Here is a 60,948-nt window from a genome sequence, read left to right on the forward strand (position 1 = left end):
AAAAAAAAATGCTTTGCTTTGTTGATAGAGAAAGAAATATATTGATGAAAAGTTGGAAAGTACAACTAGGGGATTATAAGATATTTCCAAAACTAAAAAAAAAAAAGTCATGATGATTTGTCCTACTGTCTCGTAACCAGAACTGCACATAAAACACATGTTAGGAGAATGAGAAGTGGAGAGGCCTACAAATCAGCAACAAGTCTTTGGTAACAACCATATTGAGTACTTACTGACATTTAGGAAAAAAGGGCAACCTTAGAGGGTGCTTCGGGACTGAAAGTCCCAAGTCGAATTAGAGCTCTGAAGTAGAATAGAAAATTTTAACGGATGAATTATGTAGAGAGATAATAAAGTCAAGGAAAAGTCTCTAAGAAAGGAACATTCATTCCCCACCAAGTGTTGTCCCAAACTTTATACAAGTACCATTACCCAAGTTAAAAGTAACTGGCAGTCTAAACGAGGGACTAGCATGGGTTGCAGTGATAATTGGTCAGCATCCCACTACTTTTGATCTAACCCATACTTACTCTAAATTACTTGATGCCATGACAAGGTAGTCTAGTCTGTGAAGGAAAGTGCCATAGCCACATTGCTGTCAAAGCAATGTTTTTAGACACCAACTTCCCAAGACCCAAACACCCTTCTTTCTTAAGCCTGCAACAAACCTCCTAGCTGACAAGATTATCTCTTATCAGCTAGCCCACAACAAACCAGAGAAACTCCCCCACAATATTATCTATCCTTTGAGTCAAGCCTGCATGAATTCAAAAGGTAAAGGGGAATGCTAGATGAGCAAGTCTAAAAGAGAGTAATCCAACCTCCGAAGGTGTGAAAGCACCATTTCAATTTCTATACCCTTATAAGTCTTCTCACGTACAAGACTTCAAAAAGAAATAGCCCAATGATTACCACCAGACAAAACTCCCGAGTAAGAGGCCATATGAATATACATATTCAATTCAGCCAAACCAATCTTCTAGTCAGATAAACCTTCTGATGGGAAGCATCCTATAGTAAGGGTACACTCTAGTAAGCCGAATGGGCTCTTGTGTGAGGAGACATGTTTGAGAAATATAATATAAGACCAATCATCTGGCCTTCACCTAAAAGCTTAAGTTGTTGGGTCGAATTGGTTCTTTACACATTCAAATTGGGATTGCAGTTAGATATATGCAATTATGTTGTGGTTAGTTAGTAATATAAATGGGAGAAATAAATAATAGATAGGTAGTTAAGAAATCAGTAAGTGTGTGTATTTGGGAGACACCAGAAGCCCCTCTAATGCTTTACATTTAATGTCTATATAATTCATGTATTTCTTGTATGAACATACCATTGTAATACATTTCCTTCATATTCATTATCCCCATTCTCTCTTCTATCACCTTCAAACCAGAAAGGGCCTACCTTAAGGTTAGAAAGAATATTCACATAACTATCACTAACGTCCTCTAGCAACAGCCATGATTAAAATTAATGGTATGCATATTGTCATGAACCAACTAACCCAAAAGCTTAAGTTGTTGATTAAAGACACATGAATGGTCTTATACTTTTATAACATCTCTAACATGTGTCATCAAACAAGAGTCCTTTGGACTTAAAGAGTGGATAATATACAAGCCCACCTACTTTGTGCTTAGTTTCAATTACTTTTTATTTAAGAGAACGAGGGCAGGAAGGATCGAATTCAAAACCACTTGGTCATAGAGCTCTAATACCATGTCATGAACCATCTCAAAAACTTACATTGTTCAATGAAGACACATGAATGATTTTATATTTTTATAACATCTCTGAAGCATATCATATACTTGATTAAAGCAAAAAAGAATAAATACCTGTAGAAAATCTTTCGGCTTCCGTAATAGTAGCTGAGGACTTTTAGCAATAACTCGATCCAACTTTTTGCTTTGAACTCCTAGTTCAGCAATGTGATCCAACATCAACTTCAGCTTGCTAGTTGAACAACCCAATAGATGAGGTTGGCTTTTGATTGCACTATCTATCCATGTCTTAGGAATCTATAATGAAGCATTCTATTATTAGTCCCGTGCTTCTATAAATCACTCTTCCAGTCAAATTAATGAAATATACTTCCCTATCCACTCACCCATAATGCAAGTACCACAAACATTGTTTTTAAAAGATACAAGCATATACACGTGGAACAAATTGAATTCTTAATAAGGCACCAAAAGGACCAAGTCACCAACCATAATCATATGGATATGACATAGACAAATCTACATAAAAGGAAGTCTAATGACTTAACTGCACTGAATTTCTAAATAAACATTTTGGCACAAAACTGCATGCTAAAGCTCTCCCCATAAGGCCAAAGGTAAAATAAAGGTCATAGCTTGTGGTCCCACCCCCCCAACTTCTAAGCAGTTGAAGAAACAGAACAATAAAGATTGTCTTATTTGGTTTGAAAATCAGTAATGCTATTGCTAATTAAAATTCATGAACATTGCGAATAACTAATTACATAATCAAGAGGAGATTGGTGGACGAATAGTTACTTTCTCATTTATTAGTATATAAATACTTAGCATAGTGTCTTACTGATGTCTTGTACGTGCGAGTGCGACCATCTATTTTTTCTTGATTGCTGCTGCACTGTATGATTACTCTACTAGTGACTATACTAGATTATGCTCTCTGTTCTGTTAAGGAAGGTAGTTACACTGTTGTAACAGACTCAATACTGAGTCAACTGTGATCTGCTCTCTAAATAAAGCTTGCCTTGTAGTAGAACACTTTACAGAACACTGTTCAGTTTTCTCTCTCTCTCTCTCGAACTCTCTTTCTCTCACTTTCTTGATCATTATATTAACAGAAAAGTACTAATAACAGTGATAATGAGTAGATTGTGCAAGTGCATTGATTCCAGACCACGAAACATTGCTATGTAAAAATATAAAATTTTGCTGTTTATCTTGAATTAATTTTAACCCAATAACTTGTTTCATTGCAACTTCCTTGTTATTAAAGGTCAGGGGTAGGTTGACTTGATGCCTTATTAAAATTGACAAAGAGCACCTTCAGGCATTAAATTTAATATTACAGAAGTATATCTTATGGTGGTAGCAAATACGAGTATATGACCTTGTATCCTGCAGCTCAAAAAAGGACTGCAGGTGGGGCAGTCCAAATCTGACAGCCTCTAATTTTTTACACCATATTTGTTTTTAATATTTTCATGTAAAAAATTAACAATTCAAACTAATTAATGACCTTAGTTTGCTTTTAGTGATACGTCAACTTTCATAAATACAGCTACAGATGCATCCAATATCATTTGGACAGAAGAACTCATGATCCAGCAGAACCATACCTGCTCGGAATATAAAAAGTCAAGGATCTCCTTATAATTCTCTTGAATGCTTGTAGATAGGACCCAAGGATATTTTAGCAATAACTTGACATGATCTTTATCCACCACATCAATCTACAAAAGAATATATGAGTAATTAATCAATTCAAGGTAGAAAATGACATTAAACATAGTGATGACATTTAATTCTAAGCCCAAAGTACCTATGCTAGCAAAAGAGAAGTGTTTATGATATCAAAATCACCATCATAATCATCTTAAGAGCAATGAAAGGTCACAATTGCAAAAAGGTGTACATTAAAGCGTTAAAACAAGGTAAATTCCGCTAAGTAATTGATTCAAGCATTGAGAAGCAAAAACCTTGAGAAAAGAAGGAAAAAAGCGCAACTAAGTTGAATCAAGGGAGGAGAGACAAAATCCATCGAAATGCACAGTTCAGAAAAAAGACAGCACAAAAAATGCAGGTTTCATGAAAAGAAAAATTGAAACTCTAAACATTACAGTAAGTAACTACGATTTTGTGCATATAAAGTTCGCGGATTTTGTGAATATAAAGTTCGCAGATTGAATGCAGAATAAAATTGATGTACCTCATTCAAAGCTAGGACTCTAGTTTTCAGGACTTGAACATTCCACAGCAGAATGGGAGGAAAACCCAATATTATGTTTGGGATGCGAAATCTGGGGATTCCTATACTCTCGAGGAAATCCACAGTACGTGTCATGTGGTTGTTTACTGATAACAAAAGTAGACGGGGAAATGATTCAACTAAATAATGGAAAGCGGAATCTTTGGAAGCCAAAACGTTTAAACCTCCACGCCTAGCTTCAACCTTTTCGAAAAAGGATAGAGTGTGTTGTAGATCTTCGTCAATTGAAATTGATAAGTGGAGCATCATGCGGCGAATATTTTTGATAAGGAATTCATCAGAATGAGTGAGTTGCTTCATATATGTAACCTTGTGCATGAGAGAGGGGAGGGTGTCATCAGATAGATATCTAGCGAGATTCATAGACCAAGAGAGAGTGAATCCCAGACTCTCTAGGTATGCAACTTTCCCATTGTCACCTTTGTGAGCAGCAATATGAAGAAGCTTCTCCTTGAAGTTGGAGCCCGCAATTTGTTTATCGGAATCAGAATCGAAATCCCACAGCTGCTCCAAATCCCTCACACCTTCCATCAACATGTTCAGATAAGCGGGTGAGTTTGATGCGATGGATAGGGAATCTTCCTCGGACACCCCAAATTGTTGGAGAAAACTTGAAACAGCCATACGCCCTTCCGAAACAGAATCGGAACCGGAACCCGAACCAGAACCAGAACCACAACGGCAATTTGATCTTCTTCTTGTTCTTAATCTTGTGTGATAATAATGAACTTCGAATGGAGACGGAGGATGTGGATGTGTGAATGAGATGCACTTACTGTTCAACAAAGAAGACTGAATCTGGCGTGGAAGCGCAATTGGGAGAAAGGGATTTGAGTGCAACTTAGATAACATGTTGATATTAAGGATAAGGAGCTAAGCTACCACACCACAACCACAACCACAACCACAACAATTTCTTCTCTCTCAAATTACTCAACTCCACCTCCACCATCACCTTCCCTCCCTCTTCGTATCCTAAAACCCTGTAAATCTAAAACCCGCGTACCGGTCTGCAAAAACCCATTCTATATATGAACCGGTTTTTTTAAAACAGTTCAACAAATCGAACCAACCGGTTGGTTTATCACCCTGACCCAAACCGAGTTCGGAATATCAAAATTCAGAACCCTAGCCTCATTGTTGTTTCATCACTTCCGTTCATCTAATCATCTAATCAAATCTGAGTTCTGAGGTGCCGTCCCTCCCGTGATCATCTTCCATGAACCCGATTCTCTTATTTATATACTGTTGTTTCCTCTTAAATGGGTATTATTTATTTGTTGATCTTACGCCTTCTTCTTCAAAGGAAATTTTGTTTTTGTTGGTCTTGATTTTCCAGCAAGAAATATATCTTCTGATGTCATTCATAAAGTATCGGTTCTGTTTCCAATGTGTTGGTCATGATATGTAATTAGCTTCAAATTCAGCAGCTACATATTCTTCTGTCATGTCCTTGGGTGTAGGGAGTGGTAGATATCCATCATTTTTGCTCTGTTCACTGAATTAGGACGTGCATTTCATTTTCTACCTTAAATCCTATCACTTGGTCTTTCATGCCATAAACTCGTATTTCTGGACAATATCAAAATCAAATTCCTGGTGAATTTTGTCGAAAACGTTTTTCTCCTTGTTACACTCAAGGATTACGATCCTCTGAGCTCCGGTAAACCTAATGGTTTAGGGTTTTTGCCTGAGATTACATAAATTTAATAGTTCCTAATTAACTTGGAGTAATGAATTTAGCATGAAAAATACATAAATTCAGATAATATTTTTAATTGAAGATGAATAAAATATATTTTTGACATGACTCAAATAACTTTATACGTGTTAATGTTAAATAAAATGTCTACAGTAATTTTATATTAAAACCATAAAGAGTTGATGAACCTGATTACTTGTGCTTTAGCTATGGATACAAATGTCTACAATAATTTTATATTAAAACCATAAAGAGTTGATGAACCAGATAACTTGTGCTTTAGCTATGGATACTTGGCGAGGAAGTGATACTGATGACCCATAAAGAACATAATGGCATATTGCAAAGGCTACTAAGGAAAAGAATGTTGCTCCGACCTATTTCCATCCCCATAAGGTCAAACAGAAATGCCACTTTCGAATTCTGAACAAAATGTGGAGGTTTGTAGTGTTTGTTTGGTTGAAGGTTTATTTTGGGACTGATGAGAAAGTGTAAGTGGATATTGGAAAATACCACGTTTGGTTCAGTTTTTTTTTAAAAAATACTTGGCAAATAGGATAAATGGAAAAATGACTTTTGTGTTGATTTTTGGATGAAATTCAATGTTACAGAATACCACATGAGATGTGATATTTTGAGATAACTGGGGAAGTGAAAAAACAGGTGCAAAATTTCTTCCCGAACATAGATTTTGCATATTTAAATAAATTTCTCTGGTAATATTTCGGTCAACCAAATAACTTTTTTTATATTTTCCTACCAACTTATTTTGCAAGTATTTCTCTAGTAAAATTTTTTCTCTCCAATTAGTGCTAACTGCTGAGCATGCCAGATTTATTTACATGTTGCAACACAGCAAATGATGATATTAACATGAAACACATATGAGTGGGGTAAAAAAAGATGTAAATGTCAAAATCTAAACCACGTATGCATATCCCAACACTCAGATGCAGCCTATCTACAAACCACTCTCTCATAAATCATAATCCAATCCTTTTGAGATAAGTAACTACATTCAGGCCCAAGTTCCCTTGAGAAGGGGACTTGTAGTTGTAGATGAATCTCCAAATGTGTTGAGGAGATCAGAGCAGGATGCATCTTCCGTGAGAAGCTCGAGACCCAACTCATCTTCAATATGGTCAGAAGCAGATATGAGCAAGAATTCGCATCCTTCATAGTTGAGAAAGTCAGGTGGATCAGCGGGACCGAACTTGACATGACCCAGAAGCCCTTGCAGGTGGGCAGGGAAGACTACTGCCTTGCGTTTCTTTAGGACACCTGATCCTGCCTTTTCCGGGTTCTTTATTTGAATTATGAATGAACCCTCGCGTTCAATGTTCAGTGATTCCTGAGGCTCCTTCTTCTCACCTTCAGGTGGAAATTCTAGCTTGTAGATCAAATGGGTATGACTTCTTTTCCCTCCCTCTGCCATGTGCCTTAAAATCCGGTATATGCCTTCTCCTACTGCTCTCGCAGCACCACTATGTCTGTGTCCTCTAGTTGAAGTTTCATACTCCCCTGCCACCGATGCCATTCAACATATCATTTCATATACATACATTCATGTAAAAAACTCACGTGAGTTTAAATTAGCAAATAAAATTTTATATAAGAATGTGCACTTTACCTCCTTTAAGGGAAGTCTTCAGATGATCTGCTTTTGTGGTAACTGTCTCTACAAAACCCCAGTAAGGTCGGCTTTTCTCGCTCGGATCAGGAAGGCTTTTCCGTCCCATTACAATCAAACGAAACAATGATTTCTCTTCAATGTTTATTTCCTACACACGCGGTTGAAGGAAATATCTCAATTTTACATTGTTACTTGTAAGATAAGACACAGTTTATTCAGATTACTTATTTTATGTCTAGTATAATATCTTTCTTTTTTAAAAAACAAAAACATTTTTATATAAACCTATATTTGGACTATAGGTTATGTTCTTTCTAATAATAGATTAGAAATACATGAGTGTGGTCCCGTATTGACTTTTTTGTCTACGTGTAATATGAGAAAATTTTTCATGTAAAATGAGAAAATCAATTCACTTTAATTAATCCTATGATCCATTCATAGCAAGTAGCAACAACAACTTTCACCTGGCTGCAAGTGCCATGTTCCCCGGGTAAGTTTGATCCTTTCTTGGCACCTTCGTCACCTCCGTCGAGCTCTTGCTTCTCTTCCACCGCCCTTTCACCGGAATCTGGCCGCATAATAATGTAGAAACGCTGGACATCATCAGCGCTGTGAGCTTCTTCCTTGCCAACTTTTGGCCTGTAGAAAAAAAAAATATCCCCTCTCTCCTGCATTATTTTTTACAATCACTAGTTGAAATGGCCAGACATAATTTTCATCTTAAAATAAAAATTAAAACTCGAATTTTTACTGTGGGAAAAAAGTAAGATTTCCGAACGGACACCACAGGAGAGAGAAAGAAGAACCTGAATTTCAACTTGGGGTTCTGGTCGGGTCTTCTGCTCTTGGCCCTGTCCCATTAATTCTTCTACAAAGAGTTGTGTATCTTTTCCAGAGATAGATGACAAACAACATTACATTACAGAGCATGCTCCCTAGTTCTCCATATTTTATATGGAAAGAAAGTTTAAACTGTTTACTTTAAAAAGAGAAAAGAAAAACACGAACAATAGACACGTCACTTAAACGAGAAACCTCCCTTTTGTGCGTAGGCAGACACGTCCCAAAGCCATTTACAGTAAGTAGCACATGCATGTCTGCCACGTTATTTGATTTTAGGGTGCCAACTGCCAACTACCAAGTTCTAACTCTCTATTTCTATCTTCTTCTCCCTTTTGTCTTTTCCTTTTTCACTTACTCAATTTCGTTATTATCAATTGACCCACCACTATTTGGTCTCTATCTTTGTCTAATTTATTCTCTTATGTATAATCATATGTAATGGTGTCCTGTCTTGTAACGAAGTGGAATTGACGTGATTTAATTAGAAATTATAGTAATTAAAAGGATATGATATTATATTTACTTTTTTGGTTGATGCTTACTTTACTTATTCATTTTCAACCTATTATATCATACATCAAAATATCAAAAGAAGAGAAGAAATAAAGATTAATTCTAATATAATAATATTGAAAATAAATACATATGAAGAAAAGAAGGTATAATAATTTTTTTTAAATGATGAGATTACGTCCTCTTGACTTTAAAGATTTTTCAAAAATTTACTTGAAACAAGGTGTGAACTCTTGACCCAAGCAAATTTTTGAAATCCAGCTGTCAACTGAGCTATCATTGGAGTTAAAGATATAATATCTTAACAGGATAAAAATAAGATAGAATATTATATCTATATTTTTTTTCATATTTATTATACATACTCATTTCTAACACCGTTAAATTAGAATATCAAAAACCGAGAAAAAGAATAAAGATCAATTTGAGATTCTGCCTTTTAAGTATTGGAAAAAAATAGATAAAGTACACATAAAAAAATAGGTAGAATGTTTTATCCTGATGTAAATATATTATTTTTTAGTTTAAATACAACATTGATTTTTTATCTAGTTTTACGAAGACTAATAAAAAATAAATAAATATATATATATATATAAAAATTAAAAAGTATTTTTTTATATAAATTTTAAATTTATCGCATTAAAAATATATCTTATAAAGAAGGATCAATTTACACCTCTTTTTTTCCGACAAAATCACTCTTATCCCATGAAATCTATGAATTAATCTCTATTAAAATTTCTATTCCTATGTTGAACAGAACTACATCCAGTCTTGTGCTTTATGTTCCCATTAGCACGCGTGGCAGGTGCCATAGGAGAACTTCTATACGTCTTGGCCTAAGCGGAAGCTTCTAAAGTTTACAGTGGGGAAACAAGGCTTTTTGACCCTTATAACCCTTTATTATTAATTAATTATCGATTTGACCTTGATTATAAACTATTTCAAAAATTTAACCCCCTCAGAAAACATAACACCAATCTGCCCCTGTTTGACCGTTGACCACCAAGCCTACCCGGGTACACCCCTCTGTACCCGGGTATTTTTTGAAAAATTTTGTCTACCCGGGTAGGGAGGAGTGTACCCGGGTATTGTTCTTCGTACCTGAAAAATTGCTTGAATTATTTACCCGGGTAGAGAGGGGTGTACCCGGGTAAATCTTCGACCACCCATTTGGTATTTTTTCTCTCTTTTTTACAGCTAATGAGATAGATCAGTATTATCAAGTTAAGCATGCCTAACCAATTTGAAGAGCTTTTAGCTTTGAGAATGGATTTGAAATTTCCATACATCAACACTGTATTGCTCATCAAAGCGGTCCCTGTTCGTATCGATTATGATGGGGTCTACTTTTATGTACGTCAAAATCGCGCTCCTATATATAAATATGGTACCGGGTCTATTGGGGAGAGTGAGACGGAAAGAAAATAAAGACAGGGTTCATGGTACAGAAATTTAGTGTGAGCATGTAGCTTTTCATTTTACTGGTAAATGACGAATTATCACGTTCAGGGAAGACATGCATGGGACAAGGTTTGTGGTTGTGGATTTATACTGTTAACTGAGAATTCTCTTTCTGAAATAATCATTGAAAAATATTTGTGTGCTTTACAGACCCAAAAAAGTTGCAGAGGCAGAGCACGTGATAGTCGGTGCCTCCATATTCAAAGCTTGGAGAAGAAGAGTGCATGAGAGATCCAAAGAGTAATCATACCGGGTGATTGAAGATTTACCCGGGTACATCCCTCTCTACCCGGGTAAATAATTCAAGCAATTTCTCAGGTGCGAAGAACAATACCCGGGTACACGCCTCCCTACCCGGGTAGATAAAATTTTTCAAAAAATACCCGGGTACAGAGGGGTGTACCCGGGTAGGCTTGGTGGTCAACGGTCAAACAGGGGCAGATTGGTGTTATGTTTTTTGAGGGGGTTAAATTTTTGAAATAGTTTATAATCAAGGTCAAATCGGTAATTAATTAATAATAAAGGGTTATAAGGGTAAAAAAGCCGGGGAAACAAACTCGTTGTATTCTTCAATTCTTTGTATGTTGTGTTGATTGAGGACTTTGATTTGCATTGCATACATACCACACTGGAGTCTGATGAAGTGTTTGTTCATGCATATATTTTTTTCTAAAGAAAAATGATATAATAGCAGAACAGAAGGGTCGTACTTTTCGTCAGAGTATAGAAATTGCACGGTTTACATTCTCTAACATATTTACATATTACAAAAAATGGGATTATCATTTGCCCTGTGTGTCTTCTGAAACCTCACTCATGGGGATCTAAGTTAAATGAAGGATAATTTACTAGCCTAGAACAAATGCCTTACTTTTTGTGTGAGTATATATTGTCTTGAATAACTTGGATGTATTATCAGCTTCAGCCAGGGAAACAAATTTTGGTTTGATTCCTCTTCTGCCGGAGTGTTTAGTTCAGGTGAGCCTGCATGTTCATCGAAACAGACAGCTTTTACTCTACATTATAGAGTGAGGTCTCGTCTATTTAATATCTATATATTTTATTTAAACCTGCTTAAGACTTCGCTTCTGTGGGCGTTGATGGAGTTGATGAGCTTCCTGAATGTACAAGCCGCGGGTCGCTCATCACCTCCTGCAAAATTATTAATACTATGAATTAAGCAGCATTATTTAATTATGGTTCGATGTAATGTGAGCTATTGTCATATAAAGAAACCTGTTGCAGGGAAGCTTCACTGTGGTTGGGGGAAGGCGCAATAGAACTAGTGCCTCCTAAAAAGATGAGACTCATATTTTCTTCGGCAAACTCTCTCAATTTATTGAGCTCTGGCAACACCTCTATGCCAAGGTCTGGCCGATCTTTTCGCCTGAGTTGTGCACAGTTGACAGCTATCTTTGCAAGGCACAAGGCTTGTTCAAGAGGCCAGTCAGTGATCGATGGGTCAAGCATTTCCCCAAACGTGTCATTCTCAATAGATTGTTCAACATGGTGAGCCAATCCCATTGGTGGCTTGCCTGTCAATAATTGAAGAAATATGATCCCCAGAGAATAAACATCGGATTTGACACCAAGCATTCCTGTTTGCTGATACTCAGGATCAATATAACAGAAAGTTCCAGCCGCTGATGTCATGCAGCATTGTGTTACATTTTCAGCTACAGCAGGGACAAGTCTTGCCAATCCCACATCACTAATCTTAGTTACATAATTCTGGTCTAACAAAATGTTGCCTGGTTTCAGATCACGATGCACCAAAGGCTCAGGCTTTGTCTGATGGAGGAATAGCAAGCCCGTCGCTATCTCTGCAGCAATTCGGAACCTCAGCTGCCAAGACAGAACACTCCTGTTCCTTTTTCGAAAGAGACAATCTTCTAAGCTTCCATTAGCCATATATTCATATATCAATATGCCATACTCTGGACACGCTCCTAGAAGAAGCACCATATTAGGGTGGCGCATACAGCTAAGTATGTCAACCTGCATAGGAATAAGAAATTTCGCTTCCACAAGTTAAAAGGATATTTCAGAATTGGTATTCAATTTCTAGGCATTACAATGTATTATGGAATATTTCCATATCCTAACCACCTACCTAAGGATCCCTTAAAGGATAATTACTCAATTATCCTAACAATTGAATCTGAATATTATTGTATATTCAAGTGTGTATAACTGTACAAGAAGACTCTCTATTTATAGAGACTAAAAGACTTAATGGGCCAAGCCCACAATCTAGACTATTCTAATAATAATAGATTAATATTATTTCTAACACTAACAATATAAACAGTAAGACTGCTAAAGATAGAGTGCCTATCCCAATAGTAAAGAAGTTGAATCCACAACTGAAAGATCTACACAAACCCAAGAGGTAACCAGGTACACACTTTTTGACCTGTTTACTATTGCTGTCAATACTGTGCACACACCCACATCTTAGCTATAAGCCTATTGCTTGTGTGCAGTGATTGGAGTGTTGGCTATAAACCAATTTAGATACCTATCTCTAGGATATTTCTGAGCGCATACCATACGGTATAACAATACGGTCTTATAGAACCTAACACAATGGTACACATGCAAGGCTCGTGGTAACCCTATGTTCATTTCATATTTAAAAATATTAACATGGGGTGATCCATATCTATGTATCTAGAACGAATTAACACACAAAGGGTGGTTACCCCTCAACAATTTTGAATTTTAGGGAAACAACTCTTGTGGGAGTATCATATCTGATCAGTTTAAAATGGGCCAAGCTTGTGAAGATTCCTCATGCTCAAAGAAAATAATAATAATAATAATAACAATAATCAATTATTCCAAGGGTCATTCGTTGGTTTAGCCTTGCTTTTGCGCTTTTAGGTTTACCCTTGATCCATAACTGCCTCTCTATCATTGGAAGTAGATTAATTTTTTTTTTTTGGTCTCATAAAAAGACAAGCTTAGCTGTGATGAAAGCATTGCATGAAGTAAAACAGTAAAAAACACAAAAGTGGTTCTGGTTGATCACCTCTTGCTGAAACTGTGACTTCCCTTGAGCAGCATCTGGACGTAGAACCTTGACCGCCACTGGAGTGTGATCAAGGTAACAGTTATAAACAGGGCCATAACCTCCTTCCCCGATTTTCAGAGATTCAGAGAAGAAGTTCGTGGCTGCTTCAATCTCCTCAATAGTGTATTTCCTATATCTTTCATCAGTTTGGGCTAGATTGTCCAATAGTTTCTTCATTTCCTCTACTTCTTTAAGAGATTTAACTTCAACACTTGCTCTTCTATGTGATTCCACCTCTGCAATTTTCTTAGCTGCTTCAGCTGTTTCCATGGCTGCCTTACTTCTTGCTTTCTCTTTCTCCGCAATTGCCAGAGCTGCTTCCTCGCCCAATCGTGTCTCTTCTATTTTTTTTTCTTCCTCAATTCTCCAGTTGTTCAGCTCCATTAACTATAGGAAACAAAAGAGTAGAACCAGTTGAAATCGAAATAACACATTTGAAAAAAAAAAAAAAAGGAATTATTTTTCAGATTTTACCTTCTGTTGTGCTGTAAGTGCTTCTCTGCATGCTGTACTGTACATTTCCATCGTTTGCTTTAACTCAAGCTTCAGCCTCCTCATATCAGTTTCTGCTTCATCCTAAATGTTATAGCAAAAGTAAGTGGATACCTTTAATCGTGAGGTATCTTTGAAGATATTTTTAGAAATGGAGTGATATATTCTGATATAGCTATCTGTTGAGATATTCAAGTGTGATGAGTCCTACATTTGTTGGTAATGAGCTAAGTAAAAAGTATATAAGTAAAGGGACCCATGAACCCATTGCCTTAAGGTTTTGGGTTGAGACATGGCGTCGGATCCACTTGCTACTGTTGGTGTAGCCTTAGCTCATTGATGGTGGCCCCCGCCACGGGCTTCCCCTGGACCCGCTTGACATTGGAGTTTGAGGGAACGAATTTCCCAACTCTGGTATCAGAGCCGGATTGGGCTCAAGCTAGCCTAGTGATTGGCTAGGAGGCGGGTCGAGTACTTTGCGCTTCGGGTACTCGGTTGAGGGGAGCATATTTGGAACTTCATGGTATACTCATGGATTGGCAAGTTGCTATTTGGAAGGCTGCAACTTCTTAACCACTGCAGTATCCACTCATGCTAATAGTTTAGCTAGCCTAGTGATTGGCTAGGAGGCGGGTCGAGTACTTTGCGCTTCGGGTACTCGGTTGAGGGGGAGCATACCAATGGTGGGTTTCACACTTAAGGGGGAGATTGTTGAGATATTCAAATGTGATGAGGGAAGGGACCCATGAACCCATTGCCTTAAGGTTTTGGGTTGAGACATATAGTGTCGGATCCACTTGCTACGGTTGGTGTAGCCTTAGCTCATTGATGGTGGCCCCCGCCACGGGCTTCCCTGGACCCGCTTGACATTGGAGTTTGAGGGAACGAATTTCCCAACACTATCTAATTATATTTAATTTTGGAAAGATATTGATATCTAATCAATTGAAGTCACGATAAATATATAAAAAATAAAATAAAATAGAGTGCTCACCATGTTCTGTGATGAATATGAAAACGATGTTCTATTGCTTTCATGTGAAAACGACGTATCTGGTGAACCGGACTCAGGGAACTTGAGTCCCAATCGGACAGATCCAAAGCTACGATCTGAACTGGTAGAAACTCTACGATCTGAACTAGTAGAAACTCTATGATCTGAACTGGTAGAAATTCGTGAAGTTCTGCCCGAGTCAATACAGTCATAAACATAGGATGAACATCCACTGCTTGGCCTCTCAGAGCTTACAAATGATATGTCCGTATCTGATTCTGCAAAGTCCATGCATGACATTACACTCGAGTCTCTTCCTCTTGCAAATGGTGACCTGCTTGAACCACGGAAACGATGTTATTCTGAGTCTAGGTCATATAAAGGTTGATTGCACCATTCCTCCCCCAAAAAGGATATACGATTTTATACACTTTCACTTTGAGTACCAAGTCAAATAAAAAATTTAAGCCATCGACCATGAAATCAAATGGATCAATGCTGAAAAGATGATTATCAAAAAAGTTTGTTTTGAAGGGATGACTTACTTAATGGACTCATCCATCCAGCTGTGAGGTTTGATTGATGTCCTGTCTGCAGCATATATGTGATCAAAACATGATTAAAATTGCAAGAGCATAGTTCCCGAACAATCTGTATTTCCCAGAAACAAACCTCTCGAATTTATACGTCTAGAGGGCATCTCAGGTTGATTTCCATCCTGGTTATTTAGATTATATATATGGCTCAGAAGTGGTGAGGTATGTGGGGCTGGACGAGAAGCATTCCTAACTGAGGAGATTTTCCCCTTAGAAATGACAAACACGGTACAGAAATCTGGCGACCCCTTTGATATGTTGCTTGGTGTACTTGATGACTTAAATCTGCACAAGAAATGGCCAGTAAACTTAAAGAAAGGTTCAAAACTGTTAGAGAATATATAAATCATAAGAAAGGTTTTGAGTTGAAATTGGTTCTTAACATGGTATCAGATCCTCAGTGACTATATGGTCACTAGTTCGATACTCACCGCCCCTCACTTTCTAGTAGAATTAATTAAAAAGCACAAAAAAGTAAACCAAAAATTGTGCCTGTGCAATATCCACGCTTCAGGCCTAAGGGGCTCTTGCGTGCGGGGATGTGTTAGAGAACATATAAATCATTAAAAAGACCCTCACCCAACACCTTAAGATTTTGGGTTGAAATGGTTCTTTAACAAAAATCCGCACTTAACAAACTAGAGACTCTTTTTGGGATTTTATCCATATATGCTATATAGATTGCCTTGTTCTCCTCTTGTTGGCTTCCCTTTTGCAATATGTATCCACCAAAGGATACTTTTTCTGCAAACATAATGTTTGTTCCTTTCCGCTAATATCAGAATTACTCTCTTTAAAATAGTTATGAATGCAATCTAAAATTTGCTGGGGTTCTGGTTAATTTAACTCGAGATAGAGGACCTTACCTAATAAAACCATGCCTTGATGTTGCACCAACCACCAAGTTCTCAATTGCAGCATAAGAGACATATTCTGTTATTGCTTTCACCACGTCAGAGTCTTCAAGTAGGACATCAAGGCATTGTATCTAACAAAATATATAACAGCAGTAAGCAATGTGGAAAAATATATGTACATAATTTCTTAACATGGTGTTCATTACAATCTGAATATAAAAAGAGGACGGAATTTGATCATGGTCATAAAATATCATTATTGTATTTGCTGTGTAAACCAAGTAAATGTAAACCAAGGGAGAAATCTGGCTGTCGAACCTACATCTTTGCGTGTACAATAACAATGGAATGTAAGAAACAGATCTTTGGTAGTGTTATCCATTTGGTGTCTCTGTGGAGATGCATCTGAACTGTTGATGTTACATACTATGGCATGGCTACCTCCTCCTGCATTTGAAAAAGATAGAGTTTTGTGTTGAGATTTAGTTATATGGGTTTAAAGTTTCTTCTAAAGTTATATTAAATAACTTTATCTAATGTTTACTGACAAGGCTCGTGTTTTTTTTTTTCTCTCTCTTCTATTCGCATTAGTCCACATAGACTCCACATACTTTTCTGTGTGTATTTTGATAAACATTAGATAAAATTTTCTATAGTTATATTCATATGCACCATCTCCCCCTGTTTTGGTAAGAATCGCATCATGATCAGTGCACCCAAACAACTAGTGCAATAATCTAATCCACTATTATATGTAAGATTACATTAATTTAATCTATTAGTCTATTCTCCCTTACAAAATGAGACATGTTATTGTAATTTTTTTTTTTCCTTAAAAAAAATTATAAATACAACTCTTTTAATTAACTATACTTATTTTTTTTATAATTTTAAATATTTTTATTTAATTTATACTTTTTCATTTTATATGAATTAATTATGTATATCTCTCTTGACTGTGATTTTTTTCTTCTCTAAAATTAAAGTATGAAATTTTTTCTCTTATAATTGTAATTTCTCTTATTATTATTTTTTTAATTTGTATTTTTAAATTTCATTCAAAGTTAAAAGTATAGTTTTTATTGTGAGGGTAATCACTAATGTATAGTTTTTATTGTGAGGAGGCATAACATATAACGTTGACTTGCTCACAGTGCCTCAGACTAACTGTCTCGCCGTCCTTTCTTTTTTAAGTTAGAAGTTACTTATAACCATAAGTTAGGTCAGACAGATTTTAAGAAAAACTTTTATAACAAAAAGTTCTTTTTTTATACTAAAGAAAAAAATTAAAAATTAAAAACTCCTAAAAAGAGCTTTTTTTTAGCTTTTATCTGTTTTTCTTAACTTGTATGTTTTTTTTTTAAAATAAAGAGCGATAAAGATAGAAAGAAAGATAATTTTCTTAAAATATATGCTTTTAAATAATTTTTAAGCTAAAATTTTTATATAATTTTCAAACAGTTTTTAACTTTTTTTTTAATTTTTTTTTTTAACTTTAACTTATAAATACATTCTAACATATTAAAAATAAGAGGATAGAATGCTGTAACTATAATTTGATTTTGAACAACTGTACCGATCCATGACTTGAAGAAAAGGACTTACTGGAAACAGGAGAGGATTGGCGATGCAAAACGTGGATTAGAAGAACAGTTTGACCTCTGCTAAGAAGATTATCAGCAGCCCATTTAAGAGCGTGTTGGCTTCCTTTATCCTTATCTATAGCCACCGCCACCAATCCATTTCCTCCTCCTCCCTTTCTAATCCCTGACGCCTTCAGATTTGGAAGCCACATTTGCTCTTCCTCCCAGCCAACACAATTCTCATGTCATCACCCGATTTAGTGACAAAACTGTTTTTCAAAATAGTTCTTTAACGATTCTTGAATATGATTTATAGAAAACTAGCCCTAATTTATGGCCAATCAGTCAAACTTTTCTTTTCTTGTCCTGTTAGTTAAAAGCGCAAAGCGCAACCAAATAGAAACGAACAGCGGAAAAAAATTAGTGCCAATAATATAGCACTTGTACAATTGTACTTCCTTTCCCTAATGGGTCCTCCTTTAACGAAAGATTACTGGTTCAGATTTCACCACCATGTTCATATTTAGAGTACGGATAAATACTTTTTTGTTTTTGAGGACGAGTACGTTTATATTTATCGAATATAAACTTTGGTTCACAATTTCTTATAACCATGTCTTAATTATTAATTTTTGTCAATTAATGGTTAAAATTTTTATAAATTAAATTTATTAAATAATTATTAATTCACAATAAATGACAACTGTTATTGACGGAAAGATATGGTTGTAAGAGTTTGTAAACTATTTAGGTTGTAAATATAACCCCTCCCATATAAATTTATGTCATTTTAAATGAGAAAAAGATATAAATTAATATTTTTTATTTAAAGTAGAAATTTAAAAAATTATTCACTTTCTTTCTCATGACTTTCATTGTGTGTATTTCTTTCACTTAAAATGACATAACTCTATGTTATTTAAAAGGAAAAACATCTTGATTAATTATTTATTTAATTAATTTTACTTCCCTTCAACTAATTTTTCTCATCTTTTTAGAATATTTATTAAATAATTTAGTTAAATAACAGTATTATATATAAACTTAATCATTAATTTCACTTGAATATAATAATTTATATAACTAATAAATTAGAACGTTAAATTAATTAATAAATTTAATTTCTTTATAATCTTTTTCTCTTTATATATAGTTTATGGATTATTTTTTTTGCAGTGACTACAGATAAGTTATATACAGTATAAGCTTAATACGACATCATTTTAGGACGGAAATAATGATATTTTTATAATTTTAATTCATTTCAGGATTATAATAGTCTTTATATTTATAATTTTTAAGATTTCAATATTAAAATGACGTCGTTTTGAGAATAAATACAGATAAATTATCTGCACTAACTGCATAAACATTTTTCCCATAGTTTATACTCCTCGATGTAGTTTTTTTTTTTTTTTTTTTGGTGAGGTAGTCCTCGATGTAGTTAATTATAAGATATATGATATGTCGCCTCCTTTTTTATTATTTTTTTTCTCTTCTTGATACGTGATATTACTAAGGCTTCTCTTTGAGTAGACATCAACGGTGGGTTCAGGGTTCCCTCATGAATAAAATGAAAATTAATACATTCCTATGATTATCTCATGTATGACTTTCTCCTATGCTTTTGTGACACATGATCAATGTATTCCAATTGTCTGAGGAAATATTTGCACAAATTCATGCACACAAGTTATTTCTCTAAACTAAACGAAAAAAAAAATTAATTACATAAATTATTGTGTCCTACAATTTTTTTAATTTTTTAAAAATAATTTATTAATTGTTGATTGACTTAACTAATTATTAGTTAAAAAAGAATCTTAATGCAAATCTCAAGTTATCATAGGAAATGAAATTTAACGTTTTTCTTTCTTACTCATGCAGTGCTACTTCATTTTCTTTTCTTTTTTTATACATTATATACTACATTTTATTATTATTAATTTAGTATAACTTTAAGTTTATTTTTTGAAATGGTACACTACAAATTGTGGAAAAGTGTTAAGTCTCACCCATGACCTCGTCGCAGTTCTTTTTTAATAAATTTTTAATAAGGTCGTAGACACTAAATAGTAAGTACAACTTATATATAAATTTAATTTTTTAATATTAATTTTATGAAATTATTGACTTGGTAATTGACTTAGTGCAAATTTTTTTTGAAATTATATTAGTAAATTCATACATACGGACAAAGACTTATATTAATAATTGATTTTTATGTAATTTTCTTAATATGTGGGCATGAACTACAATTTTTTAATGCTGCAGCAGCAGTTATTTTTTAAAATAATATTTTTCCCAAAGTCATGGACATCAAACAAGACTAAGGCAAAATCGTGAACAAGAAGTACAACGTATTTTGATGTCTTACAATAATAAGGTGTTATTTATATAATTTTAGCAGTCGGAGAAATCACTGTAAATACCTATGTTATGTTAACATGAAAAAGACATAGACGTAAAAATTAAACTAACTAATAAATGAATTAAAAGAATTAAAGGTTAATTAAAAGTATATATTAATCTTCATGGGGAAAGCCAATTTTGTAGCTTGGAAAAAAAAAAATGTGAGTGAGAAGTGAGATCAATCATCAGACAGCTCTATAAGCATCCCTTTCTGTGGTGATGAGAGTTGAAGAGTATTGATCTCCATCAGTTTCACCCTCTTTCAAGTCTTCAATCTGCTCAAGAGCTTCCTTGATATCGAGCCTTCTTTCCACATTCTCCTCACAACAACTCAAGCCAATCTTTAAGAGTTTGAGCAATTCAGCTTTACTGTTTCCGATTCCTGTCATCTCAACGTCAAAGACATCACTGGTGCGTTTCTCGGTAATCATGATATTGACCCAACTGGCTATGTCAGAATCAGGATTATGCCTGTGTGTGAGATAGTTCTCTGGGAATTTGCCAGTCAAGATCTCAAGTATGAGAATTCCTAGACTCCAGACATCAGTCTTCTTTGTAATGCGTCCAAGTTGAGCGTACTCGGGTGATTTGTAAGGCATGATGATTTGTTGAGCATGGTCAAGGTTGATCATAGGACTCAGGGAATAATCAGTTAGTAGAGGCTCAAAACATTCATCCAAAAGCACATTTGAAGATTTGAGGTGACCATGAGGCACAATCACGCTTGGGAGTGCATTGTATAGGTAAGCCAAACCCCTCGCTACACCTTTTATGATTTTCAAGCGGGTTGGCCAATCAAGCCCAGGCTTTTGATAGTTATGATTACCTGCATATAGCACATGTATATGGGTTATATTTATCTCATATAGATAAATTAATTTCCTACACACACATAATAAAGATGGATCACATATCTATTTTTTCTCTTTCCAATTATTTGTGGGTTCCTCTTATAATTTTTGTCACTAACATGAGATAACTTATCTCCATCAACATAAGAAAAACATTTTTCTATATATATATATAGGGATTTAAGTTTCTCCTTTAACATAAGAATATAATCATCTTACACTAACATCGAATCTTGTGCCAAATCTTTATACTTTTATTTTTTTTTTCAAAACAGGTAGGCCCCATCAATTATGTTTCACATACATGAGATATCAATTCTCCTTTTAAAGGAGAAATGTTTAACCCATATATATATAAGAGAAAAAGTTTCTGATATTACTTTAGACAACTTTGTCTATAAAGTAACTTTAGAAAAAATAAATCCATATATATATATATATATATAAAAGATGTGATTGATGTATACGAAGAATGGAATGGAATTGAATTGAATTATATATTAATTAATTACCATGAAGATTGCTGGCCAAGCAACCGTTGTCAACAAAGGAAGTGAGCAAGAGTTTCTCTTCTTTCCTATAATAATAGGCCAAGAGAGGGAGAAGATTGGGATGGTTGAGGTTGCCAAGTCTTCTCATGTGCTCATGGAACTCCTCTCTGGGCACATTGTTCATTTGTTTGTACCTCTTGACAACCACGGCTTGGCCGTCGAGAACCACAGCCTTGTAGGAAGACCCAAAAGCGGCACTGCCAAGAATTTCAGCAGAGGACCTTAGCAAATCCTGTAAATCAAACTTGAGTCTGTCATGCCTGAGGAATGTCAGCTTGCCTTGTTCCCCCCTCTTTGAATGTCCATGACCATGATCCTTAGGAACTGCATCATAGTGTTCCGCTAGGCTTTTGGTTTTGACATAAGTGGGAGTAACGTATTTGTTGGAGGCCTGGAACGTTGAGGCCTTAAAGTGGGATTCGGATTCGGATTGGGATTGGGATTGGGACCTGAACCTCACGCGGCGTATGACCAAGACTGCAACCAGGATGGCTAGTATGAATGCTATCATGAATATTATAAGTAAAATTTTCAGAATGCGCATTCTTGCTGGAGTCTCATCCACGGTTGCTTGACACCGATTCGTCAGAGGTGGCCCGCATAGACGTGTGTTGCCTGCATTAATGCATTCAGATATATCTATCTATCAATTCGATCGACTAGCTATATATATATATATAGACACACACACACGTAAGATTTACATTTCTGCAGTTGCTGTACGTGCAGCAATCAAATACTTGCCATATATATATACTTGAAAGCATTAAATGCGAAGAATCATAACCATACAAAGGATGAAATCATTAAATGTGAGGAATCATAATCATACATCATAATCATAATCATATATATTTGTGTAGAAGAACATCACTATTCATTAGCTAGCTAGCTCATCAAGGATACATTTATATTTATATTTATATATATATATACCTCTAAAGGAGGATGCATCGAAGGTGGTTAGATTGGCCGGGATGGGACCCTCTAACTCATTGTTAGAGAGGTTGATGATCTTCAAATTGTTGTGTTGAAAATCAGGGATTTGACCTTGAAACTTGTTGGCGTCGAGCCTAAGGACGAGCAGAATAGGCAAGGTAGCAAGGGAGGAAGGAATTTTGCCGGTAAACTCGTTGTTGGCCAAATACAATTTCCTCAGCTTAAGCAAACCGGCAAATGCATCGTCAGGTATGTTCCCTGAGAAATGGTTGTAGGACAAGAAGAGGGCTTTCAAATTTGGCAGCAACTTGATGTTGGGCAAGGGACCCACAAAGGTATTGTTCATTAGGCTAATGGTCCGAAGAGCGGACATTAAAGCGAGGGATCCCGCATCAATGTTGCCTGTTAGACCCATGTTCTCAAGTCGCAACCCCCAAACCTTGTCATTCAAACAAAACAGGCCAACCCAATTGGAAATGTTGCCATTGCAAGGTGGCTTTGGGTTTATGGATGGATCCCAACTGCTAAGGGCTACCACATTCTTCAATGAATCCTTGAACTTCAAGAGCGCCTCAGCATCTGAAGAGCCGCCGCATGAACATGATGATATTATTGATAGCAATACCAAAACAACAAAGGTGAACGACAACTTGACATTATTTGATGCTGCAGGTGCGCGCACAAGCGAAGCAGAGCGCGCGCCCATTAGCATTGTCAATGACGATGACAATGACAATGATAATGAGAGGACAAGAAACCCAAAACAAAACCCACAATTCTTTTATTCTTAGCAGCAAGGCATTGGTGGCATTCGGCTGCATGTCATTCTTTTAACTCTCTTTCTCTTTTATTGTTGTTGATATTATTATTATTATTATTATCATACAGCACCAAAACCAAACTGCTGATAATCTCTTTCTTAGTCCCTAGCTAACAGCACCATCAACCTAGCTTGGCCTTTGGACATTGATAGATAACAAATTACTAATGATCAGAGAATAATGACGTGGATTAGAATTATAATATCAGCAGCCCATTTAAGAGCGTATTGGCTTCCTTTATGTTTATCTATTAGTCACTGCCACCAATCCATTTCCTCCTCCTCCCTTTGGAAGCCACATTTGCTCTTCTTGGCAGCCGACACAACTCTCATATCATCATCACCCCTCAATACTGAAAATAGAAAATTACTCTTATTCTTTTACACGAACACAATAAACATCCGATTAAGTAACAAACTGTTGTTCAAAATAGTTCTTAACCGATTCTTGAAAATGATTTATGGAAAACCATCCCTAATTTATGGGCAACCAGTCAAACTTTTCTTTTCTTGTCCTATATTAGTTAAAGGGCAACCCAAAAAAATATAAAATAACAGCGGAAAAAATTAGTTCCAATAATATAGCACTTGTACTGCCTTCCCCAATGGGTCCTTCAACTAAAGATTACTGGTTCATATTCCACCACCATGTCATATTTAGGGTATGGATAAATACTTACATAGATAAAGATACCATATGGCATATGCTTTTTTCAAAAATTAATATGAACTGACGTTCTCTTATTGAATACTAATATAATGTTTGGGAAAAATATTTATCATTCTAAATGACACAACTTTGTGTTATTTTTAATGAAACTACGTGCATGTGCTTTTTTTATTTTATTTACATTTTTTTAATATAAAATTAGGAAGAAAAAAAAATGAAAAAGAGAGAATATAAAAACACACTAAAACGACACAGTTTCGTTAAAAATACACAAAATTATGTAATTTAAAAAGAAAAACAATTTTCCCATAATGTTTTCATAAAACAGTTAGAGGCAAGTTTAATTGTGCGCGTAAATTAGAATATGTTGTTTTTAAAAAATATTTTGAAAGAGTCTTTTAAAAATCTATAAAAATAATTATTACTAACCATGCGCACGCACGACCTTTTTATTTTTTTAGTTTCACTGCTATTTGTTTATGGGTCTTTATTTTGTCATATTACAGAAGAAAATTCTTATCATGCAAAAGTAAAGGACAAAATAATAATAATAATAATAAAATGGAATAAGACACTTTGTTCAATGATTTTGTTTTGACATATCTTAACATGATCAAATTATTTTCTCTACAACATAACTCTTATTTATCCCTTTGATTATTTAACTAATTTTTTCTCAACATTTTAGAATGTTTATTAAATAGTTTAGTTAAATAACAAGTCTTATATAGATTTGTTTGGACAAAACTCTTAGCTTTTGACAAGTTCCACCTGTATTGAACCCGACAAGTATTGAACTCCCTAGTCAAAGTTCATTAAGGGCTTATTTGAGAGTTAATTTTAGGAGGGAAGGAGGTTATTAATCTCCTCCCTTATTTTGTTTGGGAGTTTAAAAAGTGATCGAGGGAAAGAAATTGAGGATTTTCACAAAACCTTCCAAAATCTTTTTTATTCTTAAAATTAAGTTCTCCATTTCTAGGGTTTTAAGAGGTAAAATATTTGAATTTATTTATTTACCTATATTCTGTCTTAGGGACAGAGATGTCCAGCCCAATGGACTAGTACGTTAATCTTGGATCTAGTGCCCTCTCCAAGGTATCTATGAATGAGATACCTTTGAGTCAAGCAGATCACAGTGCACAGTAAACAAACAACGGCTTTGCCAAAGAGGGGTGTGTGTGCGCGCAGTGTGTAAGAACCTGTACCGTTAATTAAGGAAGTTAATTAATTAATTAAGTGAAATTAGGAAATAATTCCATAATTGACCCTAATAATTATTATGAGGCTTAAATAATTATGGTAAGTGAGTAATAATGCTGAAAGTCGCTTTTCTAATGAAAAGTGCAGATACCGGTTTTGCTACTCGGTATAAATATGTACCGATGAAGTATCCCGGAAAATTATGAAAAACGTGTATATGTCACTAGAATAATATATAGGACTTGTAAAACAAGTTTCAAGTTAAAATAATGGGAAATGGTGCCAGAACTGATAATGGTTACGGAAAAGCGCGTACCAGAAAAGTGCTGCGAAAAATAAAATAAAAATTTGACAAATCATAGAAAAATGAGTAGGTTCAGAATCCTAAGTTTGGGATTAAAATACTAAGCATAGCTATTAGTGCTGATACTGTGCGATTAATGATCAGTGGGCTATAAATAGGCTTGGGCACAATGCCCTAGGTCATAAACCTTCAGCCTCTACATGAAGTTTTCTAGTCTTCATCAGGTGCCACCCTTCTCCTTCATTGTCACCCTCTTTTCTTCACTTAAAACCTCCAAGTAGTCACATTTGTTCATTGTTCCTTCAACAAAGTAGTGTGGGTGAGTGAGAGCAAGCTTGAGAGGGTGTGAAGTCTCACATTCTGAGTGTGTGTGGTTGCTGTTTGGGTGACTTGAGTGGCTGAGCTTTCTTGTTGGTTGTGAGAAAACCATTTTCTTAGCACATAAGGCTTCAAGAAGCCATTTTGATGATGAAAGGTCCAAGCTTGCAGCTTATTTTCGTGGTCTTGAGGTGGCAGAACCATAGTGCTGTGTAGAGGACCCCTTGTGTGTCTCATTTTCGGAGTTTTGGAGCCTTAGAGGCATTCATGATCACCTCTTTGTTATTTTGACGTTTTAAGCTTGTTTAATCGGTTAAAAAGTAAAACTTGGATCATTTAAGTAAAGGAATGTGTTTCTGAGTTCTTAACATGCTTATGAACATCTGTTTTGGGAGTCATTGGACTCCCAATCGCATTTGGACCCTTAAAAATGGGATTATGCAGCTGTCTGTTCAAAATTCTGCATTCTGTTGGAGAAGTATTCGAATACTATTCGTGTAGTATTCGAATACTTGTCCTATGGTAGTCGAATACTCCTTGCAGGAGTATTGGAATACTTTTCTGGGAAGAAAATTATTCGGATACCATTGAAGAAGTATTCAAATACTGGATAGTATTCGAATACAGTGGGTTTTGGTATTCGAATACAGTGGTATTCGGATACTGGGGAAAAAGTATTCAGATACTTTGTGGTATTCGAATACTTAAGTGAAAGTAGTCGAATACTTTCAGGAGAGCTAGAGTATTCGAATACTACCTCTGAAGTATTTGAATACCTCCTGCAGAAACAGCATGAAATGAGTTAAAATGAGTAAGAAAGCCTTAATCACTTATAGAATCTTGAGCAATGATTATTGATGATTAATTTGTATAAACAGATTGCGATTGTGCTGGTTGTGGGCCTTGAGCTTGTGTGGACTCTTGGCTTGGATTGTTAGCTTGCAAGGTAAGCTTTCGTGTCCTCGGTTTAGCCATTGTTTGTTCCACCATGTACCATGGGGGGATGGTTTATATGCATGATGTGTTTTCATGTACTGTTTTATTGAAATGCTATGGAGCTGTTAAGTGAAAAATGCTTATGATATGTATGTGGTGTTTTGCCTAGCCATGAAGCCATGGGGTGGTACTGGGGGAGGGTACAACATGGGCTGGTACTGTGTGGGTAATAGGCGTATTCCTGCACTTCTCTGATCAGTAGAATTGTTATAACACACATGACATGATTATCTGCTGCATTGCACAATTTTGGAACTTATACTATGTAACTGCTTTTGGAATTTATATTGCACGTGTAAGTGAGCTTGGGGTGGAAGATCCTTGAGGACCCCTTGTCTTACTGAGATTTCTTTTTAGAGATCTCACCCCACGTTTGGGGCACATATTTCAGGTTCAGGTAATGCAGGGGTTGAGACCTCTAGCGGCAGGAGGCCGGAGCTTAGCTGATTATATGTTGTTATGATGCTTATTTTGGATGCTGGATATTGACTGTTGCCTTTTATGCTTTTAGCTTCATGATGTTATTGTTGAGACTTTTGTAGGGCCTTGTTGCCTTATTTGGTGAGCATGGGGATTGTCCATGCCATATTGACTTGACATTATATTTAGTTGTTTCTAGTTGTAATTAATAATGTATCAGGATATTGTCCGGACTACGTGTTGTAGATCCGTAACTTAGATACTCACATCTATGTTATGAGGTATTTCAGTTAGTTGTTGGATTGCAATCACATACAGGCGATATTTTGTAATTGAATTTTAATAATCAACTTGGCTAAGTATAATGACGTCATAATTGAATAGAAAAAGTTATTCCGCATTTTTATATTAAGCGTGGCTTAATACGATGACATGTTAACAAACCGGGTTAACACGAGGTGTTACACAGTGACAACATAACAGTAAGAGAGAGAGCGTAGCTTATCTTTAGGGTTTACCTTGTATTTATAGAGGTTACCTGTGGGTAGTATGGTATGGGCCTTTGGTGCCTCTGAAAGGGGCCCAAGCCTGTTCACTATGCTGTCATATTAGGATTAGTATCCTTGATGGATACTATCCGTAATTATGACTGATTCACATCTTGTATTGCCCATTATTGGGCCTGTCATTCAATGGGCCCCTTATATGGGTCCATAACAGTTGCCCCTCAGCCAGAGTACCTGGGCATCCGGGTTGCTGGGGTAAATTTCTTTGCGCTTTACTCGCTTTACTTCGAGCTTCTTATTGGGCTGAGAGCATTTGACTGTCTTGTAAACTCTCTGCATGAGTTCTTGATCTGTGTTTTTCAACCGGGGTCCTTATTAACCCTTATCTCGGCGAGTTGAGCATGAACCCGGGAAAGCGATTCATGTATTCCTATACCGAGTTTGGGATGTGCTTGAGTAGTTGGAATCCAACTAACGAGTTGCCCCCAAGCATCATACCCTACGCACACGTCCTGAGGTTGTCGCTTTCTTTTGGAATCAGGAATGATTTTCCCTAGTTAGTTATATATGGCGGGTTATGCATGAACCCGGCAAGATACTTTGCATATGCAGCCGGGAAACAAATGTGCTTGAGTAGTTGGGATCCAACTGGCGAGTTGCCCCCAAACATTATTCCTATAACCCGGCTAAGAGTTTGTCATATACATGTGTCTTCAGTCTAGTGTACCGACTTATAAGTAGTACTCATTTCTTTCTGACACGTGTTGTTGGCCGCGTGCTTTAGAGTGCTGCAGCCATTTTATGCCATTTTCGTGTTTCGTGCGCATTTATTAGCAGCATCGTTTCAGGCGTCTAATCATTGCTTTTTAAGAAGTGCAATGACGCTGGTGCCCCTGACTCTTGCCATCCACGACTGTTGCGGTTACTACCCATGTGTGAGAAGACACTGGTACCCCTGACCCATGCCATCCACGATTGATGCAGTTACACCTACGCCTATATAAGTAAGCATCCTTCTTTTCTTTCGTTTTTTACTTTGCTTGTCTTGAAGAAGTTCCTTGCCCTAATTCCTCTGAGCATTAGCATCCACAAGTTCTTTTCTGCATATTCTGGGATTTCACCTTCTTTACCTTCAGGTATTTACCAATTCCCTATGCACCTGCCTTATCCATTTTTTTGCCTTACTTGTATTTGGTTGTCTGCATTTTAGACATTTGCCATTTTATTGTGAGTTCGTTTTTCTTCTAACCTTATTCTGGCAATTAGTTTGCTGGATGGTTTTCCTCCTTTTGGTTCCCACCCCCAATATTTTTAAACTGCTGCATATTGCTTCACTTCTGCCATTTTAGTGTGCATCTTCTAACACGATGAGGGGGAAAACCCTCCCTCTTCAACTCTGCATCGTGAGGGGAAGAAAGAGGAAGATTCTGACTTTTTGAAAAAGATTCCCCCTGGTGCTCGTTTCTAGTTGTGGGGAATTCCCAGGACTGAAGAAGAAGAACGTGAAGCCATGCTTCGTGGTTATCGCAGTGGTAGATCCCAGAGGAGATCCGCGTTGTCCGATAGGGTAGAGGTTCGTCCACCAGGGGCAGGAGTCGTTTATCTGTGAGCCGACGTACTCCCCAGCATTTTCCCCAAATCGATCCTAAGCCTTACAGTGGTTTATTTATAACACATCCGGGTTCTACATAAGTCCACCGGGGTAGCTTTCAATCTCCCCTAACCCAAAAAACTGGACCTTGTTATTCCTGTGTCTATTTGAGTTCCAAACTTATTGAGCAAGGTTGTGACTCTTTGGCCGAGTCTACTTTGGCTAGCTGCCGACATGGAGATGTTTCGGGATCTACCTCCGCATCTGGTGGGGCAGATGACCCAATCATAATCTCCGATGTGCTGACTTCCTCATCTTCTAGTGATTCTTCTTTTGATAGCATTTTTGATTCAGGTATGCCCATTCTCTTCTTCTGATCAAGTTTTTTTCTTTGTTTTAGGTTTTTATGGTATCTCCCCCCGGAGATTGTAGAAGAGTCGGGTTCTACTGAGTTATACCCCGAGTGTCCTCCCGCCTCTTTAGTATCCCAGTTTCCTTGGGTTACTTACGAGGTTTTAAGTACCACTTCCGAAATGAGTTCGGGTGATGTGTTTGGTCACCCCGTTGGGGAGTTAGAGAATTATGATATAATTCCTCCGCGAGAAGATGAACCGATTTGCTCTGGAGGAACTTCATAAGAACCTTGTTTCTTTTTCTTTTATCGGGATTTCGTGACCGAAATTGGCGTCCGATTTCCTTTGACCGAGTTCCAAATGGACCTTCTCAATCACCTTCAAATAGCTCCAACCCAACTCCACCCCAATGGCTGAGGTTTTATCAAGGCTTTTGAGCTTTTTGTGCATATCTTACTCTTCCTGCTTCTGTCTGTGTTTTCTTTTTCTTTTTTCAAGTCCTCACCCCTAGAACTGGCTGTGAACCGGCAGAGCGAAAAGGTTGGGTTACCATCTGAGGTATCCCTGGTCGCAAACTCTTTCGCGTTTATACCGATTCTTTCAAGAACTTTAAAGATAAGTTCTTTAAAGTTTCTGCACATCCTAGCAAGAGTGTATGGTTCCTTGATAACCGTGGCGCCGAGGATGTAGAGGAAAATTTTTCCTTGCACTGGTCATTTGACCATTACCAACTTCCCCCTTCAAGCTACCGCTTCAAAGAGACCGAGTTGAATCCTACCGATGTCGATAGTGTAATTGCCATTGGTACATATGTCCAATCACACAAGCATGGTAGTGTTGCATCTCTTCTTTTCAAATCGCAGGAGGAGCTCGATGCTGAATTAAGTATGACTTATTTTTGTCATTGCATGCATATTCATTACTTTGCATCTAATAACTTGCTTTATCATTGTTGTTTTGCAGTTCCTAGCATGGAGAACCAACAGAATGAGCTCCCCAGCTGGCTGGCCGCTTTGACCTAACAAAAGGCAACTTCTACCTAGTTGTTGAAGAAGAGAAAGGCTTCTGAGCTTAAGAAGGCGGCCGAACTGACAAACCTAAAGGCATGTCGGCTGATAAGAGTCATGCCTCTTCTTGTAGTGCCAAGAACAAAGGGGCCCTGCTGATGCTGGTGCCCCTGCCGCATCTCAGCGAGTGATGAAGACTCTTCCACCTCCTCCATCTCCCGAATTGGCCAAACATATTGTGTGGCAGTCCGGGATGAACGGTGTTCTTCGGGATGCAATTTGTGCTCCAGCACCATTTTACAACTCATCTCTTACCGCTACCCAGATTAAAGAGGTAGAGGAGATTGAACTTTGTTGCGTAAAGATGGCCGGATTGGCAAGGCCTTTGCTTTCTCTTAAGCAAAATTATCTTTGCTCTCTAAGTGAGATAACTACATCCCGGGAGGAGAGAGCCAAGACGTACGCCGAGTTGCTGCAGGTGAAGGAGGATTTGTCCTCTTTAAAAGAGGAACATGTCCAAACTGTTGCTGACCTGACAAAAACAAAGGAGGGCTTCACTACTCTTCAGCGGGATAATACTCAGTTTCGTAACCTGAATGTCGCTGAAGCCCTGAGGATGAAGGACTTCCGGATAAGGTATGAGAAGTTGGAGGAGAAATTTAAGGAGGTTGAGGCTAGTGCCCAGCTCTACCGAGGTGAACTTGAAAAATCCATGTCTAGTTCCTTCTATAATGCTTTAAGCCAACTTCAAGTCCTTAATCCAGAATTTCCTCTGAACGTGGCCGGCTTGAATGCTCGGGCATACGTTAGTAACGGCCAGATCATTCCACCTCCTTCTGCATCTCCAGCAGGTGACTCAGTCACTCATACCCAGAGAGGAGAGGCCGCCGTGGAAGAGGGTGAAGAGGTCAGTAATTGGTCCGTTGGGGTTGCTGCAACATCATGACAGATCCCGGTGACTTAGCCCACTGAGGTTCTTTCAGCACCAAAACAGACCTCTACCACCCCTGCTGAATGAAGGTCCGGGATGCCGGTTATGCCTGCAATTTTTTTCTTTATTGGGGCTTTGGAAGTCCTTTTTTGATTTGTAATGAATATTGCCGATTTTATTTTGATTTTTCATTCTTAACTTCTCCTTATTTTCCTTCATATTTGTGCTTCATATCTGTTGAATACTTCTAAGGACTTATCTTTTTGCCCAGCGAGCTTCATGCTTATTCTCTTAAGTTCATGCTATCTTTTTTTATTTCACATAACTTTTCGATATCTACGCAATGACACCTCATTTGACATATTTTATCTCTCACAAACATAATTCGAATTTGTAACAATGGTACCACAATCACAAGAGTTCTTAAATCCAAAATCATATATTAGGATAATAGCATATGATGTTTCCAAATTTTGGTGGGAAGAGGTAGAACCCTTTATTTGTTTAGCTTCCTCGATTTTCAAATTAGTTTTGTTGAGATTTTATTTAATTGAATTTCTGTTTGTTAGAGTTGCATAGCACCTGTGCGAGACAATAATTAATTTCAAAATTTATTTTTGTGAAGAAAAGAAAACGAAGAAAAAGTGAGAGAGAAAATGGAGAACCCTAGCAGTAGGAAATGAAGGAACAAAGCAACGATAGACGATAGCTTTAGAGGCATCAAGCATGACCAGCATTCTATCATCTATCCCTGCTCTGTTTTTGTGAAGAAAATAAAATGAAGAAAAAGTGGGAGCAAAAATGAACAACTCTAGCAGTAGGGAAAGAAGGAACAAAGCAAAGATAAACGATAACTTTAAAGGCATATCAAGCATGGCCAACATGTTATTGTAGTCTTTTTCTTGTGATTACGGTACCATTGTTACAAATTCGAACTATGTTTGTGAGAGATAAAATATGCTAAATGAAGTGTCATTCTGTAGAAACATTATCTGATTGGAATATCCGAGTCAAAAATTACGTTTTTCCAAGGTTTTATAGTAACAGAACTGCCTACGGTAACGAGATTATGCCATTTGGCACAATCGCGTGAATCCCCCCTCCTTCTGGAAGAGGGGGGGCGTCACTCAGTGTCGCTGAACTCCTTTGCAGCTCTAAAAAAACTTCATCCATAAATACCAGGAATTAAATACCAAATAAAAAATTAAAGGGGTAAAAAAACCCCATGTGGTCAAAGAGCCTGTGTGTGTACGCAAGCTTCTGCGCTCACAAAGTCGGTTCAGGTATGCAGAATCTAAACAAAAATAAGTAAGTCATATATTAATCAGAAAATATCGCCAAACAAATACCAATCCAAAGATTATTCTTTTCAAGGTGCTAGCTGCCTTTACTGCAAATAGCTCGCATGATAGGGAACATTAACAAATCTGAAACATACCAAACAAATTAACCTAACCCAAAATTATGAAAGAGAACAAAAGAAATGGCATAAAAACCTAGAGTCCTCAACTTCTACTGTCACTGGACCACTTTTTTTTATGGGAAATATAAGAATCATGTTGCAGGAATGGCACTGTTCATTCCTGCAACAAGGATACGGCGTCGTATCCTAAGGATACGGCGTCGTATCCTGATTTTGGTTTGACTTTTTTTTTTAAGCGTGGGACCCACACTTGATTTGTGTGTGTAGAAAAGTGCTCTTGTCATGTCAAATGACAAAAAAGGAACCCTTTTTTTATACAGGAAACACAAAAAAAAAGTGAATCCCACCGGTTTTTTAAAAATAAAAAAAATAAAAATCAAGATCTACACGAGTATTCTGATTTTTCATGTGTTGCTGCAAAAAATTTCTTCTGCAGCGACAGCAGAACTATAAAAGCCAAAAACCGAATCTACTCAAACTAAGAAAAACTGTAATGTAGGGCGATAAAACTAGAACTACAATAGAGATCTACAATAGAGATGAGGCACTATAGGAAACATATATTATACATGAAAACCATTCTTCATGTAAAACCTTTTTAGAAACCCCATTGACTTAACAGCTTGAATGACATCAGCAACACTACCATATCGGAATGAGATTTAACAAAACACGACTCTAGTTATTATCACTTAATGCTTTGGTCAAAGTGCTCAAAATTCCTGGGACAACTGATATATGATATATCTTCCAATCTGGTTTGAGTTTAAGAGGTAGTCACCGAAATAACATCTTCGGATTTAACTATAGTACCAACGGGTTTGTCAGAAGCTAAATTCCCTCTGTCAGCAACGCAGACTTCATTTTTACTCTCATCTAAGCGAACAACTTGAGCAAAGATCTTTGACATCTGCTTGATGAAATCACCTCTAATGTTACCAGAACTCCCATGCTCACTTTCTCCAACGATTCTTACAGCCATCATGCTTCCTTGCTGCCTTGCCTTTCGTTCTTGCATAGCTTTCTGCCGGTCTTCATAGAAATCAAAATCATCTAGGATGGACATATCAGTCATATAGTTCTTAAAAATGGTCAACATTTCATTACCCTGTTGCAATTTCACCTGAAATGTTTCAGAACGGAGCAAAAACAACATCGTAAGTTTAAAGGAAAAATTGTCACATTCTTAATAGCACCCAATAAATTGAAATTTAGAAACCATTGCATTTCTTAATAGCACATAATAAATTGGAATTTGTAAACCATATGCAAATTTATAAACACAAGTAGGACGGGAGACATTGATCTACGCTCATACTGTACCCACCAGTGGATAATATCTAAACGTTCCTTCATCAGTCAGAAAACATGCTTTTATAATTAGTCATTGCAGATAAAAGAGAGAGAGAGAGAGAGGGTAAGGGTGGGGAGGGGAGAGAGAACATGGCAACCAACATTGGGCCACTCACCCTCAAAATATATAAATGAGAGGAGAAATCATGTGGACAACATAGAAACGTAGAAAATCGCCTAAATAAAGATGTCACAAGTGTCATTTCAAACAAAAAGGTCAGGACCATATATAAGTTTTAGGTTGTCTATAACTTCAGAAGGTTTCTCAAGACAATAAGCAGCTCAATTTTCAACTTTGAAAAGTATTGACTTAATAAACTACTGCAACCATTTCAGTTTGTCTTTTCCCAAGTCAGCACATCACAAAAATATATTACAAACAGTAAAAATATTATTCGTAAATTCATTCAATTGAAGATGCTCAGATACCTACCTCCTGAGAATCTCGACTGTTGGTCACCGGCTTGTTATCATTATTTTCAAGAATAATGTGACAAAAGTGACTGTTAGGGACATCTTTAATCAAGTGCCACTTCACAGGAAACTGTCCACTCCACTTATCTTGTTGCCAGTAGTCTACACTCTTGTCAAAATCGACAGTTCCAACCATTTCAGCCACCCCACAGAACTGAGCACTTGCATTTACCTAGATGTCGTTATAACATGTATCATTTTCATAGCAGTCATATGAGAAAGCAACACAAGAGCAAGGCAACACCGAAATTAAAAATAATAGAAAGTAAAAACTAGCTTTGGTACTTTACTACTATAATTTTAAACCTAGTATCAACATCAAGAAACAAGACATCAAATAACCTACTCCTGCCAAATAAAACTACAGCTAAATCAGTAAAATGGAATAAGGTATAAAGTAAAGCATTAGTTGGCAGCATAAATACTCATCAATTCATTTAGAAAGTCAGCACGGAAGATAGAACAAACAATATCAATAAGTACGATAAGAAAATTAGGGGAAAATGAATTCAAAGAAGTATTGATATGCCCAAGGGTCAGTTCAATCCAGCAGCAACTAATATGCATGCATAACTATAAAGAAAATACAAGGGATATTTAGCTAAGAAAAGCTCTTCCTCAGACTTTCATTTGAGCTTCTATAGCACATAGCAAAGATTTTTCCATGGTTACTTCCTATAACCTTATTCATTTTTCTATAACTCCAATTAATTCTTCAGGAAGTTACTCTGCAACTAAATCAAATTCACACAGACACAGATATGCCCATATCACACATACAACTGAAACATGCAAAAACTGAACGTAACCATCACAGAATAAGTGGATCATAAGAGCAAGACATCAGACTGGATCACAAGAATATGAGCTTGCTTGAAAAATGTGCTCTTGTTTCAGTAGGGACAAACTAGAACATACATCTAAATGGATAATGATAGAATCTTACAAATACTCTGAACCAAGGTTTCTTGCAATAGCACAGAAGATACTAATTTGTAGTTAGCAATTACTATAGCAAGAATATTGTAGCTTAATATTTAAGCCTTCAAGATACATAAATCAGACGATTACTGAAAAGAATAGAAACATGCGGCAGGCATCTTGCTTCTCCTTTGCTTGGCAATATGCTGCATCTAGCTTTCTGTTTCCATTTGGTGTACTAGCCCATACACCATATTTGATGCTTTTGTGAACATTATCTTCACAATAAGATTTGATGACAAAAAATTTGGCATCCTTATAATCTGTGATAAAATCTGGCCCGTTGAATGATTCATTTTGGAACCTGGCAGTAGATGTACTACGTTTACTATTATCAACAGAATTATTTTCAGCTGATATTTGATTTTTCAGCTTTAAGGCCCTAGGACCTCGGTTCTGCTCACTAAGGATATCAAGAGTAACATTGCAACTGCAAGGAGAAGCATTTTCCCTGTCACTCCGTCTGCTATTTTCAAGAGAAAGCCGGCTCCTATCATTTTCACCAAGACTGGAAACAGCAATGCGTTCAAAGCTAGAACCGTGGTTACGCAGGTAGCCACTACCATAGGAGTTTGAACCAGATCCAAACCCATACAACAATCCCCGTTGATGAGAAGCCTGCACAGAATAAGTCAGCATTATGTATCAAAGTTTGGGTTTCTCTCTGCCCAAGTTCTACAGTTTCACATTGCTGCCATGGTGGTAGACTTATCATACATAGATGACAAGAAAACTTGGCTCATTTAAAACAGACTTAGAGATGTAATATAAAACCATTGATATGTTCCACATACTGGAGTTGTGCAGTTCATCAGCAAGTTAAGTTTCAATATAGTTAAGTTCAAAACTTGGACATTGAAACATTTTGCCTGATTATGCACAAGTAATAGAACAAACCATTCCAACACTGCCGAAATGACCCAAGGGAGCCAATTGGCTGTGGAGAAACTGCTGGAGATAGAGGCATCGATGACCTTTGCCTTTCCGAGGGTTTTGAACAATCTGACCAGATTCCACCAGATCCTGGTTCATTAAATCGTTGTTGGGAATCATGAAAATGGAAGGAATCAGGTGCTCCAGGAAAACTGCCCCTACCAAATGATCCCACTGAAGGATAGCCCGGTCTAGATCCAAAAAGCATGCTATCAACTTGTTGGTCAACACCTACGAAGTTGGTGAGCTCTGGCTGTGTAACTGGGGTCGGTGAATTAAGATATGATATGCTAGGAGGAACTAGCTGATGGTAATAAGGTGGCCCAGTGTATGGACATTGCTGGGAGGAGTATAGTTGTGAGTCTCCACCTACAGAAAGCAAAGGTGATGTAACTGAGGAATATGGTCCATAAGGCATATGTGGATTGAATCCATATCCAGAATGGAAAAGAAGAGATTGATTTTCATTGTAGATGCCCTAATATAAAAGAGAAAAAAGCTATTGGAATTTGGCCTTTGCTTGGTATTTATCTCTCTTTTCACTAAAATTTTAAAGCTTCAATAGATATTTTCTCAGGTTCCCAACTTCTAAAGATACTTTCACAGCTTCTCTCCTTCATCAACTAAACATTCTCGCTTGGTTCATAAATTCATTAAAACTGATGTTATGTCCCCTTATTGTGTTAGGATAAAGAATCAAAACTTCGTACATTTTAAAATAAAAAGCAATTGAATTGCCTTAACAAAGCTACATAGCAGAATATTCTTCTAAACATTGCATAGAATTTTTTAAAAAATTGAACCTTCGTACTTGCGCTTGCCAAAAAACAAGGATATCTTTTGTCTACCTCTAAGCCTTTGACAAAAGAAAAAAGATACACAAACAGAGAAAAGCATAAAAAGTTAAGAGGAAAATATGGACTTTCCCATCATCAGTACACAAATACAAAGAGACAGACACCAATATGAATAATTTAAAATTCCATTCCTTCATCCTATGTCTTTAACAATTTATGCTTGAGTTTCATGGAGCCATTCCCAATACTCATTTAGCTTGTGATCTGCAGGTCTCACTCGATCCCATTTTCCTGTACAAAATATAGCATATGCATCCGCTGCATACCTGATTGAGAAAGATTCAATATTATCATAGGGGAAAAAAAAGAGAAACATAGATTTACCTAAATAAAAAATTAAAATAAAAGGGCACACATGCACTCATAGAAAAGAACACAACATGACATACTTGCCAACACCATGGAGTTGAGTTACATGTGTCCATCTTTCCTCCAAGTATTCCTCAGAGAACCGCCGTAACATAAGTGCCCTTTTATTTTGAAAACCTAGAGGCTGTATTATCTTTGAAATTTCATCATTTGACACTCGTGTACAAGATTTTGCATCTGGACATAACTCAAACAGTTCTAGTAAAACCTCTTTTACCTGCATTTTGCAAAATAATCTATCTTAAATCAGTACATGCATCCATATAATTTAAACTTTTACACACCAACATACGATAATTAAATGAAAACCTCATATGCACAATAGGATGTTTTAACAAAAGCACAAATTACACTCCTGCAAATGACCACTAATTCTAATGGCACCATCTTCACCTTAGAGAACAAGGTGGCATAGGAGATCCTGGGAATTAATTGACTAGGTGTCCTGATTCCTAATTTACCATATTCTCAAACCATGTACCCATCTAATTGACATTACTCGAAGAATATCATAAATGAATTGACCCACTTACATATCAAATAACCAACTCGAAAAAAACCTAATGAAGATTTTTTTTATACTGAGACCTTATCAACTTGGTAAATATCATAAAGCATGCAACTTGGTAAATATCATAACACGAATAGAAGGTACATCTATGTCATAATCACCACATCCCCAACATAGTAAAAATATGCAGTGAAGAAATCTAATTTTCAACAAAGATTTCTATGCATCAAACAAAAAATATTTGTGAAAAGATAGAATTTGCACCATTAACTTTTTCCTTTTTTTTCTTCTCCTCTCTCTCTCTCTCTCTCTGAATCTTTTTTTTTTTATGTATTTATTTATTTTATTTTATTTTTCTAATATAAATATAAGTTTTTTTTTCCCATTTAATATTTATTTTTCCTTAATTTGTTCTTGCTTTTAATGGATTCAATGGCTGCATAACCCAACAAGGTTGGATTAAAGGTGATATTGTTTCAATCTTTACTTGACTATTTCACTCTTGCCAATCTATGTCGTACAATATACAGCCACAAGGCCTTACAGACAGCCATCCTATAAAATAATGTGTACATGCTTCCACAGATGATGTCAAACCAAGTATAGAAAACAAAGGAGATTTTTTTTATACGAAAATTTTTTTGTTAAGAGGAAAAGAGAAGAACAACTAGCAGGAGGATAAGAAAATATCCAACAAAGAAAAGACTTTAGACAACCAAAAAAAGCCAAGAAAAACAGAATAAAACAAAGTATGCAGCAAGGCTTCACAATCGTAATGGAAATCGTAGATAACAGCACCCTTGAAGTATCCACGGGCAGAATATTACAAAGAAACCCAAAAATATAAATCTTATCACATATCAAAATTATCGGCAAAGAAATTAAGAAACACCATTAAGATTCAAGTTTTCTTCTCCAACACACACCAGAAGATTGCATAAAATGTGCACTGCCATAAAATCTTAGTCCTTGTTTAACCAAAATCTTTACATTAAATCCTGAAAAGGTTGAGCAGAGTAGCCAGCTTACTTTGCATTAATAAGTGGTCCTCTGTCTCTGTTAGAATATATCCTGTATAATGCCATCACTGTTACAGTCAGCTGAGTCTGTTATAGTTAGTCTGTTAATGACGGTTGTAGAAGTTAATTATTAGACAGTTAGTTATGAGTTAGTTCTGTTAGTTTAGTCTAAAAATTTGTTTAAATTCTGGTTGTTCTGAATAGGGGATGGATTCTGCGATTCTCTCAAAGCTCATTCTCTCCCTTTTCACTTTCAGTCAATTTATCTCCTTTTCTATTACGGTATCAAAGCCCTAATTTCAGCAAAGACATGACAGTTGAGATCTGAAATTTGGAACATCTAAAAAAGAGGAAGAACGCTCTCAGAGTATCAACTCAGAAAAAAGCTTATTGCGGATTCTCTCATGCAATCTGTCCATAGGTGATCCAATCTCATCTAGACCATATTAATATTACTGGGGAAGAGTTTTCAAAAGAATATAATGCATGCATTACATCCATGATCATCGGAATGGATCCATACAAAGCTTAGTTTCTTGCACAGGAAGCAAGAATGGAGAAGAATAGAAAGTGTAATTTGTCCGATGCAATGTCCGGGAACATATATCATGCACCTGCAAATAATAGATTCTCTCAAAGCTCTCTGTCTCACTTTCACTTTCTATCAAATTCTCCTGTTTTCTATTAGCCTCTGCGCTCCACTAGAACATGACATACAAATCCGGAAAAAGAGTGAAAGATGGTGTATGAATCCGAAGAAAGTCATTTGTGTCAACCCTGTTATGTATGGATGTCTAAACAAAATACTTGACCTTAGAGAGAGCCTAGGATTTCAAATGAGTTTTTCAAGGAGGAAACTTCGAAAGTTAGAAGTATGAGTAAGAAATTGAAAAAAAAGACTTGCAAGAGAAAACAACAGAAGAATCTCATGTCTAAATTACATAGTTTGGTTGAGAGAGAAGAATACTCAAGTAAATCCACAAGAGCTATACTCTCAATAATTGAAATCTCTAAGGAAATGAAACTCAATATGACGAATGGTTTTAAACAGAATAAGAGTATTGTGCAAATTACTAAGAGTGGTTAGAGTAAAAAAGCAAGGCAAAATCCTCTATAAAGTTTAAAAGGAACACTTCCCACCCAAATGTCCTTCCAATAGTAATGAAAACTATATATAGTCAACAATCAAGCAAAAGGCCCTCATTTTGTGAAAAGAGTGGTATTTATATTCCGCAATGCTCTACAAATATTTCCCAAATATATTTTAATCTCTCCCTAAACATATCAAGAACTTGACACCTGAATGATAACCGCTGGGCTCTTGTTTCAAAGATGACAATACAGCATTGCTTTGGTAACCCACATAATAAACAGTTTAGAAACCCAAAAAATAGATCTATAGCCTCAAGTTACAGAGCCTTTTAAAGCAGACCAACAGATGAAGGGCACTGCTCATGTATAACAGCTACAAATATTAGAGTGAGAAACATGCTTGTTCCTCCAAACAGTACTTATTCAAATAGAAAGATACAATAGCATGGTATATGAATGCCAAGGCCAATAGTAAAACATTGTCTCAGAATAGGGGCTAAATTGGGAAAACATTATGCAAAGAATCAAATATCCAGATGCTATTAAATCAGTAGGCGAATACATGAATATACCTTCCGACCGGTAGTTCTGTTGAGAAGCATGCATATAACCAACACCCTCCAAGGGTCATGAACGTGATCCTCTTGAAGGAGAACAATCTCAGACCGCGGAGGCTTCCATGTATTATCAGGAGTTCTTCTTTCATATGCCTCATCCCGCTTCTCAGAAGCCGAAAGGGTTCTTTTAACTGTAATCGGTTTTTCACTGCCACTAGATTTATTTTCCAATGTGCTTTCTTCTATTTTAGGCCCCTTATCGAAGTATGGAGAGACCTTTCGAGAAGAAGAAACATAGTTTACACTAGCCGAATCTTCTACTTTCAAATTTTTCGATTTCCTCTTGGCTTTTTCAACCCGTTCACCTCCTTTTGAGCAAGAGAAATAAGAGGAAACTATTCGAACTTCAGTCAACCTCTTTCTCTTCTTTTCAGCATTTTTGTTGTTCCTCTCGGACTTCTTGTCGACAATCAGAGTTTCTTCATTCAGATTAGAGTGTGGTAAAATAGCTGGATACTCCATTCTCCTAAAACGATAAGATAATAAACATTAAGCAGTTCAGAAGAGAATGTAGTTATTCAACGTCAACAAACTCACCATAGAATGAAAAACAAAAAAACAAAAAACAAAAGAAAACAATATAATGAAACGGTGTCAGAGGGACAGGAGAAAGTAACTTACAGCGAAACGAGGGCTTTGAAAATAAGATATGGCGGGAAGAAAGGAAGGAAACTGAAGGAACCAGTAAGGGTTGGGTTAGGGCAACAAGTAAAAGAGAGAAACTGAAGGAAGAAAGGCAAAGACTCCTCGATAATGGTAAAATGATATATTGACTATTGAGTTACTAGCACGACCGCGTATATGGACATTTATAAAACTTCTTTAATTTTCTGCTTTTAAATTCAATTCTTTCGTTTAATGTTTTGATTAATAACGTAATTTAAAAGAATTGCCATTATTTTAAACTTAGGGCATGTTTGGTGTATAAGATAATGCTTGATAATATAAGATCTGATAGTATAAGATCTGATAGTATAAGACCTGATTGTATAAGACCTGATTAAATTTTAATACTATCTAACGTTTGGTATGATATTGTATAAGATAATATCCTCCAATATTTTAAAAATTAATATATTAAAAAAATTTATTTTAATATATAAATGTTGAAATGATATATTAGTTCTTGAAAATTGTACTTGTAAGCAATATTAATACATCAATCCCTTATCAAGCCTAATCCACCACTCCTAAACCGGATTAAGTTATACATCATTTTGATGTATAAAGGGGTCATGCTGTATAAGCTTATACTATACGATGGTCACACCAAACAATTAAAAATATCATAACGTATAGTATAAGCTTATATTATCAGGCCTTATACATCACACCAAACAGGTCCTTATGACTCTTATTAACTCTTTAATTATCGTATCAATTCAAAATCTACCATTGAAAAGGATAAAAAATTAATCGTCATTGATTTCAAATTATTAATCAAATTAATTTAACAACAACAAAAAGAGGTAGTAAGAGCAATAAACTTAAAATAGTGATAAATATAAGCGCCCCAAATTAAAAATAGATCTAAAATTCCATTAAAAGGCAGTGAATGGAGGTCTAGAACCTCAATTTTGAAAGATCATGACCATAAAATAGAGTACAGTAGATCTCATGAGATGTTTTGAATATTATGATCATCGTCCATGAATAATATTATATCAAGAATAAATTTACTTTATAATTTATTGAGTCAAACTTATTAATTAATCAATATTTTGCAATAAATTATAATCATTGATTGATAAAAATCAATGCATACAATCTAAAATGACACAAAATTATTTTATTTTTTTTCGTGTGAAAAATTATATCTTTTAAAAGGACAAATATTTTACCCAAATAAAATATATGACAAATTAAGCTACTAGGATTGTCTAGTTCCAAAGAGTGTGGGTAATATGCATAAGATCATAACTTCGAACTATAATATATATATGTCAAATTAAGTTACAAGGATTATCTTTAGTCTGTTGAGATATACAAATGTAACGAGTCTCACATTGATTAATAATAATAAACTAAGAATATATATCAATAGATAAACCCGTAAACCAAATGCCTTGAGATTTTGTATGAAAATATGATATCAAACTCACTTAGTGTATTTAATTCACTTAGCTCGTTAACAGTGTTCTTCCGTCACGAATTTTCCAGAGCTACGAAATTTTGAAAATGACGTGACGTAACAAACAATAAATGTGCCGGATTTTCTACAGCTTACAATTAAAAAATTGTATTATTTTCACTGAGTTTCCATTTCTCATATTTTGTTTCTAATACTCTATTTCTTTTTTTAGAAAAAAAAAAAAAAAAAAACTTTTAAAATGCCATAGCCCATGGGTGATCATTTCCATTGTGGTGGAATAAATGTTGGATCACAATTCCAACATCATCTTCAATATTGATGATTAGAGATGTTATATGTAGTAGTAGGGTGTTAGCAGCAGTAAACGAGAGAAAAAGCATCCAGAAAAGGGAAATTTCAACGGAAACTATAAGGTGATGATGCTGAGAAGTTAAAGACCGGATAACTTTTAGATGATGTCATGTCATAGATTTCCGATACTCGGTAATATTACATAGACAATAGAGCGACATATATATAGCCACATCTTTAGTTGAGTTTTTCTCCTTCTAGGCTTTACAATTGCCAACCACATACAATACCTTTTCCTTGAGTTTCTCTATTGTCTGCAGAAAAGATGAAACAAGATATCATTATAAGCAATGGCACCGTGCAGAACAAGTTTTTATACGGTAGAGTTACATGGTGCATACCGAGCAAGAATTATTTGCCCATCTTCTGATGGAGCTGGCAGCGTTTCTGAGGTGAGAACAGTGCGGGGAATCGAAATCCAAATAATAGGTCGAGGTTTCAGTGGCATCAGCAACCCATATATGGTTTGCATAGTCCTTTTCCTTTTTTATAAGATTACAGAAACCAACCTGCAAATAAAGAATATACAGGTCTCATCCAAGTCATGAAGGAATGCAACTTTATACTTGTTTCGCAAGCTAGACAACCTTTATTTATTTTCATATTATCCATCGGTTCATGGATTACTCGACTAGTCCAATTCGAGCAAGGTAGGATTACATGGACAGCAAAGTTTTCCCTACCAAGTTTTAAACACAGTTATATTCCCAGGAACTCGAACTCGAGACCGATGGTTAAGCTGAAATAAACCTTAATCAGTTGACCCACATGCACGGTGGTGCAAACTGACAACCTAAGCACCTTACACTTTATTTGCAGAAATAATTGTTTCATTGAAACCTAATCTGAAATATCCAGCAGTACGTGCTAACCTGAAAACCTATATCCAAAACTATGATATCATAATTTTCTTTTGTAAGGTATGAATGATCAAGCTGTAAATATTGTTGATAAAAGACAATGATGACAGTGACAAGTTTACAGTCACTGGGAGGAAATAAATTATAATCCATAAAGGATATAAAAGTTTAAATTGCAGTACCAAAAAAGATAATACATTGCAATTACCGTAGATCCAGCAAGGTTATAGTTGATTGGTGGAGATGAATCATAATCAATCGATGGGGAGCAAAAGCAGATGCCAAGCAAAGAGTTGATTAAACCACCCATGATGGATCCATCAGTCACAAAAACCCATTGCTTCCTTTGCTGGGCTGATGTATAAACCTCTCCCACATACACAACATATGCAGCAATATCGAACTCACTGTATAAGAATAATGACAAGGGATTGTAAAATATTTTCTTGCTATTCATTTTTAACTGATAGCAAAAGGACTAGGGCGTCAAAATACTTGGAAAGAGAGATGCCACTTAAACTTGACAATGAAATCGATTTTCTACCAATGAAAAATGGCCTACAAAGGACAACAATAAGCTGCATTTAGAATTTGACATAACAAGAACAAAGCCTAGTAAAAATTCCTTTTTCTTTCTTTCATACTATTTTGATTGTTAGATACCTACTTAAATTGTTCCTTTGCATTTATAGATAAAGGCAACCACTTGGTAGAAGATCCTCTAGTCTGCAAGCAAATGATATCCAGATCAGAACCTGACGGTATGAGCCCTGCAATTGCATATGCTTCTCCCTCTACCAGCTCCTGACGCTGTCACATTTGCAACAATTGTGAGAAATTTACTGATGTCCATGATAAAAATTTATTAAAAGGTAGGGGAAGAAAGGAAAGGAAGTGTATGGTACTTAGCTAGGGATGCATGAGGAAACCGTTTGCATACAAAGCTACAACCTCAGAATTACTGAAAAATTATGGACACAAAGAAATATGACTAATCTTTGCAATTGGCTCACAAGCCTCACCTGCTTCTCTGTGGGGTTCCAGATTGTTACTATGCCTTCTTTAGGTTTGTCTTGTCGAGTTTTGCAAGTTAATCCAACTACCCTTAACCTCATAAATGGTGTGATTTCTCTATGTCTCAAGCCAGCATCTGTCAAAGCTTTCTCAATTGATTTTTCCATTTCTGACTGTCTGCTTGCCTGAAGATGGATTTGAAATCATAAATATCTTTGTGCATATGAACTTCTATTAAGATAGGAATATAATCTCACTCTCACATTTAATTTGGCCTTATAAGCAGCAAAAGATTTTAGCTGCTCTGGGCTCATATCTGCCATTAGGAATTCGGGTTCTTCAGCTGTCTCCAGCATTTTATAAATCTTAGCCCCTTCACTATCACTGTCATCATAAATATGTGAACCTGTATGGTCATTCTGATACTCCGAAATGATCCAATCCACAATAGCAGAGCGTCTGCAGCCATATGGGTGATCAGTCTCAGCACAAGAACAAAAATTCTTATTATTGGGCCATAAAAATAACAATTATACCCGCATGGTAAGAACCTGATCATTTTTTCTCGCATTCCTATTTGCACACCAGTCACAGAATTATATAACAAATTTTATCTATTTCGTCTTATTCTTATGTACTCCATTATGCTGCTAAACAAATTTAAATTTATTGTGGCTACAGAAATTATATTTCTTAGAAAAGTCAAGACAGTTAAGTTAGGCCCAAAAGACTCCACTTAATTCCATCTATAGCCATCAAATTATATTATAATTCAGGTTTAACATTTATCAAGCAGTGTACATGAAGAGTTTAATACCAAAATTAATGAACTCCTTTTCTCCTATTTTCATCTCTCTTGGTGATTGGTTCTTGCCCAGGGAAGGCAGAGCCTCTCTCTCAGAACTAATTTCAGCTACTCTGAGTTCTTTCCCAAAGGACCCCACATGATGCATGTTTTTATTCCATAAATCCAAGCAGCACTAGTTCCTATAAATAAGGCTCTACATTAATTAGGAATTACTTTCTTAAAACAAGACGTTGTGTATTTATGGGGCAAGGATGTTACAACTCTTGAACTTTTCTAAGAGATACATGTTATATGAGCTGCAAAGTAAAACCCTAAAAGAAAATAATAAGTTTCTTTTTCATCCCCTTACCCCTAAGATCTTGGGCCTACCACACCTTAGTTTTTCTGCAGAATATAGTATTTTCTAAGAGGTATAATGGAACAGGAACAAGAAATTAATAAAATGACTTGACAATTTGCAACCTAGTTAAAACACACACCGAGAGAACCAAAATGCAACACAAAAGCTCATGATTAACAGGAAATATCCAGATCAGACGAAAAAAAGAGAGAGGAGATAGATAGGGGAATATTAAGATACTTTAATAGTAAAAGAAGTCACCTGTGATTGTACAGCTCCATCATTTTATTCTCCATCCTCTCTGATATGACCACAGACCGTCCACTGCTTAACCTAATCAGAAAAACAGTTAATAGCTTTCTTGAATATATTTCTTAATTTACTGAACATATTTCAAGTGAAACTGAAGGACATCCACCATTAAGAGCTACCTTTCCTTGTAAAGAATAGGATATATGCGGGTAATTCCAGCCAAAGTTTGAGGGATTGGACCCCCATTACTTTTTATACATCTGAAAGCTAAAGGTGGACCAGCAGCCTTACCTGCAGATTAGCTTAAAGAAGATAAGCTCAAGGAACAAAATACTACATTTCTATAAAATTGAGAAGAGTGGCATTCACAAACTAAAAGATGCTTACAAAATCCTAACCGTTCAGCCCAATGAGCTCTATATGTTCCATTTATCTTCAGCAATAAACAAACTGTTGATGACACCTGAAATTATAATAGAATATAAGGGAGCAATATGTCAATAAAATAGCAATATATATATATGAGGAACGATCAACTTACACCAATATAATTCTTAAACCCATTATTAGTCATTCATCCCACTTCCATTTAATAGCTCTAATTTATTAGTCACATGAGCCATTAGATGCAAGTTGGACCAACAGCTAATAATGGGTATAAGACTTGTTCATCGCTATATGTTGATCCCCCTATATATATATATATATATATATATATATATATATATATATATATATATATTCTAAGCCATAGAGAACCTCAAGGGGTGAAACTGGCCCATTCCAGCCACATAATTCTGCTCCACAGATCTGCATAAGGCACATGTAAGCAGAGTTCAATGTTATGGGTTATAATCAAGGAAGGCAAGATAAACGACAAAGACAGACCAACAAACTACCCGAAGCTTCTGTCCAATAAACAATCTTCCAGCAGCCCATTGCTTTGACAATGGAACATCTAAAATGGCATTCATAGAATACCTGCAAGGGAAAATCATTCAACATACCAGGGAACCTCATTTTTTTGGAATCAGACAGCACGTATGTTAAAAAAATTTACCATCCATCAGTTAGTTCAACTTTCACTTCCTCCCTGCTCTGAGCCCCAGTTCCTGTCTCAGAAAAAGTCCCACTTTCCAGTCCATGATCGGAGTGAAAACTACAAATGCAGAGAGTCATCGTTGAAGAAGGCAATGCATCTCCTTCAAGAATTTTCTTGATTGTAGACCGATGGCCATGATTCACTTCTCTTTCATATCTATGCACCAAATGTCATCATTAGTTTTATCGAACCAAAATATGTTGTCTTACAGGGCTTACATACCTGTACTTCAGTTCCTCAAGCACATTTGATACGGTCAAAAATTTTACTGCAGACCTAGCTGGATTGCATCTGTCGTAGCATGCTAGTTTCCAGACAATCCACTTGTAATGATTCATGACCCACCTAGAGAGATGTGCAATGGAAGTGTAAAACTAAGGCAATTAAGTGGAGGCAAAAGAACATTGTTGAAGTACATTACAATGACTAATACATATGAATAACACCAAAGAGCACTTCAAGTACCAAACTCCCTTAAAATATTAAATTTAACCATAGAGGATATCATAAACTCAACAACTGATCTCCATTTCATTCAATAAACAATTAAAATTTTCAAGTAGCAATTACTTTCAGACACACTTCAACAAGCTAACTGACCAAGCCTTGTTTTGATAAAAAAAACCACGTAGCAAAGTTACTCTTAACAGTTTCCACAGACACTGGAAACAAAAGTTCAGGGCAGAAGCAATTTACTCTTTAGAAGCAAATTGCATGGAAGCTCCATGTCGAGCCAATAGATGGACAAAAGCTTCTGCTCCCATAACATTATCACCAGACCCATCATGGAAAAAGTGTTTTTCTGCATTCAATGATGTCATCTGTCTGCCCTGGTTTGGAAAACACTGCAACAAAATTCATTTTGGTGCACAGAGTGTTGTCAGTGGAAAGAGAATGAGGTCATAGGAGAAGACAATAATAAACATTGATCATATAACAGATTACACTCACAACGTTCCCCCGCTCTAATGGAGGTGCTGCAAAAAATTCCTTGATGTGCATCCTTGGATACCGAAATGGATATCGGGTAGAAACCTTTATTTTGCATCCAGAAGCACCAGAGGATAATTGAGACAAATCTGAAGATCACAACCTCAAAACTAGTATAATAGGTCTTGCAACTAATAAAATTCAAAAGGAAAGTACTTAAAAGCTCTTAAGGAATGCTTACCATTAGGAAAAACTGCAACGTCCTGGTCAAAAGGGACAGAAGTTTTGGAACAACGAGGCCTTTTGAAGGAAGAAACAGTTAAACCTAAACCTAGTCTCCTTTTTCCACTAGCAGCTTGTCTATTTTTTGTATGAACTGTGTTAATGGTATTGGAAATATCAGCAAATGATCTGCCTGATGACATTTCACGTGGATCTGCTTTTGAAGAAAAACCATTCAGAGAAGAATGATACACAGTTGAGTCCGGCGCTTGGTTCCTGTCATATAAGGGTTTCTGTCCCCAAGTGTTACAACTCTTACGGCTATAATCATTTTCATCCCCAACAGCATCAAATCTCATGATTAAGTTATTCCCAGTACCTTCAGAAGTTGAAAAGTCTTTTTGTCTAGAAGACCGCATGGGGTATGTGCAACTTTTAGTCATATGATTGCTCTCTGATGTTATTTGATGGCGCAAAGGAGTATTAGTATCGCTCCTATCACAAGCTAAAGTAGTGTTGTTTTGTCTCTTATTTTGAAATGAGAAAATTGAATCACCAACATCCCCTCCATCAAGGAAATCTCCCAGGTCTGGGTCACCAAGAAGGCTCCTAGCACGTTGGAGTGCATCATTAGAAATGGATATAGACCTTCCACCTGCAGTTTGGAATTTAATTGGAGCTTGTTTATCTGGTTGAACAACTTTTTGGTCAAACTCATTCTTTAATGTGTGACTACTACCAACTGAAGGACTTTGACATGATACAACATTCATCATCTTATAACTGTTGATAACTTTATGTTGCTGTACATGAGGTGACAGTTGTTGCCTTTCATATGTTTCGACCATAGCATGTAATTTTTTTGTATGCTGAGGGCTTTTTTTTGTATGCTGAGGGCTTGGGATATTACTACCAACAGTGTCTTCTTTCAACCCCAATAATGTCTTTGCTCGAGCAAGACCATTAGAAGATATAGTAATTCTTTTGCCAGATACTGTCTTAAAGAGAGAATTTGAGAAGCTGCAAATATTATGTATTGCATGCTCTTCACCTGCAATTCATTAGTCCAGATCACATACATTAGTCTATATATAAAAGCACTTCAAATTACATATTGAATGATGGAAATTTTACTTCAATATCAGGGAAACTGGACTATGAGAAATCGGGAGATAGATTTAGAAAAATTAATTTCCTCTGTAAAATCACTTTGCAAGACAGAAACCCAAAAATTCAACTATACTAAGCTTTTCTACAGCTTTGGTGAGTGACGAACTAGGATACTTTGCAATAGAAGAGGTCGAGCTGGAGCGATGATAAAACTGTTTCTTTGTGACCGAAATGCCTTCATCACTACCCTTGCTAGTCAGATTTTTTTACATGGAGCAATAGAATAGGACGAGACTGGCAGTGGTAAAGCTGCTGTTGTGTGACTGAAAGGTCACATATTCAAATCCAACAGACAGTTTCTTTGCCAAAAAATAAATATATAATAATAAGACTGTGTACAAGATTTCTCTCACTCCTACTCTCACAAGTTGGGGTTTCTTTGCCAAATGGAGACCGAACCCCGACATCATCACCGTCCAAGTTTTAAAGAATTGCAGCAATGCCAATTGAGCTACAAACTCATTCACGAGGAAATAAGATATAAATTGCATCTCAACAAACAGAAAGACAACAAAATAATAGCTTCAGTTTTCCCAGAATAAGATGTTGCATTCCCACACAAAAAAAAAAAAAGAAAAAAAAAGAGGTTTATTGAATAATTAAATTTTACTAAATTGAAATACTTAGGCAAAGAAGTGAAATGGATAAGACACCTTCAGAAATAGCATCATCGCCAAGAACAGCTGGAGTGCCTTCATTGATATTCGAACAGCCTTTAACAAACAACACATTAGTCTCGTGCGGTATAACAAAATAATAATAATTATTATTATGCAAAATCTAAGCAAAGGTTAATATTTAAAATTGAAAATTTTGAACCTTGAAGAAGAATATCAGCCATGGAAGGGAGGAGAGGGGTGGCAATGGGAGTGGGCAAGGGTTTAACATTTGAAGCATCTTTACTAATTTTCCAGTGGTAATTGTTTTCAGCATCGGAGAATATCTGCCATGTTGACATTGTTTTCTTCTTCTACTTCTTCTTCACGTGTGTGGATAAACAAATTAGGGATCAACTATTCTTTATTCTTTTTTTAAGTTCACTTTTACTTTCGGGATGGCGGGAAAAGCTCTCATGGAGGGAAGTAAGAAACGCCGCGCACTGTATTTTGAAACAATTTTACCAGCGTTCTCGTATTTTTAAAATTTAAATGTTTTATTCACCCAAAAAAAAATTAAAATAAATGTTATTGAGAATACTTAGAATTGGATGAAATATTCAAAAAAAAAAAAAAAAGTTGCATTTAACATTTATTTTAGAAAATAACGAATTCCGTTTCTGAAATTAGTGGAGAGACTAGTTATTCTCAAAATAAATATTGCTTGAAGGGAGAGTTTTGTCCCAGTTTGTTATCCTATCCAACTTAAATTAGATTATTCAATGAATTGGTGAAGAAATAAAAATAAATAAATATTTCTTAAACATTGTATTCAAATTAAAATATTTTTTCTTTAAAAAAGTTACTTACAAATTTAAAATAAATTATTTTTTCATAAATCTATGCAATGTATCGTGAATTTTTAAACAATTGTAATAAATTAAATATGTTTGGGAATGTATATTTTCTTTTTAGCATTCAAATTTTTATAATAAAATTTTCATCATTTTATAATCACCAACATTTGATATGTTCTAAAACATGGTTTTATTTCATTTAATTTGGTCGTTTCAGATTTGTTATTTTCAAGTTTCGATATGAAAAGTTTATCTTTACTTTCGGAACAACTCCAACATCCCTATATTTTCCTATTCTCATAAAACAAAAAATCACGTGAGATTGGAATTATTTTCCTTGATGGGATATAGCATTCGATATAATAGCACTCTAAATAGTATGAAAAAAAAAGCTCTACGAAGAGTCATAATAGGTGACATGACAAGGATATCTTTTGTCTACCTCCGAGCCTTTGACAAAAGAAAAAAGACACACAAAAAGAGCAAAGCATAAAAAGTTAAAGAGGCAGATATGGATTTTCCCATCATCATCAGTACACAAATACAAACACAAATACAAAGAGACAGACGTCAATATGAATAATTTAGAATTTCATTTTTCATCCTATCTCTTTAACAATTTATGCTTGAGTTTCATGGAGCCATTCCCAATACTCGTTTAGCTTGTGATCTGCAGGTCTCACTTGATCCCACTTTCCTGTACAAAATATAGCATATGCATCCGCTGCATACCTGATTGAGAGAGATTCAGTATTATCATAGGAAAAAAAAAGAGAAACATAGATTTACCTAAATAAAAAAATAAAATAAAATGGCACACATGCACTCATAAAAAAGAACACAACATGACATACTTGCCAACACCATGGAGTTGAGTTACATGTGTCCATCTTTCCCCCAAGTATTCCTTAGAGAACCGTCGTAACATACGTGCCCTTCTACGTTGAAAACCTAGACCCCATATTACCTGTGAAATTTCCTCATCTGAAACTTGTGTAAGAGATTTTGCATCTGGACATAACTCGAACAGTTTCGGTAAAACCTCTTTTACCTGCATTTTGCAAAATAATCTATCTTAAATCAGTACATGCATCCATATAATTTAAACTTTTACACGCCAACATACGATAATTAAATGAAAGCCTCGTATGAACAATAGGATGTTTTAACAAAAGCACAAATTACACTCCTGCAAATGACCACTAGTTCTAATGGCACCATCTTCACCTTAGAGAACAAGGTGGCATAGGAGATCCTGGGAATTAAATTGACTAGGTGTCCTGATTCCTAATTTACCATATTCTCAAACCATGCACCCATCTAATTGACATTATACTGGAAGAATATCATAAATGAATTGACACACTTAAATATCAAATAACAACCTCGAACATAACCTAATGAAGATTTTTTATACTAAGACCTTATCAACTTGGTAAATATCATAAAGCATGAAATTTGGTAAATATCATAACACAAATAGAAGGTACATCCATGTTATAATCACCACATCCCCAACATGGTAAAAATATGCAGTGAAGAAATCTAATTTTCGACAAAGATTTCTATGCATCAGACAAAAAATATTTGTGAAAAGATAGAATTTGTGCCATTAACTTTTTCTTTTTTTTTCTTCTCCACTCTCTCTCTCTGAAAAAATAAAAAAATAAAAAAATCAATTAATTTTTTTTATTTTTTATGTATTTATTTATTTTATTTTATTTTATTTTTCTATTATATATATATAAGTATATTTTTTTCTCATTTATTATTTATTTTTCCTTAATTTGTTCTTGCTTTTAATGGATTCATTGGCTGCCAAACCCAACTAGGTTGGAATAAAGGTGATATTGTTTCAATCTTTACTTGACTATTTCACTCTTGCATGCCAATCTTTATTTTTCTTTACAGAGCCTTTTAAAGCAGACCAACAGATGAAGGGCACTGCTCATGTATAACAGCTACAAATATCAGAGTGAGAAACATGCTTGTTCCTCCAAACAGTACTTATTCAAATAGAAAGATACAATAGCATGGTATATGAATGCCAAGGCCAATAGTAGAACATTGTCCCGGAATAGGGGCTAAACTGGGAAATAAATTATGCAAAGAATCAAATATCCAGATGCTATTAAATCAGTAGGCGAATACATGAATATACCTGCCAACCAGCAGTTTGGTTGAGAAGCATGCATATAACCAACACCCTCCAAGGGTCATGAACGTGATCCTCTTGAAGGAGAACAATCTCAGACCGTGGAGGCTTCCATGTATTATCAGGAGTTCTTCTTTTGTAAGCCTCGTCCCTCTTCTCAGAAGCCGAAAGGGTTCTTTTAACTGTAGGCCGAGAGACATTCTGAGAAGAAGAAACATAGTTAACACTAACAGTGTCAATGTCATTCCTATTTTCCTGTAATTCAACCTGATCTGTATTTTCTTGAATCTCAACCGATTTTCTCTTCTTCTTCTTCTTGGTTTTAGTCTTTCCATCGTGAACTTCATTTCCATCCTGCAACAACTTATCTTCAGTGGCACTACATGAATCCTCTTCAATCAACCCCTTTCTCTTCTTTTCAGCATTTTTGTTCTTCCTCTTGGACTTCTTATCGACAATCAGAGTTTCTTCTTTCAGATTAGAGAGTGGTAAAATAGCCGGATACTCCATTCTCCTAAAACCATAAGATACTAAACATTAAGCAGTTCAGAAGAGAATGTAGTTATTCAATGTCAACAAACTCACCATCAAATGTCAACAAACAAAAAAACAAAAGAAAACAGTATAATGAAACGGTTTCAGAGGGATAGGAGAAAGTAACTTACAGCGAAACGAGGGCTTTGAAAATAAGATATGGCGGGAAGAAAGGATGGAAACTGAAGGAACCAGTAAGGGTTGGGTTAGGGCAACAAGTAAAAGAGAGAAACTGAAGGGAAAGGCAAAGACTCCTCGATAATGGTAAAATGATATATATTGACTATTGAGTTACCAGTACAACGGCGTATATGGACAATTATAAATTCTTAGTGTCTGTTTATATCTTCACTTTATCAAGCCAAAAGCTGTTTATAAACATAAATTAGGTCAAATAAATTTAAAAAAAAAAAACTCTTATGATAAAAAAATTCTTTTTTTTATAATAAAAACAAAAGTTAAAAATTAAAAGCTCTCATGAGAGTTTTTTTTTAAGATCTTTGTTTTAATCAATTGTGATGTTTTAATTGGATCTTGCAAAGTTACAACAACATTTTTTTGGAGATTAACGCCACTAAACACTTTTATATCGCACTTGCTTTATGTTTATCATGTGTTGATTCTGTGAGAATTTCTTATGACCCTACTCTAAAGTATAGGACTTGGAGTTCCATATTAAAAACATAAGGTTCTGGTGTAAAATTTATATAAATTTTAGACTCTCATTCTCATATCTCACATGCTAGCTTTTGGGATCAGCTCTCCTAAGATTTGTTTCAATTACCTTTGGAGAACCTCACATCGAAAGGTTTGTTTTCTAGCCTCACTAATACGATATACTTAGTACTTCTTTGAAAACTCTTTTTTTTTTAGCTTATTTTCTCCTTATAAATAGAAGTTTAGTCAACTATAATTTTACAAATACTCTTATTATAAAAATAATTTATTTTTTATAATGAAAAAAAAGCTAAAAGCTCTCAAAAGAAACTTGTTTAATATATATGTCAGCTTTTTTGAGTTTTCACATTTATTTTTCAATTATACTCTTATTCTAAACTTCTATTTATAAATTTTATCATTTACCCTAATAACAAATCATTTCATCTCTTTCCTTTTAAAACTCTAAAAACAATTTTATACGATTATCAAACCGTTTTTATTTTTTAAGCTCCTTTTTGTAATTTTAATTTAAAATTTGCTTTTAGTTTAAAAAAAATGCCAAACATGCTCTTAGTAAATGGGAAATGGGCATGATGGTAGGCGGTAGCCTATGTTTGGATGAATTTATTTAATATTTAAAATAATTAATACTTAAAATCTTTTTAAAATTTGGATTTTTACTTAATAAAATCAAAACCAAACATTATGCAGTTGCAACGCGGAATGAGACTCCGGTGGTGTGCTTTAGGACCTGTTAGTTTTTAAATTTTAAAAACAAAAATATAAAAAAAATTGTTTGACAGAGGGTGTTCTCTCTGAAAGCTATTCTCAAAATTTTAAGAAACTCCTTCCATCACTTAGGCTTTGTTTGAAAGTTTGAAGGGGAAGGGAAGGAAGGGGATCTATAAGGGGAAGGAAGGGGAAAAAATTGGAGGGTATTCTCTTCCCTTATTTGGGAGTTAAAAATATGATAAGGAAGAAAAATAGAGGGTTCATGAGATATTTTTACCATTTTTTTCTTTTTTTAAAATTAATATAATTATTATATTTTACAAATCAAATTAAATTTAAAATTCCAACCAAAACTATTTTTATACTTTTCACAATACAAAAAAAGATCATATTTTCGATGAAATTTTTACGTTGCAAATGATGAAAATTTTGTCACAAAATTATTTTTTCGTTGGAATACTTTTCGTCAAAAAGCGACGGAATTCTTTCTCCGATGAAAATTTGTACAAAATTTTTTTTCTATCGATGGAAATTTTCACAAAATAAATTTTTACTAAAATTTTGACGAAATATTTTCTGTTCAACATTTTGATAAAAATGTGTTATAACGAAAATTTTGACGAAAATTGTTTTCTCAAAAGTTTTGAGGGAATTGTTTCATTTGAAACTTTCGGCGAAATTTAGATTCTATAAAAAGTTTGACAGAATATTTTTCCGTAAAAAAAATTTATCGAAATATTTTACAAAAAAAAATTTCTGTTGAAAACTTTTGACAAAAATGTGTTCCGTTGAAATTTTTGATGGAAATATTTTTTTATCAAAAAACTTGACGAAAATATTTATAGTCAAAAAAATTTGATGAAAATGTGTTTCGTTAAAAATTTCGACGAAAAATTTTTTAGCCAAAAAGTTTAACGAAAATATTTCCGTCGAAAACTTTCGACGTAATTTGAATTCTATAAGGAATTTTGATGAAATTTTTTTGATGGAAATGTGTTTTGTTGAAAATTTTGATAGAAATATTTTTCGTTAAATATTTCAATGAATAAGTTTTTTGTGAAATATTTTAAAGAAAATGTTTTAAAGAAATTTAGATTCTGTAAAAAAAATTTTCCGACGAAATTTTTTACATAAATGTTTTTAGTCACAAATTTTGATGGAAATATTTTTCGTAAAAAAATTTGACGTAATTATTTTACATTGAAACTTTTCGATGGAAATAAGTTTCGTCAAAATTTTGGACAAAATTATTTTCGTTGAATGTTTCGACAGAATTTAGATTCTTTCAATAATTTTGACTGAATTTTTTTCCCGTAAAAAAATTATGTCAGTGATTATGGCAAAATCTGATTTCGTCTTTAGTTTTGACGAAAAAAAATTTATCATTATTTTTGACAAAATATTTTTTGTCGATAAATTTTTTCGGTATTTGAGTCTTTTCTAATAATGTCACATTTAAAAATAATTCACATTTATGTTGTTTTCATATTTTCATAAACCTCCCAAATTGGAGGAACTTTAATTTTAAGAAAAAGGAGGATTTGTAGGGTTTATTAAAAATCCCCAATTCCTTCCCCTCGTTTTATTAAACTCACAAACAATGGAAGGACTTACTAAAACCCTCACTTTTCTTTTCTTTTTCTCCTAAAATCAACTCTCAAACAAATCCTAAAGGAAACTCATTTTTTGGCAAGTTTGCTTACGTGTCGCTTTCTCCTTCACTTTCAGTTTTGTGTTCATACTACAAAATATTTGAAACCTTTCCTTCTTTGTTAAAAAAGAATAAAAAATATATTAAATAAAATCAAATTTGTAATTAAATTCAATTGAGAAAATATGTTAACAATTGATAGTGGCAGACAACTCAATTAATGTCCCACTTTATGAAATCTTGATTTTCAATTTTTAATTTGAATTTGAATTTTAAAGGTTGAGAAAACATTTGAACAATTGTTGGTGGCAGACAGCTCATTTATTATCTCATTACTTTTTTGTTAAAAAATAATCATTAAAAAAAAGAAAATATTTTGTAAAAAATGCATATATTGTGTGTATAAATAAGATGTGTTATTGGGTTTTCATTTGATAATTAGCTTCTGTGCACATATTTATTCTCTTATCTGTGTGTTTATCTTCTTCATCTTTTCAGATTGTTGTTCTATCACATGAATATGTAATATTTTTGCTTTTTTTTGCAACTTTGTTGTAGAACAAAACTGACGGGATGATTTGAAATCACTGGGATATTGCTTTTGTACTTCCTCAGAGGAAGGTATGACATTCTTCTCTATCTGCTTTTCTTCTACAAGTATTTTCTCCATAATCTAATATCTTGAATGAGTGAAATGATATAATAAAATGTCTTAACTTTAAAGTACACAACGAGCAATGGCATACTGCGTGGATCACCCCAGCCTTTGGCAAGTTCTGTCTTTTTCTCTCCTGTGTGTTATTTGTGCTTTTTGAGCACCATCTCAAAATTCAACACAGTAAATTTTTTTCCTTTATCTTAAAGTTCTTATATTTTCTATCTTTAATGTCTGCAAGAGCAATATGAGTTTTTCCTTCTATTCTTTCTGTCCATACATAATTTGTTTCGCATTGTTGTTGATGTTTTTTAATTTATGTCTATTCTTGACATATATGCTTACAGTGACGATGAGAGTGATGAGTTTGATAGAAATGATACTACTTTGACCCTCATAAAACCATCTTTTATTTCTTTAAAGAATGTTGAAGTGTGTCAGATGCTAGACCAGTGCAACCCAGCAACATAGTTTCAAAGCAATTTTTCTTTTAGGAATTTTTTGCTTTAATTATCACTATTAATTATCCTTCTACTTTTTTTAAATTTTGTTTGTGCCTATTGTATAAGTGCCTAGCCTAATTCAATGTAAATTCTAAATTTTACTCAAACAAAAACTAACTAATTTAAACTTTAAATTTTAATATCTATTTAAAAAGGATAAAAAGGATTTCGAGTGTAACACACCGTAGTACTCCAGTTGTTAACATACATGATATTTGGCATACACTGCGGAAGACTTCATTTTAAAAGAATAATAAAGCATTTTACAAAAATACGAGTAAACTTTTTTCAAAACCTTTTATGAAAACATTTCTAAAAACGTTCACGTGAGATACTACGAAAGCATAAATCTAAACATACATTTACTAATTAATCTCATGAGCCAGTATTAGTGGCCATTGACCATCAAGATATGACATCAAGTGTCATTCCTGACGGAGTCTCACGGACAACATAATGGCTGTATTTCAGATAACTGAGAATATGGTCCCACACATACAGATAACCTAATTAATACAATAATTTAAACAGATAGCTTGGAAGTCCACACGGACTGAAATCCCCTCAATAGATCAATACAAACGATAAGGCTCTATGCCCAAATTAACTGAATACATGCATCAAGTCTATATTAATTCAAAGTATAAAAGCATCAGTAATAATCCATGGCTCTAAGGATACAATCATGAGCCTAAATAAATACATACAATAATATCCATAAAATAATTCAACATGTTAACTAGTCTACATGCCAACATCAAGTATAAACATAATATAAAACCATCAACTGCATCATCAACTACTCCAATGCGGGGGCCTTGCCCCTAGAAGCATCACCACTGCTCTGGGTACCTGAAATGATGTCCCTAAACGGGGTGAGATAACAACATCTTAGTAAGCTCAAGGTTCATAGAGATCCTCTAACCCCTGAGCCCACTTCCTGCATGAAAAGTCAGATATAAAGCATATAATACAAACATACAACAAAAACATAGCATCATCATATCATCTTTGTGTAACCTCAGGGTCAAAGCCATAGATAGTTACATATGTGTGACTTCCAGGGTCAAGCCATAGACAGTCAACACAACCTCAGTATGAAATAGCTCCCAGAGTCAAATCATAAACAACCTACATACCATGACCACTGGCCAGGATCCTCATAACATATATCATCAGTGCATCACATAACATCAAGATCACATAACATCTATATGAATGTGAATGAATGCACATATACATCATACCATATACTTTAATACAATACAACAATAATACCCACCATTATGGTAGGGCCACAAGAGAGAGGAGTCAACTAGAATTAGGAGCTTACCTCAGTGAGCTTAGCACAAGCTCACACTCCAATAGTATACGTATGCTCCAACAAAATCCTCGATTGCACGGTTCTCTAGGCACACCTGGAGTAGAAACCATTCACATCATTAATTACATATTAATTAATCAAGTCATATTCACGACTTAATCATTTAATGATTCCACTTTTCATACTCCTATGCCAATAATATGCCCATTACAAGTCTAGACCAATTATTACATAATTACGTATTTTAGTGCATTATTTTAAGCTACCTAAATCTTCAATTAATTACATAACTTAGAATCACATGCAAGGATCACTTAGGTAACTTAGATTATTTTCAAATCACACAAGCCATATTTATGATTATTATAAGTTACTAAGGGTTCCCCTAAGCCCACTTAGCTTAAATATCACTTTTACGGTTTTCCCATAACTGTACATGCTTCTATTTTCTAGTTACTGAGCGCAACTCACAAGTTATCAAATTCTCATCTTTTAATATGTTAATCTAGACTCAATTTCCTTTTAACAAGATATAACATGCCTCATTTGGAGTTTCCTAGCTCCGGTTATCATCATTTGAAGTTGGACAAACAAAGCTGTTTGCCAACTTCGAATAGGGGCCTAAACATCCTTTACCATTTATGCGATTCTGGAAAATCTACTAAACCAATTGTTCTAAAATTTTCATGTAGACAAATAGACACCTTTATATTTAATTAGACATATTATGAGCCTAATTTGAGTAAGCACAGAGGGAGAAACAATTCATGGAAGTTGCAGCCATGCACAGCCCCTGCACATGGCCTCCCTGTGCAGTCCTCACTAAAACGAACATACAGAATGGAATACATCTTCAATTGATACCAAATATTGACACCACACAGCTAACA

General features: G+C 35.2%; 7 protein-coding genes and 1 pseudogene across 7 annotated transcripts in view; all 8 read right to left on the reverse strand.

Annotated features, from left to right (window-relative positions):
- The window catches only part of LOC133301572 (transcription termination factor MTERF4, chloroplastic), a 6,816-nt gene extending 1,854 nt beyond the window's left edge, over positions 1-4,962 (reverse strand). The window contains exons 1-3 of the mRNA XM_061501225.1: positions 3,934-4,962; positions 3,344-3,457; positions 1,845-2,027 (exon numbers count right to left, since the gene is read on the reverse strand). Coding sequence (XP_061357209.1) covers positions 1,845-2,027; positions 3,344-3,457; positions 3,934-4,845 — 1,209 coding nt within the window. The 5' untranslated portion in view covers positions 4,846-4,962. The remainder of the gene's footprint in view (positions 1-1,844; positions 2,028-3,343; positions 3,458-3,933) is intronic.
- Positions 4,963-6,713: 1,751 nt separating this feature from the next.
- Positions 6,714-8,191, reverse strand: LOC133301555 (uncharacterized). The gene is made up of 4 exons (XM_061501199.1): positions 8,138-8,191; positions 7,796-7,999; positions 7,326-7,476; positions 6,714-7,216 (listed from the first exon to the last, which is right to left on the reverse strand). Exons 1-4 carry the CDS (start codon positions 8,189-8,191, stop codon positions 6,714-6,716), a joined length of 912 nt encoding a protein of 303 aa, XP_061357183.1.
- A 2,701-nt stretch (positions 8,192-10,892) lies between these two features.
- On the reverse strand, positions 10,893-17,903 carry LOC133301556 (U-box domain-containing protein 35-like). Its single transcript, XM_061501200.1, has 10 exons — positions 17,775-17,903; positions 16,492-16,616; positions 16,179-16,300; positions 15,389-15,597; positions 15,262-15,307; positions 14,717-15,050; positions 13,705-13,806; positions 13,189-13,617; positions 11,391-12,152; positions 10,893-11,306 (listed from the first exon to the last, which is right to left on the reverse strand). Exons 2-10 carry the CDS (start codon positions 16,549-16,551, stop codon positions 11,229-11,231), a joined length of 2,142 nt encoding a protein of 713 aa, XP_061357184.1. The 5' UTR covers positions 16,552-16,616; positions 17,775-17,903; the 3' UTR covers positions 10,893-11,228.
- A 2,446-nt stretch (positions 17,904-20,349) lies between these two features.
- Positions 20,350-23,217, reverse strand: LOC133301557 (pollen receptor-like kinase 4). Its single transcript, XM_061501201.1, has 3 exons — positions 22,503-23,217; positions 21,528-22,181; positions 20,350-20,990 (listed from the first exon to the last, which is right to left on the reverse strand). Exons 1-3 carry the CDS (start codon positions 23,215-23,217, stop codon positions 20,350-20,352), a joined length of 2,010 nt encoding a protein of 669 aa, XP_061357185.1.
- Positions 23,218-33,599: 10,382 nt separating this feature from the next.
- On the reverse strand, positions 33,600-37,779 carry LOC133301558 (YTH domain-containing protein ECT4-like; annotated as a pseudogene).
- LOC133301569 (methyl-CpG-binding domain protein 4-like protein) lies at positions 37,121-42,002 on the reverse strand. The gene is made up of 4 exons (XM_061501220.1): positions 41,872-42,002; positions 41,206-41,716; positions 38,032-38,228; positions 37,121-37,908 (listed from the first exon to the last, which is right to left on the reverse strand). Exons 2-4 carry the CDS (start codon positions 41,710-41,712, stop codon positions 37,797-37,799), a joined length of 816 nt encoding a protein of 271 aa, XP_061357204.1. The 5' UTR covers positions 41,713-41,716; positions 41,872-42,002; the 3' UTR covers positions 37,121-37,796.
- A 1,806-nt stretch (positions 42,003-43,808) lies between these two features.
- LOC133301559 (protein BREAST CANCER SUSCEPTIBILITY 2 homolog B-like) lies at positions 43,809-51,349 on the reverse strand. Its single transcript, XM_061501203.1, has 19 exons — positions 51,211-51,349; positions 51,045-51,104; positions 49,241-50,272; positions 49,021-49,148; positions 48,766-48,914; positions 48,292-48,414; positions 48,028-48,225; positions 47,867-47,948; positions 47,727-47,777; positions 47,355-47,430; positions 47,147-47,258; positions 46,977-47,048; positions 45,831-46,026; positions 45,576-45,752; positions 45,221-45,363; positions 45,049-45,111; positions 44,762-44,960; positions 44,035-44,202; positions 43,809-43,947 (listed from the first exon to the last, which is right to left on the reverse strand). The coding sequence occupies exons 1-19, from the start codon at positions 51,347-51,349 to the stop codon at positions 43,891-43,893; spliced, it is 3,225 nt and encodes a 1,074-aa protein (XP_061357187.1). The 3' UTR covers positions 43,809-43,890.
- Positions 51,350-52,464: 1,115 nt separating this feature from the next.
- Positions 52,465-54,509, reverse strand: LOC133301560 (methyl-CpG-binding domain protein 4-like protein). The gene is made up of 3 exons (XM_061501204.1): positions 54,006-54,509; positions 52,699-52,895; positions 52,465-52,576 (listed from the first exon to the last, which is right to left on the reverse strand). Exons 1-3 carry the CDS (start codon positions 54,507-54,509, stop codon positions 52,465-52,467), a joined length of 813 nt encoding a protein of 270 aa, XP_061357188.1.
- Positions 54,510-60,948: the final 6,439 nt, after the last annotated feature.

Source organism: Gastrolobium bilobum, unplaced genomic scaffold, assembly GCF_033153095.1.
Source record: "Gastrolobium bilobum isolate Gb01-03AN ecotype WA unplaced genomic scaffold, APGP_CSIRO_Gbil_v1 utg34075, whole genome shotgun sequence".
In the NCBI taxonomy this organism is placed as follows: domain Eukaryota; kingdom Viridiplantae; phylum Streptophyta; class Magnoliopsida; order Fabales; family Fabaceae; genus Gastrolobium; species Gastrolobium bilobum.

Coding starts and splice junctions, on each gene's coding strand:
- LOC133301555 (XM_061501199.1), bottom strand. CDS start 8,191: ATGGGACAGGGCCAAGAGCAGAAGACCCGACCAGAACCCCAAGTTGAA. Junction 7,477..7,795: donor AACATGGCACTTGCAGCCAG/GTGAAAGTTGTT, acceptor CCGCGTGTGTAG/GAAATAAACATTGAAGAGAA. Junction 7,217..7,325: donor GAAGACTTCCCTTAAAGGAG/GTAAAGTGCACA, acceptor CATCGGTGGCAG/GGGAGTATGAAACTTCAACT.
- LOC133301556 (XM_061501200.1), bottom strand. CDS start 16,551: ATGGATAACACTACCAAAGATCTGTTTCTTACATTCCATTGTTATTGT. Junction 15,598..16,178: donor TCAAGGCATGGTTTTATTAG/GTAAGGTCCTCT, acceptor TTTCTTGTGCAG/ATTTAAGTCATCAAGTACAC. Junction 12,153..13,188: donor AGTCACAGTTTCAGCAAGAG/GTGATCAACCAG, acceptor ATTCCTATGCAG/GTTGACATACTTAGCTGTAT.
- LOC133301557 (XM_061501201.1), bottom strand. CDS start 23,217: ATGCTAATGGGCGCGCGCTCTGCTTCGCTTGTGCGCGCACCTGCAGCA. Junction 22,182..22,502: donor CGATGCATCCTCCTTTAGAG/GTATATATATAT, acceptor GCATTAATGCAG/GCAACACACGTCTATGCGGG. Junction 20,991..21,527: donor CTTGGCCAGCAATCTTCATG/GTAATTAATTAA, acceptor TGCTATATGCAG/GTAATCATAACTATCAAAAG.
- LOC133301569 (XM_061501220.1), bottom strand. CDS start 41,712: ATGGAGTATCCAGCTATTTTACCACACTCTAATCTGAATGAAGAAACT. Junction 38,229..41,205: donor ACAGAACTACCGGTCGGAAG/GTATATTCATGT, acceptor TGCAAAATGCAG/GTAAAAGAGGTTTTACTAGA. Junction 37,909..38,031: donor CAACTCCATGGTGTTGGCAA/GTATGTCATGTT, acceptor TTTCTCAATCAG/GTATGCAGCGGATGCATATG.
- LOC133301559 (XM_061501203.1), bottom strand. CDS start 51,349: ATGTCAACATGGCAGATATTCTCCGATGCTGAAAACAATTACCACTGG. Junction 50,273..51,044: donor CGATGATGCTATTTCTGAAG/GTGTCTTATCCA, acceptor AATGAATTGCAG/GTGAAGAGCATGCAATACAT. Junction 45,364..45,575: donor GGAACCCCACAGAGAAGCAG/GTGAGGCTTGTG, acceptor CAAATGTGACAG/CGTCAGGAGCTGGTAGAGGG.
- LOC133301560 (XM_061501204.1), bottom strand. CDS start 54,509: ATGGAGTATCCGGCTATTTTACCACTCTCTAATCTGAAAGAAGAAACT. Junction 52,896..54,005: donor ACCAAACTGCTGGTTGGCAG/GTATATTCATGT, acceptor TGCAAAATGCAG/GTAAAAGAGGTTTTACCGAA. Junction 52,577..52,698: donor CAACTCCATGGTGTTGGCAA/GTATGTCATGTT, acceptor TCTCTCAATCAG/GTATGCAGCGGATGCATATG.